Raw genomic sequence first — 56,074 nt, 5'->3', positions numbered from 1 at the left:
GTTAAAATCAGAGTAGAATTTGAGGTAAACAAGAAAAATCAAAAGCTCTACTTGTGCTGTTTGGAGAGGTCACTTTTTGCAGAGAGAAGTGTAATTTAAAAACTTTTCCAAACGAATCAAATGCCAATGACAGGATGCACATGGAACCTCTTGAAAAAGCATAAGTGGCTTTTCTCAGAAGGAGAAGTACATTTTGGGTAACCTTTCCACAAGTTAAGTATCAAGCTCATTGGACAACTTCTCCCATTTGGAAGCAATAACTGATATACAAAACTTCTGCCTTAAAGATGAACTTTGAGATCTGTGGGTATTTGCAGTGATGGTTTCTCTGTGGTGTTCTTTTTGTGCAGACACCCTGCTAACAGATGTCTGCAGTTACTGGGTCCTCAGTGCTGAAGCTTTCAGAAGCTTTAAATTGTTTTCTTGAATAGTAAGTGTAAGTTTTGTGTGAGAGATTTTCTTTGCCATGCATTTTGTGATTCCAAGTTCTACAGCACGTGTGACTCTAAAACCCCAAAGCCAAACAGCCAATACCCAACCAACCAAGAGCAAAGCCCCAAGCACAGAAAGGTCAAGTGTAGTTTTCAACAGCCTTTGTTCCTGGAGTGGTCTGAGCTTTGTTGTGCCCTTCTGAGGTTATTTTCTACAGGAATCTGGTGCTCCTTCTTGGCACATTCCTGCAATAAAAGTGTGTATTTCTGTATTTCCAGGGAATCTGCTGGGCACAGAGTTTGGCTGGCTTTATGAAGTAGTAAATTTTCTGTTGCTTAATCTAATATTCTAGAGAAAAACAGTAGTTCAGGCAAAGGAGTATGTTGTTTCACCCTCCAGAAGTGCCATTAGAGATCTTGATCTTGTTACAGTCTTTGCTATTCCTTGTAAGAACAGTAAGATATTTAAGGTCTGCTGCAGTCAGAAAGCACAAAGAAAAGAGTGAGTGTCTAACAGAGAGCAACCAACTGTGCTGAAGCCAGGGAGGTAATGCTGGGGCCAGCCTGCTGCCTCAAGGATCAAATCAGGGTGAGCTGCACCCCTTTTACTTTCTGGTGGCTTAACTAAGCCCTGTGCTCTGCCTCTGATGTTAAATCCTGCTCACAATGTGTGAGTGACAATATCCAGCTGCACCTTCACTCGTGGTTTTCCCTTGTTTGCACAGCACAGACTCGCTGTCCCCTCTCCGTGGAGGGGCTGGGTTTTGGTGGCACTGGCTGAGTGCTCAATATCCAGAGTTTGGGCTGGAGGATGCTGTGGGTTCGTGCACTTTAGAAACCCGGGCTGCTCCTGGCATCCCTGAGCAGGATGGGCTGCAGGGACAGGGCCACGGAGAGAAGGTGCTGGAGTAGAGCAGATGTTGACAGAGAAGCTCTCAGAGAAGAGCTCCACTCAGGCAAGGACACCAGACCTGGAAATGCCAGTGGGGCTGAAGCCTGGATTCTGTGGGGCTCCTGGGCTGGCTCTGGGAGCGTCACAGAACTGGGACTGGGACCTAGGCTGCTCACTGTCAAAGAAACCAGACTAGAACTGAACAAGCTGGACTTGGGGGTGTCCCCCATCTTCTAAACCTGCACTCAATCATCTCCTGGCTTGGTAAGTATTTGGATATGACAACACTAGGGCTCCTGTGTTTATGACATTCCCATTGATCTGACTGAGTTACTTGTTTTCTTGTCTCTGGTTTCTTCTGCCCGCATTTATGTGCTTGGCTGTAAATGTCTCCTCAGACAGGAGCATGTTGATGAGCCTTAATGAGTTAATATAATCCCTGTGAGCTCTATATTGCTGTGGTTGCTTTAAAATACAACATTTTCTGCAAAGGTGCATCGTGGCACCAGCTGGAGGGGGCTGCAGTGGGGTTGGAACAGCTGAAATCCCAGTGGAGAAGCATCCCTGCACTAGCCAGTCTTTTCCTGCTGCAGGCTCATTTGGAAATGGCCTTTTCACACAAGACCAGTGCTTAATATATCACTCAGACTTTGCTCATTGTCTACAGATAGTAGTCTAACCTAGGCTCAGCAAAGTAATTAGGAGAAATAATTAACAGCTCTCAGTGATGAAGCAACCTCTCTCTCCCTCCCCTCTCCCTCACCATGTGGTGCACCTTGGTAGTGACTCAGAAAACACAAGAGGACATTATGAATCAAAAAATAAGTCTTTACCTGTAATTAACTGTGCACACGAAAAGGAAAACGTGGTGATCAAGCAGCCATTAATAGTTGCTTTACTGGAGGATACACCGGAATCAAATGCTCGAATGGTAAAATGTCCCTTTAGGTCGTGGCTCTGTTATAACATTTACTCCAAAACAAAAATAAGTCTCTACCAAAAGAAGTATTTGACCCGTACACCATACGGACATGTGTGGATAAGACACTGCACTCCTCACGTTCCAAATGCCTCGCGGCCCCTGTGTTCTCTGTAAGTGCAAGAAAACAAAACCCAGCCATGAAAATACAAAAATCAATGCAGCAACTACAGTCGTAGGCAACAGTATGTGCGTGGGCAGGCCAGGCCCGTGGGGGGATGTGGGGCTGGGCAGCAGGGATGGAGCAGAGTCCCCCTCCCCTCCCTCCCGTCCCTGCCCGCCGTGTGCCGGGGCTCCGCAGCTCTCACGACAGCGGAGAGGAGGGAAAATAAAAACACCACCCCAGCCTATACCAAAGTAAATAAAGGAATAATAAAAAAAACCCCATCCCTCGGATCGCGGCACTGTTTGCCCCGAGCGGGGCAGCACGGACGGTGCCGGTGTCACGGCGGGGACACCGGGCAGGAGCCGGCGCCGGGCTCCCTGCGCGCCTCTCTGCTTGGAAAGAGGGACCCGAAGTGGTTGCGTGAAGGAAAGGCGAAGAAGGAGGCGGTGGGGACGGCCACCCATGGCCTCGGTGTCCCTGTGCAGCCTCAGAGGTCCGCCCAGCCTCGCAGCTGCAGGGCGAGCGCGCCCAGGGCCACGGTGGCCAGGCTGGCACGGGCGGCGGGGGCACGGTCGCAGTCCTTTCTGTCCGCTTCGCACCGGGACTGCTGGCACAGGACGCCCTTGAAGCCCGCGGGGCAGATGCAGCGCTGGTTCTGGTAGCAGGTGCCGCCGTTCTGGCACAGCAGGAGCTCGTCGTCGCACACATTGGCTGCGGGGTGACAGCGCTGTTAAACCCCTCGGCCGCCGCAGGAGCTGGATTTTAGCTCCTAAGGGGTTAAATCCTCCCGCCCTCCCAGCGTTAGAGCAGTTGCGAGGCTAGCAGAATGCAGTGGAGGGGTGCAAACTCTGCGGCCAAAGCGATTGGAAAGTATAAAGTAAATTCAGATTTGGGAGGAAAAATTATAAAGTAATATATATAGTATGTATAAAATAATAAAGTAATTTTAAGCAATATGAAGTATAAAGTAATTTCAGATTATATATATAGTATATATAAAGTATATAAAGTAATATAAAGTATATAAAGTAATATAAAGTATAAAGTAAAGTAATAAAGTATATAAAAGTATATAAAGTAATTTGAGATTATATATCACAGAATAATGAGGCTGGAAGAGACCTCTAAGATCAAGTCCAACCCATGCCCTGACACCTCAACTAGGCTATAGCACCAAGTGCTGCGTCCAGTCTTTTTTTAAACATATCCAGAGATGGTGATTCTAGCACCTCCCTGGGAAGACAATTCCAGTATTTTATTATTCTTTCAGAGAAAAATTTTTTCCTAATATCCAACCTAAACCTTCCCTGACATAGCTGAGGCTGTGTCCTCTTGTTCTGTCAGTGCTGCCTAGTGGGAGAGCCCGATCCCACCTGTCTGCAACCTCCCTTCAGGAGCTGTAGAGAGCAATAAGGTCTCCTCTGAGCCTCCTCTTCTCCAGGAGGAGATATATACTACATATAGATAGTAACTATAAAGTATATAAAGTACTATAAAGTATAAAGGAAAGCAATAAAGTATATAAAAAGTGCATAAAGTAATTTCAGATTTGGGAGGAATGGCCGGAACCCGCTCACCCTGCACCCTGAGCACCATGGGGCACCCAAACCCAGAGTGCTGGAGATCCTGCTCCAGTTTGGAGGCATCTCCCATCTCCCTGGCCCTGTCTCCAGCAGTGGCTGGGTACTCACGGAAGCAGCCCTGTCTCCAGTAGTAGTTGGGCAGGCAATCGTCGCACTTGGGCCCCGTGGCCCCCTCCCTGCACTCACAGTAGCCGGTCTCGTTGCAGCGGTCGTGCATGGAGCCGATCTGGTTGCAGTTACATTCTGCCCAAAGACAGGGAGGTCAGAGCCTTTCCTGCCCCAGGGTTCTGTGCAGGCAGGTCCCTGAGGGAGGGGATGGGGCTTTGGAGAGGTCTGGAGATGTGCTGTGCAAGAGAGCTTAGAGACCAAGGGGCTGGGAGGACACGTTGGCCCGAGAGGCCCCAGCGGTGCAAAGAGCCATGGCTGCAAAGGCCACCCCTCTTTGGAGCAAGGCACCTGAATTCAGTCAGAAAGATTTTTTACTGTGAGGGTGGGCAGGCCCTGGCACGGTTTGCCCAGAGCAGCTGTGCCTGCCCCTGGACCCCTGGAAGAGTCCAAGGCCAGGTTAGATGGGCTTGGAGCAACCTGGGACAGTGGAAGCTGTCCCTGCCCATGGCAGGGGGTGGAACTAGACAGTTTTCAACCCTGTGATTCTAACTTTTAGCTTTGTTTACAGGGAAGAGATGCCTTGGCAGGCTGCAAAGATCAGCTGCCATCCTTGCTAAACATGCAGGTGGGCCTCACACCCTCCAGAGAGGGGCTGAATGCAGCCCACTCACAGAGTGAGGACCTGCTGGGGCCGTGCTCACCTGTGCAGACACCCTCCCTGCTCAGCTATACAGACATTTTCCCTGCTCACCTGTGCAGACACCCACACACACTCTCCCTACCCACCTACACAGACATTCTCCCTGCTCACCTATGCAGACACCCACAGACACTCTCCCTGCTCACCTATGCAGACACCCACATTCTCCCTGCTCACCTACACAGACATTCTCTGTTCTCACCTGTGCAGACACCCACAGACACTTTCCCTGCTCACCTACACAGACATTCTCTGTTCTCACCTGTGCAGACACCCACAGACACTTTCCCTGCTCACCTACACAGACATTCTCTGTTCTCACCTGTGCAGACACCCACAGACATTCTCCCTGCTCACCTATGCAGACACTCACAGGCGCTCTCCCTCCTCGTCTATGCAGACATCCAGACACTCTCCCTGCTCACCTGTGCAAACACCCACAGACATTCTCCCTTCTCACCTATGCAGACATTTTCCTTTCTCACCTATGCAGACACTCTCCCTGCTCACCTATGCAGACATTTTCCTTTCTCACCTATGCAGACATTTTCCTTTCTCACCTATGCAGACATTCTCGTCGTCCAGCTCGGCGGAGCTGTTGCGGTAGAAGCCCAGGCGGCAGTGCTGGCAGTGCTGGCCCCGCGTGTTGTGCTTGCAGCTCACGCAGGTCACCACGTTCAGGAAATCGATGTAGCTGCAGCGGTTGGAGTGGCCGTAGCACTCGCAGTCTGTGGGGGAGAGGAGGGGACAGCTGGGGACATGGGGACATGGGGATGGAGAGCCTTCCCTCGTGCTGGGAGAAGAGAGGAGAGGAGCCACCCTGCGGGAGGGTGCTGCCGGAGGGAATGCCATGGCCACTGCCACAGCAGGACTGCAGTGTGCTGAACAGGAGGAGTGTGAACAGTTCTCCACCAGCACGGGGAGATCGGGCTGGAAATCATCACTCGGAGAGCAGAGCAGGGTCAGGGTCCCGTAATCTTGGGGTGTGGACAGGCAGGAGCCAGCCCCTTGCAATCCCAGGATGATTTCTTTCAGAAACTGCGTAATTATGGGGGCAGGCAGCAGTGGGGAGTTAGATGTTAATTACAGAGCTGCCTTGTTAATGAGCAGGGCCTGGGTTTGGCTCTGGAGAGGCTGCAGGACCTGTGAGGAGCCCTGGCAAAGGCTCAGCCTCTCTGGGGAACAGAGGGGACTGGCCTGTGGGATGGGGCTGGCAGAGGGTGCCCTCGTGGAGATGGAGCTGCTGCATGTCCAGGTAAAACCTCACAGCCTCTCCTTCTCCCCTCTGTGTCCCTTCTCAGCCCTTTCCTGTTGTACCTTTCTGTTGTGAAGGGTGCTGGCTCTCAGGTTAATTATTTAAAATAAGCCTGTGCAAGGCAGTGTGGCTTGTGTGAGATCCTTCAACAGCTGGTGGACAGGTTTGAGCCAGGGCTTGCCTGGCACAGCACAGCCTGCAAAGGCTGCAGGTGGGGTGGGAGATGCCACCATCACTTGGCCAAGTGCTCCAGTCCCCAGGGCTGACCTCTCTCAGCTGTGGGCACATGTTAGGAAACAATCTGTGGGCGAATTTGTACTCAGGGTGTTTGGATTTTGTGCTTCTTGTGTTTGCTTTTTGCTACCATGACTTGGGATGGTGAGAGCCTTGCAGTGGCAGATCCAGGTGCTGGATCTTGCTGGGAGTTTATAGATATGTGAGTTTATATAATGAGATGTGCAACTCGGGAGAAAAGCAGGTGACTTGTGGCCCAGCTGGCCTGGTCAGGAGGTTCCCAGCCAGCAAGGGCAGGGGATAACGTGAGCAGAAAGGTCTCAGCCAGGTCTGAGCTTTCAGAGCCTTTGTTCCAAACAGAACATTAAACATTCAAGGATGGCAGGGAAGGCTGTGGGTTGGCATGCACATGCAACTGGAGGAGGAGACGTGATCAATGGCATGATGACCAGGGAAGAAGGAGCAGGGCAGAGGTTTCCCCATGGTTCACAGCTGCCTGAGGAGGAGCTGAGAGTCTCCTGTGATCTCTGTGAAGTTATTTCTGCTTCACTAAATGATATCCAAAGAATTTCAGCTCAAATATTGCCTGCTGCAATTCCCAGGTGTTGTTTCAGACTAGGGAAGCGCTGCTACACCCAGCCAACAGCTAACCACCACTCAGACCCTCCCCACCTCCTCCGTGTCTGAGTCTGCAGGACCACATCACCTGAGCGAGGTCAGGGAGCCCTGGAGCACCTCCCTCCCTCTGCTTACCTTTGTACGTTTCAATGGGAGCCACTGGGCCAGCGTTTGGTTTGAGCCGGATGAGTTTAGAGCCCTTTGAGGATGCTTGAGAAAAATCAGAGAACACCTTTTTCTCACTGCTTAGCACCACCCCGTGTCCTCCCCTGCCACGAGAACTTTTGGAACTCAAAATGTCTCTCAGACATTTTTAGAGGTTCCAGGCCTTGGTCAGAAGCATTTGAGACCCTGGCAGGCAGCTGGAAACAGCTGTGATTTTGAGTTTGAGCCATGGAATGATTTACCAACTTTGAAGGTGGAACAAGAAGTCTCAAAGGATTAGATAGATAGTAAAAATAGTTACAAAACAGAGGGGAAAATTCTTTAGTATTGTACAGGGGGGTTTAGCACCTGTACAGGGGGGGTTTTACTTTGTACATGGGGGTCAGAAGTTCTAAGATGGAGGAAAGTGGGCTGATCCTGTTCTTCCCCCTTCTTCTTCCTTGCCTCCATGTTTTTGGTGATGCTGGCACTTATGGATTGGTTTAGAGTAGAAAAGCACTTGTTAATATAGGCAGTAGGTATTGGGGAAAAACTGTAAACATATTATATGTAATATATCATATAAAAGATAGCAGGAGCCCTGGGTGGGGAGAGAGAAGAAGAGGACAGCAGACAGAGAGGATGTCAGGGTGTGTGTGTGTCTCTGTCTGGGCTGCAGCCCACAAAGACAATCTTTTAGATAACTCACAATAAACTGCCTTAAGACCAAACACCAAGAGGCTGCGGAGTCTTTCTTTGGAAGCACAGGTTGGAGGAGAGACTTTTCCACCACACAAGACCCCAGACCAAGCCTGGGGTTCTCACAGAGAACAACGCCGAGCCAAGAGCACTGTGCTGGCAGCACTGGCCTCTATTTCTGCAGCAGACACCTGGTAGCTGCAACCTTTCTCCTCTTCCCCTCCCCACCTCAAAGCTGGATGCATGAAACACCTCATGCACCAACAACTTGATGCACAATGCTGGGAGCAGCTCCTCACACCTGCCCCCTTCATGGCTGCTCGGTGGGGTGGTCTGGGACAAGGATCTACAACTTACAAACCATTTCCTACTGAACACAGAGCTCAGCTGGCACCCAAAAATCCGCCAGGAGGACGAGCGCTATGGAGGTGGCATCTGGCAGGGGTTGCTACAGGGACCTGCAGGGCAGGTGCTGCTCCAGCCTGGCCCTCCCCCAGCAGCACGTACCTGTCTTTTTCTTGTGCTTCTTGCCTGCAGAGTGTGCTGTGCGCCCTGCTTTGCTCTTCGGAGCTGCTATGCCAGAGGATAGAACAGGTCTGAGAGCTGTGCTGGGGGGGGGGGGGGGGCTCCCAGGACCACTTTCCCCCTGTTTTAAGGTAAAGGGCTGACCCAGCTGGAATGGGGCTCCCAGGACCCACTTTTCCCCTGTTTCGTTAAGGTAAAGGGCTGACCCAGCTGGAATAGGGCTCCAAGGGCCACTTTTCCCCTGTTTCCTCAGGGTAAAGAGCTGTCCCAGCTGGAATGGGGCTCCCAAGGACACTTTCCCTGTTTCCTCAGGGTAAAGAGGTGTCCCAGCTGGAATGGGTCTCCCTGGGGGTTGTGCTGCCAGGCAGACCCACCCAGAATGACCCAGCACTAGGGGTGAAGGCCACCAAGCCTTGGGAGGTTTTGTGCTTTGTCGAGCCCAGCGAAGAGCCACGTTGAGCAGCACTGAGGTCCCACGGGTGTTTGGAAGAGGGTTCTGGATCCATTGGATTTTTTGTGGAGCTTATGCCCTTGTAAGTGCTGTGGTGCTCAGGGAGGCCCTGGGTGGGCACTGCCAGCTCCTGTCTCGGCCACATCCTCACAGTGACAGTGGTGGCAGGAGGTGGCCCTGCTCCCCATGGGCTCAGCCATGGTCAGGGTGCTCCTGCTCCGACATCATCCCTGAAGCTGCTGTGGTACCAGGGTCCTGCTGGTCTCCATGGCTTTCCTTGGCCCCAGACATCCCAAAAAAGGGCTGGAGGAGCAGAGCTGAGCTGAGCTGGACCCTCTGAGCAGGAGATTGTACAATGTGGGGCTGTGCTGAGGACAGCTGGGTGTCCTGGCCTGTGGCACTGAGGGAGAACCCTGCCCTGCCCCAGGCTAGGGGACGGGCCTGGCCTTACCTCTCATGTTCTCAGGAGGCTCTGGTGCCTTCAGCTTCTGTCCAAGAGCTGCTGTGTTTGGTGGGTCATCACAGGTGGCATCAGAGAGAACATCAGATTTAAAACAGAACCCCCTTGGTTTGCTTAACAGGGTGGCACAGGGACACTGGCAGCTCGAGGCAGGGTCACTGGAGCTGTATCTAGCTGAGGATGTGCTGAAGCAGGAAGGAGAGACAAAGTCTCCTCAAAGTTAGCATCTATAAGTGTGAAGAGAGGCAGGAAAAATATTCCTAAGGGGTAGGGCTGGATGGCTGAGTGTTGGCACGTGGTCCTGACACTGCCCAGGCACAGAGAGAAGGCAGAACTGCAGAGCACTGCCAAGGCTGTCAGCACTCCTGGCCCCTTGGTGTAGCTCTAGCCCTTGTTACTGCAGCAAAAGCAGCTTTGCCACTCTGTGGGGCCAGACAGGCCCAGGATGATCTGCACAGGAGGGATGCTAAAGTCTACAGCTGGAGTGAGCTACAGGAAACTCGGGTGGGAAACAGGAGTTGAACACCAAGGGCAGCTGCCAAAGCACGTGTGTGTGTGGTGGGAACCCTGAGGAGGAGAAGCTTCAGCCTCAACAGCCAGAGAGAATCCTCCCAAGGCTCCCACCTGGAGCACCTCAGGCAGTCACGGAGGAGACTGAGCAAGGAAATGCATCAGAAGGATCTAAAAGACACAGGCCTATCCACTCGCAGGGAGATTCTGCTCTACAGACAGGCTCCAGCATCAGGAGATGACAGGATTTCCATGATCCTCTCCGTTCACACCAGCAGCAAGCTGTGAACAATCCCTTCTGCCACTCAGCATCCTCATCTTTGTACCAGGCTAAACCCCGAGGCTCAGCCCCGAGCCCCGAGCACTCTGCTGGGCAGGAGGAGGAGAGGGGCATGGAAAGCACAGACACAGAGCTAGGAACCAAAGCATTCTCTGAGCTGTTCTCGCTGGCAGGAGCCAGCTCAGCCCCGTGGCTCCTACCTTGTGCTCCTGGGCCAGCCTTGGCCGGGGCAGAGCCCACCTGCAGCGGGGCAGCCGCCGACAAGCCGGGGTAGTCTTGCAGTGATCAAAGGGAAAATTGTGTTACTGGGGGAGCTGGCATCCCACAAAAGCCCCGCAGCATTCCCACAGGGAGTCAGAGCCCCAAATCCCACTCCCAGCCCTGTGCCACGGGGGTCTTTAGGCAGCAGAGCTGAGGGGCAGTGTGTGCTGAGCTGGCCTGCCTTCACTGCCCTGCACCCCTCTGCTCTAAGAGAACAGCACACACACCTGGGATGGAGGCACCAAGCCCTGCTTTCCAATCCCAGCCTCCACACCCTCCTTCAGGCTCTGCTGTTCCCTCAGAAATCCAAATCAAAGAATTTCCAACCATCGTGGAGTTGAAGCAGCAAGAAATTTTATAGCTCACTTGTTTGGTTTCGCTGCAAACCCTCATCCCACTGGCTCTGTCCCCCTCCCCTGCTTCTCAATATTGGTAACAATCTTCAGGTTTGCTAGAAAACAAACCAGGGACTAAAAATTTTAAAAGCCATATTATTAATTTCAAGCTCCAGTTGGGTAACATAAGGAGGAGGAGGAAAAAAAAAAATCTCTTGATTCTTGCCAAGTTTCAAAGGACAAACCCAAGTAGGAGAGAAATGTGATTTCCCAGCTTCATCAAGGGGATGATAAACAATACAGAATAAAAAAGAAAAAAAAAGATTATTTTTTTAATGACAAGCTCTAAGAGAAGGTGATAGACATTGTCCTTTTCAGCTGGAAAGTGGAAACCAATTGATATTAATACGGTGTTAAAGAGAATATGAAAAAATCCCTGTGCAAATTGGCAAGGGTTTAATTAGAGTCACAATAAAAAACAGCCCTGGAGGCATTTTGCTTTTTAGTCATTCACATACACCTCCACTCAATCGCATTTACAGAGCCAAGAAAATTATTAATGCTCATTATCCTGAGAACCTTTCCCTTTGTAGCTCTGGGCCATAATGGACAGTTTTACATTTTGGGAGGGGGAGAGAGACACATTTTGCCCCAGACCCACTTCATAAAAATGGGAAACGATGAGCGGCTCTGATGGAAATTGCTGCTCTTGGTGGCCCACTGAGGAATTGGAATAAATTGAACCAAGAAGTCACATTTCATAGCAAAAACGACTGGGGCAAACAGCACTGGAGGAGTGGGGGAGCAGCCTGGAAAAGTCCTTCTCAGGGATCCCTTTCCTGCAGGACCTCCCCAAAGCCAGGCTGTCCATGCCAAATTTCTGCTGGAGTTTGTGACCACCCAGCTGGTCCTGTTTGTTCCCAGAGGTGAACTGGCACTGCTGAGACTGCCATGGACCAGAGGGAGGAAAATTGAAGCAGGGAAAAAAAAATAAAATGGAAAAGTTTGGGGTTTTTGGTTTTTTTTTTTTTTTTTTCTTCTTATTTTGAACATGGGCAAAAAAAAAGTAACAAATGGCAAGGAAGAAGTTGACAGGCTTCAAGGAAGGCTTTGAAATAACACAACTGTAGAAAGCAAAGGAGAATAGCACTTAATTCATCCTCCTAAGGGTAACTCAGTGATTTCTCTTCCTTCTAGCCCCTTTGGCAGCTCCCAGTGCCTGCAGACCCCATGCCTCGCCCGTGAACTCATGGCTCTCTCCCCTCTCACTGCACAGAAAGCATCCACAATTTCACCTTGACCACAAAAACACCACGAGCAGCCAAAGGAAGCAGATGTCTAGCAGCTCCATGCAACCCAGAGACGACCCAAATGGAATCTCCTCCTCTAGCCTACGTGCCACGCTGCTCCCGCCGAGCTGCTGCCCACCGGCGTGCGGAGGCACCGGGGAGAAGAGAACAACACCTCGGGCTGCCTTTAAATACCTGCTTTTTTCTGCGTTTCTGTCACGGGCACAGAGGCAGCAAACTCAGAGGCTGGTCTGGTGGTGCTTGCTTATGGTGGGAAGCAGAAATTCAGAGACAATTAGAGGGTGAAATAGTGTAGGGATGGGGCAGAGCTCTGGCAGGGCTGGTTTAAATGTCTGGCTTTAAGGCAAGGAGGGATTTTAAAGCTTCTAAAATTCAGAAGTGGGGTTACAACAGAATATCTCTGGGATTTTGACCCTGTTTGGGGGCCACCTCCTGCAAATATGTCCTACCAGGAGTTCAAGGGGTCACCCCTCTCACAAAGGGTTTCCCTTGGGGCCCAGGTGATTAGATCTGGAGGCCCTTGGGAATGTCATGGTTTTAAAGAAATAACTTTCTGTTTTGCTTGGTGAAGGAGGAACATCTCTGGCCAAAAGCAGGTCAGATTTAAGGTGTGCCTTGTTTTCCTACTGCTGGTCAAGGGCACACAGTGGAACTTCGGCATCAAACCCCTCGTGCTGCCCGGGTCAGAGCAGGTCCTTGAGCTGCTGGCTGCCCTCTCCTGTGGAGCAGCCCCTCCAGGGACTGTCACCACTCCCAGGCACACTGTCCTGGGGTGGCACCTGGCTCTGCAGAAGCACACGTGGGAATCTGGATGGGGGTGAGGAGCTCACAGCTCAGGCCTGGCTGTATCAAGCCACGACCTGGCAGCTGGGCTGCAATTTATTCATTTTGTCCCTTACCATCAGTTAATGAAAGCATTAAGAAAACATTTTCTCTGCCCAGGAAGCAGGTTTTGGAGAAGGAATAAACCCTGTGATGTCTCTCAGGTCCCTCAGAGAAGCCTGGCAGGAGAGGTTACCCCCAGCACCCCAACTCCCCAGAGACACTGTCCTTGCCTGAGCCAGAGGTGCCACAAAGGCAGAGCACTGCAAACCATACAAGAGACACACCAAGCAGCTACCCACAGAACAGAGCAAAAAAACAGCCCTAAAATGTCACTACAAGTGAGCATGGATAAAAATCACATCAGCCCAAGTGCATTGTGTGGGTGCAGATGAGGTCACCTGGCCCTGCTGGGGCCGTGGGGATGGGGTGAGCTCTGTGCTGGAGCTCCTCCTGTACAGGTGGAGCATGGATCTGGGTAAGGAGCTCTTCCTAACAGAGCTGAGCCTTGCAATCTTTCTCCAGGGTCACTCCAACTCTGTGGAAGCTGGACCTAAACCCTCGGCTCCCTGATTAACTCCTCAAGCAGGGTACTTCCATGAATATATCTATATTTGCATAAACATGCAATCAAGCTTCCTCATCCCTTTGACTGGCTTCTGGCAGCTCCCCCAGACAGACTGTTACTAACATGCTGTGGGTGTAAAACGTCCTCCTGGGAAATATCAGGCCCTGAAAGCATGGCAAAGGGAGGAATGCGTGTCTAATTCCCCCATGAACAGCTTAAAAAAATGTCCTGCTGTTAAGTTTTATCTGCTCATTTCCAAAAGACAGGGAGAAACGCTGTCTCCTTGTTCACAGGGGGAGGGAAGGAGGAACCCCCAGAAAAAGGACAAAAGTTTTCCTCCTCTGGGTGATTTCAGAAATTAGGAATGGATGTTTCTGGCACGTGTGTGAGCTCCAGCCCTGCACACTCCCGTGCTGCTTGGACAGCAGCCACATGGGAAATGCTGAAATTCTGCAACAGGAAAACTGCACCTGCAGTACCTCCATGAGTTTGGCCACAGGGATTTGGTGCAGGACTGGGACAACAGCAAGGACACAGCAAAACCTGTGAGCTGCTCCAAGTCTGGTGGCAAGTGGCAGGAGGTCAGAGATAGAGCAGGATGGGGTAGAATTCCCCTCTCTTTACAGAGAAATATGCGGTTTAAATTTATTATGGATCAAAAAACTCTTCATTGCCTTCCTGCCCTGCTTGTCTCTGGCACAGCTGCAAACCAGGGCTGCCTGGTGAGCTGAAAGTGAGCCAAGTCAGGGTGATTTTTATCCATGTCCTTTTATCATCCTACAGAGCAGAGATCCACGGCTACCGACACAGCAGCTGAAAGAGGAGCCTGGGCATGGAGTCCTGGCTCCTGAGCGTGGCACCCACCTGGCTGGGTGGTGCTGGCTGCTAGGGGCGTGCTGCTGGTGGTTGTGGGGGTTGAGGTGGTGGTTGAGGTGATGGTGGTGGTTTTTGCAGCGGTGGTTTTTGCAGTGGTGGTTTTTGCAGTGGTGGTTTTTGCAGTGGTGGTTTTTGCGGCGTTTACTCGCGGCGGTCGCTCGTAGGCTGACAAGCAAAGAGAAGAGTTGGGAGGCATTTACTGGGGGGATGGGGGGGTTTCCATGCCAGCCTGCACACCCGTGAGGCTGCCTCTGCTGGGCTGAACTGGTGGCTGGTTTCTCAGCACGGTCACAACTGGGGCACTGGCAGGATTAAGGCGACGGCTCCGTGAGCTGCCCGCAGCGAGGGCGTGTGTGTGTGTGAGAGAGCAGGGGCTGCAGCTGGGGCTGCATCAGCTTACTCTGCTGCTGCAGATATTGGCTTAAATACTTACAGCTCGATCATAAACTAATTGCCAATTAGGCTGGAAAGGGGAGATGAAGGCACGTCCGGGCAGGGATGGGGTGAAGAGCAGGCAGGAGGTGCCAAGGAGCGCCCAGGCCAAGCTGTGCTCCCACTGCCCGGTGCCCATGTGCCCAGCTGTGCTCCATTCCCTGCTGCCACCCCTCCCCAAATTACCTGGCACCATCAAAGCCAACCAGAACCATTGGCATCCTTGTTTTCAGTGGCACCCTTCAAATTTTGGGATGGTCAGCAGAGCCCCCGTGGAGCTGGGCAGGAGCGATCCCGCCCCACTGCTCCCCACAAAAACCCCACTAAAATAACACTGGGACACAAATTCCTGCTTAACTCACACCTGCTGCCCTCCTGTCCTTGTTTGTCCCGCTGCTTCACACAGATTATCGTGCTTAATTTCATAATAGCCCTGAGCTAGTTTAAATACTTAATTTAGGTCACTTCTAGTCTCCTATGTGGGTTAAATAATCTCTCCTTAACTGGCCTTGGACATAAATCCCTCCTGTCCTCCTCCTGCACATCACTCCCAGCAACCTCCCAGCTTCCAGGGAAACAAAAGTAGTGCTGAGGATGCCAAGCTTTGTAAATGGGAGGGAAAAAAGTTATCAAAATGGCTTTGAAGACAAAGGTGAAGAACATTTTGAACTGTTGAAACTTTTTTTTTTAATCCTAAATTACTTAAGGGAGACCTTTAATTTTTATTTGAAAATTTAAAGCAATTAACTGCTAAAAATCTAAATATGGTTCATTTACCCAGAAAACCTGTCCTCCACTTTTCTATTAGGTGCATTTTTCTTAATTACATTTGCATTTCCCTGAAATGATTCCTCCTCCAACTCTTCCCACTTGTCTGCAAAGCAAAGAACTCATTATTAATTCAGCTCCCCGATTTGTTTCTTCTGGAGGGGCACTCACAACATTCAAACCCAGGCTTCTGCTTACCCAAAACTCCAGGCTCTTTGATATCAAACTACCTCCAGCTTTGTTAAGTAAGGAGCCCTCTCCTGCCATCAATCTTGCAGCAGAAATCCCTGCTGAGCTCTGCCTTTGCTGCTGACACCTCACAGACATTTGTTCATATGCATACACGTGTACATACAGATGTACACACACTCCATATGCTTTTTTATTGATAGCCCAAGGTGACCCAGGCTGGGTTCTACACCAAATAATTCACACCCAGCTCCTTTTGCAGCACTGGGGGGCTAAGGGGGGAAGTTCACAGCGAGCACTGGTGATTTTGAAGAGTCTTTTTTTATTTCCTTTCCGGCTGCCGTACTAACGAACCTCATGGGGGGAAACCATGCCAGAGGAAGAGGCAAAATGAGGCTGCTGAAGTCAGAGGAAGAAAATATAAGACTCTTTGACAGGACAGAAAATGAGGCACAATTAGGGAAGACTTATTGCTTGGAAAATGATAATGGATAGAAAATAACCATATTTTTTTTTTCCTAGTGACATCCACAAGGATCATGCACCGAGGTGTTAAATGCCAGCATTTCAGTCAGGGTTTTACTTACTGCCAAAGGCTGAGCCTGCAGCTGCACCTGGAAAAAACAAGAGGAAGCCCAGTCACTGGAAGCAGGACACCATCAGAAGATCACACAGACACACAACATGGGACTGAACAGCAGCTAATTAGCAGGGGCTTGCTCACAGGCACATCAGTTTGCTGCTACAGCATAAAAGCTGCTTTTGTCAAAGCACAGAAACAGCCAGACAACCCTGTCTGGGCTCCTGGCATCTCAAGCCTTTCACCTGGGGAAGGAAAACCAGCGTGGTCCTGGCTGCTGGGTTTTTCTGTTAACCACTTCCTTGGGCTGCTGTGATAGCCCAGCAAAGGACAAGCACACAGGAGCACTGGGTTAAGGACGAGCTGTGGGGTCTGAACAATCACAGAATCACAGAATGAGCTAGGCTGCAAAAGACCTTTAAGGTAATCTAGTCCAACCTATGAGCTAACACCTCCTCATCAGCTACACCATGGCACTGAGTGCCACGTCCAGTCTTTTTTTAAACACATCCATGGGCCTCCCTGCTGTGGGGGTGAATCATGGAAAGTCTCAGCTCTGTGTGAATTTAAAGCTCAGTGATGGAAGAGGCAGGACTACCGAGAGCAGAGGGCTTCAGAGAGCTGCCTCTGGGGCAGAGGATGTTGATGTGGGGAGGAGGAAGGAGCAGAGAGAGTTGGGGTGGGGAGGAGGAAGAAGACTGAATGACAGATGGGAAGAGAGATAAATGAGAGAAGGAAGAGCAGAGGAAAAAGAGAAATAGGAAAAGACACAAGGAATGGAGGGGAGGGAAAGAGAGAGAACAGCATGTCTGTGCCTGTCAACACCAGAAACTCTCCCAGGCTCCTTTGAAGCAATGCAGCCGCTTGGTGGGAGCTGACAAGCTCGTTCCCTTTCAAAGAACCTGCTCGTCTACCAGCCCTGGCACACACAAAACATTCCCGTCACGGCCTTCGGAGCCTGAATTTCAGCTTTGATCATCTTAAAGCACATAAATCTTTCAAAAAATTTGGGGGGAGGGAGAGAAAAGATTCTCTTTGGTAATGCTCAAAGCTGCTGCTTGAAAGGCTTGAGTGGCTACCGTGGCTTCGTGACATTTAAACAAGTTTGCTGATGTGGAGTGGACAGGAGCCCAGGAGGAACCTGCCCATCTGTGGTTCTCCTGCCCCAGTTCCCTGCTTGGAGCATGGTGGGAATCCATCCTGCGTCTCGTTTGTGCACTGCTGCCATCAGAGTCGTGTTCCAGCAGCAGGTGGAGGAGGCCAGGGCTGCACACAGGGACATCAGCAAGCACAGACAGGATCCAGAGAGCAGCCAGCACTCCTGCAGCTGAGCAGGGCCAGCCCAGAGCCCGTGGGCTTCTGGGCAGCCAGAGCTCTGCCGTGCTGAATGACACTTTGTCAAAGGACAGTAACTGTCATTGCCACGAAGCCGTGGTTATGTCTTGGCCTAAGTTCATCATCCCTGCTGACCATCATTTAGATGGTCAAGATGTGCTCTGCCAGCAGCCAGCACATCACCTCCGCATCCACCAGATCCTCTTTCATTTCTCTGAGTACCAAGACAGGGTAAGAGCCCATTTCCCTTTGGGAAGCTGAGCATCCTGCACTGATTCAAGGACAGGATGAGCGCTGGCTCCCATCTGTGGGTGTGGTGCAGCCCAGGGCAGGGCTGGCTCCCTGCAGTACTTACAAGCATTGGGGGACCCGTTGGGCAGAGGCAGGTAGGACCCAGCTCGCCAGGACCTGGAGCGAAAGTTCTTCTTGCACTTGCCACAGTCCTGGCCCGTGGTGTTGTGCTCACACTCACACTGGAGGCTGCCCTCTTTGAAGGTGCACAGGTTGGCATGGAGGTTGCATTTACACCTGCAGGAAGAAGACAGGGAAGAGCTGTCAGGTGTTACTGCTGCTCCTCCTTGCCTCCAGTGTAGTGCTGAAAACGTGCTGAGGCCAGGCTGGTCACTCCTTCCCTGCTCCTCCTGCAGGTTTTTCTCACGGGACTCAGCAGTTTTCCCCAGGTATCTGGTGCTGGGGTTCAATGTCCATCTCCTCACCCAGGGCAGATTTGCAGCCTCTCGTCCAAGATGAGACACTTCACTCCCACTGTCTGACTGAGGAGTTTAATGGCAAGTCAACATCTGCAGCTGAGACACCAGGAAGGAATCACTCACACGTCAGGCTGCTCCAGGAATCTGGGTAATCACCTCGGATGGAGGCTTTGACTTGGAGGCAGCCTCTGGCTTTGGATGGAGGAGCTGGGTTAACCCTGGTGGCACTCAGCCCTTGCCCCCTGTGCACTGTGCCAAAGCCAACAGCATTTTCTCCTGGAGAAAGGAGTGAGGCTGCCCAGCACAAACCCTCTTCCCCACATGCAGCAAGCCCCAGGCTGCTGTGACCAAAATAACACAGACAACAAGCCACCACCAGAATCCACCAGCTAGTCCCCGCCTCATCAGAGAAGGCAACAACTAAAAACGCTATTCAGCAATTTGCAAACATTAAGAAACTTTTAATGAGCTGTAGTGCAGTATGCAGGGAATAATTATCTCTGTGCACAATAATTCCTGTGCTCAGACTCCGGAGGTGACTTGTGCAGAACGCAGAGCCTGAGCCCATAACTCACACGTGGCTCTGGTGACTCCTGGGCCCGAGCTGAGGCCATCAGACAGAGACTTTGGGGACCAAAACATCTCATTTCATTCCAGACAGCCGATCCCTAGCAGAGCCTGACGGCTTTCCCTGCTTTGTGCAATAATTTACAGTCTCAGAAGCAGAAGCATTAGAAAACAGTAATGCTGTGCCTTCTGTGCAGGGGTGGGGACTTCTGATGGGGCAGAGCTTCCTTTTACAGGGCTCAGGAGATGCAGAGCCGAGGGAATGAAACAGAGGAAGCATGGCCTGTGTTCCTTGTGCTCTGGGATAAGCAGCCTGGATTAGGCTGGCAGCTGGGAGTGGGGTGCTGGTGCTGCTCCTGCCCCCTGCTCCTGGTGCCTCTCCCCTCTCCCTTGGAGCCCCCAGAGAAGCTCCCCAGGCACCTGCCTGAGCTGAGGCCGCCTTTGCCGTGCTCTCCTCACGCATGGCTGGGTAAGCTGACCTCATGTATGATTTCTTTTTTCCCTCTCCCTCCCCTCCCTGTCCTTAATTCTAGCAAACCCCGCTCAGAGGCTCAGTATAAGCTGGATGAGCAATCTCTCCCCGTCTTACAACCCCGCCCTGTGTCTGACCAAGCAGAGGAGGGAATTTTGCAGTCTCTAAAAGCGAGGAAAGAGGAAAACTCTGCCCAGGGAGCAGAGGCAGAGTCAGCACGCTGCACTTTGTGAGCGAGGGCTGGAGACGACGCGTCACGGCTGAGAGCACTGACAGCCTCCGAGCACTGCTGCCCTGGGAGCCAGCCACCAGCCCCACATCCAGGGGAAAGAGGTGGATTGGGCTGGTGCCTACAGCCAGGGGGATGCTGAATTTCAGCTCTGCAGGTCCCCTTTGCCTCTGGGGAGGAAGGGTTTCTCAGCTGTCCCAGCCCTGTGGCAGAGGCGCTGCCCAGCCTGGCTCTGAATTATTCAGTGTCCACACAGCGTGGCCTCCTTCTCTCGCTTTAAAATGAGCAGACAGAGCAAAGCAGGCAAAGAGAGTGGGTTAAAGCGGGTTAAAGCAGGTCAAAGCCTCAGCACTGCTGCTCTGGGCCCTGCCTGAGCAGAGGAACAGCTCGGGGAGCTGCAGCTCTCCTCTCTCCTGCTCTGATGGGGGCGAGGGGACGGGGCAGCCCCAGGGCACAGCCTCAGCACCCAGCCTAGGGGGTTTAGGAGCCCCAGGGGAGTGGGTGCAAGGATGGAAGGGACTGTCACACCCCTTGTTTTCCCTGAAGTTTGGGGTGAGGTGGAGAGTGGTGCTTGGCTCCAGTGTTCGACCCTGTGAGTCAGGGACCGGTCACAGTGGGGACATCAGCCCTGGGTGGCCACCACCTGGTGACCCCCAAGGTGGCCTGAGGCAGCCTCGACCAACCCCCTCCACGTGTGGCACATCCTTGCTCCTGGCAGGAGCCAAGCAGACATTTTTGGGTGCTTCTGGCTCCCAGTGCAGGAGGGTGAGGCCTGGTCGCCATCTGTGGCTCCAGCTACAAATCCTCCTCCCTGCAGAGGGACCTGGCCTTGCTGAGGCACGGGTGTGTGCAGGAGGCAGATCCTCCTCACACACTGCTCATGGCTGCTGGGAGGACTGGGAGCCCAGCACCAGCTCCTGGGACAGCCCAGCTGCCTCCTGCCCAGCGGGATGGGGACAGGGAGGGATGTCCCCCAGCCAGGTGTGATAGAGCACTGCTGTCCCCAGGAGAGACCCTCACTTCCTAATTGGTGCAAACAAGGAAAATTAAGTCAAGAGGAAGCAGAGGCAGGTGTTCACCTTGCCTGCCTGTGCTTGGGTCACTGATTTTTCTCACTGCTAGGCCCTTTGCCACTGTGCAAAAGTTTTGTTATCCGAAGGATCAATTTTACCAGGGAATTGCTTTCTGAATTTGACCTTTGAGGATCATTAATCTAAGCAGGGAACTGTGACCCCAGCAGGCTGACCCCGCAGCACAGCACTTTTCAGCCCAATCAATCAGGCTGCATTATTTAATGGTGAACAGCCGAGCACCCTCAGCCAGCCCCATTTTGGGCAGAGGTTTCTGCAAACTGGCCTTCCTGCAGCTCAGGCTCAGTGGATCAGCTTCAACCCTTTCCTCAGGCTCCTGTGCCTCCTCCTCTGGGCCCACAGCCCAAGGACATGCTGATGGTCTGTGCCTGCCTTTCCCCAGCCAAGACTCAGCTGGTGCAGACTGGAGTAAATGGCATTAGCCCAGTCCCCTGGGTGGGAGCTGCTCCTCCTGCTCGCTCTGCTCATCCTCCTCGGCGCCCAGCCATGGCAGGAAGGAGAGGATGAAGGGAAAGGTTAGGAGCTACTTAGCAATGAGGCTTAAAAATCAGCAGCGGGGCAGACACCTGCTCTGTGTCCTGCAGAAGGGAGCTGTGGCCCTGCTCCAGCCCCGGGGCTGCTCCAGCAAAGTGCTAGTTGCAATATGGTCTCTCTGGCTCCAGAGGAGATCTGGGAGTGTTTCTCCTCTCTGGCTCGTGGGTCAGGGCTGTGCTGACAGTGCTGCTTCTCACTGAGCCTGTGTAGGGTCAGCAGTGGTGGGGAGCAGCACCAGCAGGACCTGCAGCACCCTTGGGCACCAGGGACACCCACCCTGCACCAGGCTGGCAGGAGGTCACACCGCTGCGCTTGGCAATCACCAAAAAGTGGCTCACACTGTTCCCAGTGGGAGCGGTCAGAGCAATGTGTGCCCCAAGATGTTCCAGCTTGCACAAAGGGGTATTTATGAGTTTATTTTAGTGCAGGTCATCCAGCTTTCCTCAGAGTGGTGCAGTGTGGTTCTGATGCTGCCAATGCCTCCACCAGGGAACATCACGGACCTTGGAGCGCCAAGGAAAGTTTACAGGAAAGTGTCCTTTCTTTTTCCTTTCTTCTTTTTTTTTTTTTTTTTTTTTTTTTTAAGCCATAAAGAACACTTTTCTGCAATTCTCCATGTCAGCATCCTGGAGGTCACAGCAGCGAGCTGCTGGAGAGGTGTCTGGTGCCAAGCCCACATGTGAGTGAAGGAGATGCCCACACACAGGAAGGGGGTGAGTGCAGCAAACCTGCAGCAAACCTCCCTCTGTGCTGGGAGTGGGAAAACAGCCTCTTTCCCTGAGCTTTCATTAATAATGACTTTTGAAGTAATTTTAAAAAGCCATCCCAGCCCTTTGTTTCCCTTCCAGGGATTCTTACCTGTTTTACAGCACTTTTTCTGTCCTCAACCCCACTTGCAGAGCAGGGAATTGAGGCAGAGAAAGGCAAAGAGCATCTCCTCATCCCTCTCCCTTCCTGCAGGGATGGGGCAGCCTTGGGGTGCTGCACCCCCTCGGGCCTGGTGCAGTGACACTGCTGGGTGGGGACTTAAAGAGCTGCTCCATCTCCTTGTGCCTCCTGCCCAGCTCCCATGAGACAACACTGAGTGTCCTGAGCTCCTTAAAAAACCCCAGGCATGGAGCAGCAGAAGGCCACCACGTCCCCTGCATGCCCCTCTCCACAAGGAGAGGCCGCAGGGATGCTCTGGAGGCTGCTGGTCCCATCCTGCTGGGTTCCAGCCATCACTCCTCTGCTTTTCCCACCCTGGGCTGGGCTTTGCCCCCCTGCTCCCTTCTGCTGGTGCTGGAGGCAGCTCGGGACTGCCGGCCGGAGGAAGGCTTCTCCGAGCTTTCCCCTGAATTGTTTGCTCTCTCTGTAATTGATGAGCCTTTAATGAGTCTCACGGGATGATGTATTTGAAGGGAGCTCTTTCCTCGCCGTCCCCAAGGAAAAGGATGTTTCAAGTGATCTGGGCTCTCGGGGAAACATGAATAACTCTTCTCCATCTCTCTATTGTCATCCCCAGCGCTGCTGGCAGCACGCTCCGCTCCGGCAGCCGCCTGGCCGTCGCTTACCCACTTCTACCTGCTCTTTTGCAACTCTTTTGGCAGCTCAGCAAAAGCAGGGAGCAAATCTTTTGGGCAAAGCATAACGGGTGCTGAGCTTGGATTGTTTCTGGCCCATCTGTGCGTGTGGAAGCAGGTAAAAATAGCGGTTAATGGCTGGGCCATGGAAGAAGCACAGTCCCTTTGTGGAGAGCGTTTCTATCAGGGTTTGCCTTGCTGGGACATCGCTCTGGCAGGGGTTGGCTGTTGCCAGTCCTGGAGCAGGGCTCAAGGGATGAAGAAGGCAATGATGGCTCATCCCAGCAGCAGGGCTGGGAGCTTCCCTAAGCCTGTGGTCCAGAGGCTGAAGGAGAGGGAAAACCATTTGAACATGTTGTTTTTTCAGCTTGAACCAGGGTGAGAAGCTTCTGGCTTTCAGTACTTAGTGCAGAGCCAAAGAACTGAAAAAACCCCTGGGTTAGGTCAGAGGGTTGTGAGTGAGTCGTTTTCCTTGTGGGTTTTTACTTTTGGTTGTGTGGTAGGGACGGGTGAGTCCTCCCAGCAGGAAAGAACCCTCCTCTCTGCCCTCCGAAATGATTTGAGGTTTGGGTTACAAATATGAGACAGTTTAAAAGATGCCAAAGTGGAGAGCACACTAGCTGGCTGCTCCCATCCGAGAGGCTATTTATTTTAAATAAGTTGACACTCAGCAGCTGTCAAGATCCTGCTGACTGGTGGAACATTATTTATATTCAAAGCTGTCTTAAAAAGCAAACACAAAACCAAACTTCCCCATTAGGGGGTCGGCCAGCAGAAGGGAGGAAGGGTGAAGAGGACATCACATGGATATGTGAACATAAATATTTGCAGAGTAATGTGTATAAATGCTCTTGGTTTTTCTCCTGGAATGCAATAATGCCTGCAATTGAGTTCATTGGCCAAATTGAATTTGGGCTCCTGTAGAAGTCTCTTTATATTAAGTGCTTTAACATACATCACCTTCCCAGTCTATTGATGAAATTCTATTATCCGCTCAGGGCCGGACGCAGCTCGGCAACAAAATCGGAGGGGGAATAAAACCCTTCACAAAGCAAAGCCAGGAGCAGGTAATAGGACCTTGGGCATCTGTCTCTGGCTATCGACAAAGTGTCAGCAGCGTCTGGGGGAGGGAGGAGCTCTCCGGGATTCTCCCTCCCTCCTACCCAGAGTTTCCTCCCCACCTTGCTGCAGTGGGAGCAGAAACCTTTGCAGGACTCCAGCAAACAGTTGCTGCACATTAACTTAATTTAACTCTATGACCAAGAGCAAGGTTTTGCTCGAGCTCCAGCTAATTCCAGCCTGGAGGAATGCCAGGGGAGCTCAGCCATCCAGCTCTGGGGCTGCCCAGCACGGAGGCGAGGACGGGCCGAGGAACACGGCGCTCTGCTGGCACAGACTTGGCTGTCCTTGATGCTGCTGCCTCCTGGGACCCCAGCTCTGTCTGCCAGGAGCTGCAGGGGAAGGAGCAGGGATGGGCACAGGCGGTGCTTGCCCTGGTTTGTGTGGGCATCCCAAAGCTGCCAGCTGTGGGCAGCAGCTGGCTGAGGGCAGCAGGGGCGTTGGGCTTGTTCTTGGAGATGTTTGGGTGAGCCCGTGGCTATTTTGGGAGTGATGCCCAAAATTTGGGACTGGGCAAGCTCAGCTGGGGGAGCCCCTGCTCTCACAGGTCACCCCAGGTCCTGCCTGTTCCCCTTTGGTGCAGGTTCCACCCTGGTCCTCGGGGAGAGATGTTCACCAGCCACCACACAAAATCTGAGACCCTCAACACGAGACTCTTCCACAGACCAAAGCTTTTCTCCAATTTAAAGTCAGCTTTGGTGGAGAAGTCGAGATCAGCTGGAAGGTCTCCCACAACAAAGCCAGAAGAAGGAATGTGCAACCAGGGCAAAGCAGCTCAGGGGCAGTGGGATGTGCTTTGTGCTGGCACCCCTGGTTCCAGCTGAGCTACAGCCACAGGAGAAGTGCCCTGAGCTGCCTTCATCGAGAGAAGGAGCCAGTGACCAGGAATTCATTCATCTTTAGCAGCAATGCAGCATCAATCATCTCCACATCTCAAAACTCACTACAAATGCAGAAAAATACACCCCCTGCATGTGGGTACCACTGACCATTTCCAGCTCTTTTTGTTGCAGGAGGTGCTTTTGGGGGTGGCCTTGGTCCTCCAGGTCTGAAGTGCCTGATCCTGCTGCTGGCACCAGGGTAACAGGCTGGCCAAAGTGTTCTGCTCCACTAGCACAAACTCTCCAAGTCATGTGGAGAGAAAATCCTCCTGGAGAGCATCCATGCATGAGACTGCACTGAGAATGCACCAGGGAAAGAAGCAGGGGAGTGCAAGGGTTTTTGCCTTCAATTTTTTGGTGTAAGGAAAGCCTGAGGAGAGCAATTGGTGAAGTGAGGAAAGGAAATGCCACTTCAAAACCAGAAACTTCATCTTGTTGGCACCTCTTTGGCCTGAGCACAGCCTGAGGGTGTGGAGCTCTGTTCCATGGAGCTGCTCAGTGATGAGGGATGCTCCCTCCTCCTGCCTTCCTCCAGGGACTGCTCATCACCAGCAGGATGGACAGACAGACAGACAATGCATGCACTGGGACAGGGCAGGACAGAGGGGAAAAATCCTAATAAACAGCCTAAAATTGATTCACTTCTGCTCAATCTGATTTCTCCTAACTGGATCCACATGTCCTGGCCATGGCACATTAACTTCAATTACAGCTTATTAATGTCTCCGTGATGGAGCGTGCCCTGCTGAGCACGGCAGTGACTGACGTTCTGAGGGGGAGGAAATGACTCCAGAGAGACCCAGTGTGCAGTGGGAGCAGAACCAGTGGCTCTCACCACAGCCCTGCCAGCCAGGGAAAGCTCATTCACCCGTGCCCGAGCTCACTGCTGCACCGAGGAGAAAATTAAGCAGTGAATAGAGAGATCTGTGGGGAAAAGTCCTTCCACTTCCCTTCCCCACCCTGCCTGGCACACACACAACACACAGACCAAGGGCTTGCTTGTGTCTATTCCTGTCCTGACCCTTCTGCAGCTCCAGTTACTCTGCAGATCAATAGGGACAGGATGGAAGAAGAAAGGAGGGGGGAAAAAATAAGAAAAAGATACCAAGAAGAAAGAGAGTAAAAATAAACTGTCAGCCATGAACGGAGAGATGGACCTGGCTGAGGCTGTGGGAGGAGGAGATGCAGAGGAGACCCCGAGGGAGCAGCCCACTGTCCCAACTCCCAGGAATGAAGCAGTGACCCCCAGGATTCACCAGATCCTCTGGCCTCCAGGACAAGAGAAGACAGAAAACTCTTTCCCCTTCTCCCCATGTCCTTTATTCTCTTTTTGCTTTTCCCAAAAAGCTCTGGGAGATTGTGGTGAGGGGTTTTCCTTGGTGTGAAGCTGAGGCATGAAGGATGGGGTCCAGGAGTACGTGGACTGAGAGGATCACAGAAAGCTCTCTAAACCCACCAGGTAAGGCTGCAGCACGAGAAACCATCTGGGCTCACGGTCTGCTCTGAGGGCAAAGTGCTTTGCTCTTCCCTTGGCCATGAACTCCAGCTGGAAACGAGCTGCCAAGTGCCTCATCACCCTGAGGGCACCGCCAAAATCCCGCTGTGGTACAGGGACACAGGCAGTGCCACACGCTATGGCCAGGCACAGCTCCTTCAGCCTCGGCACTGCTCACTCTGCTCTCCAGGTGGCATTTTCTGCCTGTTTTGCCCTTGACCCCTCATTTCTTCACAATCACCGCCCCTCTTGTTTCCCTGCCCCCTGTAGTGGATCCCTAACACCACGCCAGTTTTATCTAGGCACTTTCCTGCTGTTCCTCCAACACGTCCTGGAAGAGGCAGTGTGTGTCCATCCCCATCTCTGCCCACCCTTCCTCCCCCCTTCCCTGCACAGTGCTCCTGTCAGGCTCACATTGATTTCTCCTCTCTTCCTCTCAATAACCCATCCCTTGTTGAGCCATACACTAGATTTAATTTGGTTTTAGTTCCTGCACTGTAACTGGCTTTGCTTACAGCTGGAATTAGATTGCTTTTCAGTGCAAAAACCTGCTTGCTGGGACTGGAATAATCGCAGGAGCAGAGTTAATTCACAGGGAGCTTCTCCATCTTATACACCACTTATCCACAGCTCCTCAGCTGCTCACCTTCCCTGCCCTGTACCCATGGGGGCTGAAAAAATCAGCACAGGACAGGCACTGACCGGGATGAGTGTCCCTCTCTCCTTGAATCAGCCCAGCAAGCTGGAGCAGCGCAGAGCTGCATCTTCTGCAGCTCAGAACTCGGGCTGATAAAAGCAGATTTCGGAGTTTTCCCCGTTCCCAGCCAAGGAAAAGCCCTCTCCTGCAGGACCGGCAGCGAGCCCCAGCCTGGCTCCTCTCGGCCCCGGCTAAAAAGCAGCATTGCAGCTTCCACGGGGCGCTCGCAGCCCGGCCATCCCCGCCTCCGGTGGAATTTTGGATGTCTCGCAGAGGTTGCGACTCCTCCAGCCCTGGGTGTGTTTGAAAGGGGTTTTCTTCCCCTTCCCTAGCTGACTCTTTTCACTGAATTTTTAGGGATTTTCTGTATTGAACCAACCTCTGTTAGTATTAAATGGTAGTAAATTTGGCCAGTGAATTCAAAAGATGATGGGAGGCTGGGGAGGGGGGCAGAGGACAGCTGAGAGCAAAGTGCTGGTTTGGGGAGAATCCCACCAGCAGGACCTCAGGTCCAAAGTACTGAAGCAACAAATCCTGCCCAAGGCAGGCAGGAACGGTAAAAGGCTCAGAGGAGGAAGGTGTTCACGGGACACCAAGAGTATTTTAACTCTTTGAAGCATCAAGCATCCCCAGGCTGCTGTGGGAGCAGTAACAAGTCCTTGGTATCTGTGCTGATCCTAGAAGCCAAAGCTCATTGCACAAGCACTGACATCAAACATTTAGTCCTAATTTACCAGACACACGTGGAGGTGCTCTCCTACTTCTCTGCCCACATGCCTGAGCCCCCAGGACTCCTTCCTGAGCAATCCCCATGGTGGGCACCCCAAAATGCCCCCAAACCATTTGAGTGCTACAGCTGCTCATCCCAGACAGGCACCACACCATGAGAAAGACCCTCCCTGCTGTCTCCTGCCTGCCCTGGCGGGTGGGAAGGGCTCTCCCATCCCTCCCTGCAGCTTCCTTCCCCTTGGAGCCTGTTCAAAGCCAGCCTCGGTGGCACCTGCAAACATTTCTACTTGCAAGTCTCAGAAGCAAACTGTTTGGAACCGATACAAACGGCTCCTCTGTCGCTGTGGTGATGCTTGTTAGCATGGGGTGGGTGATGGGGAGATTTTTTCCCTCTCGCCTGTAAGTCTCGCACAAGCTGGATGGGAAATCAGCCATCTCGGCACTTTTCCACCTTACTTTGCTTTTTCAGTTGATGTCATAATGTAACATATGGCATTGTATAGAGAGCTGAAAAACAAAACCCAGGAGAAACAACCCCCCTCCTGCTTCCTCTGCCCCAGATGTGTCAGGGGGTTTTACCTTTACCCCAAGATTAATCTGCCAGGGCTGGGGCTGCTCAGGGTGTGCAGGACTGACTGGGGATGACCTACCCTGCTTGTGCTGGCAGGGAGCTGGAGTTTAGTGGGGCGAGCCTCATTCCACGCCCCATATCCACCAGCATCACCCCTGAGACATCTGGGCAAAGGCTGGCTGTGTTTGCACAGCTGGGACAGGGGATTGGAGGGAATTCAGACCCTGAGTGCCCATCCAAGCCATGTCCCAGCTCCCCCAGCACCAGCTGCGGGAGGACACAGCCTTGGAGGTGCCCCAGCCGTTCCCTGCAAGGTCACAGCTGCTGCCCTGCCTGGGGAGAAGGGGTGTTAGAGGGAGAAATGGTTATCTCTCGGTCGGCAGAAACGCTGATGGCTCAGTTTTCCAGCAGGAAAAGAGAAGAGACGCCCCAAGAAACCCAGCAGCCGTTACCTGCCGGTGACTTCGATGTTGGAGACGGCGTAGAAGTACTTGTACAAGTTCTCCCTCTGCACGTAGGTGCCCCCCAGGGCGGGTCTCAGCAGCCTCATGCGCAGGTCGGTGACGGTGAAGAAGTCCTTGAGCCCTTTGGCGCTCTCCAGGCGGGTGTACAAGTTGTCCATGTTCTTGAGGTCGGGGCCGGCGAAGATGGCGAAGCGGTCCCGCACCTCAAACCGCACGGTCTTCTCCTTTTTGGAGCCCGCCCAGCGGGAATACTCCTCGGTGCAGAGGACCCTGTTGGCACTGGTGGTGGAGAGGTCCCGGACCCTCCGTGCTGGCATGCTGAAGGCCTCCATGCAGTCGTCTGCGTAATACTGGTACGGGTGCCAAGTCCTGCCGTTGTCCAGAGACTTCTCCAGCATCATGATGGTGGGGCGCCCGTACTCGAAGGTGATGACGATGTCATCGGTCAGCTCGATGCTCTTGTTCCAGGACAGGGTGATGTTGGCCAGCAGCGGCTCGGGGTAGCGGCGCCACGTCACGCTCTGCCAGTACGTGGCCAGCCCCTCGTCCTCGCTGTCGAACATCAGCTTGGGCGGGTGCGCCAGGTCGGGGTTGGAGGCGTCGCACTCGTCGCTGCACAGGTACGGGTTCTCCTGGAACAACAACAGCGGTCACCAGAGGGGAAACAAAGCCTGGGCACGGCGTGGGTTTGGCTGCTTGGGTCAAGCCTTAAGTGCTGGGCTCAGCTGGGGGGTGCCTGGCTCTGGAGGATGCTGTTTCTGAGAGGATTTAAGGCAGAAAGATGCGGCTTTGCCTCAGCTGTAAGAACGGCTGAGCTCTTTCCTTTGAAAGGCCCTTTGGGAAAGGGCTTTTCAATTTGGCACGGGGTGATTTTCATAGAAAGCTCCTTCCCTGAGATGGTCTCTGAGAAACTTGGGTTAAGCTTGGCTGATTTGCAAGCCTACAGTAGAAAGCTGTGCTCATCCCTGCTGCCTTGGAGGAACTGAATGGCTGAATCCCTCCAAGCACACCCCTGCCTCCTGATTCAGAAAAGGCTGGGACCATCCCCCCAGTGCCTCTGAGCACAGCTAGAGGAGGGAAACCAAATTTCTTCAGCTCCAAGCTGGGACAGAACTGAGCAGTAGCAGAGAGAGCAGAGATCTGTGCTCCTGCCCAGAGGGAATGGGGTGGGAAGGGGGGTTCATCCCATCCAGGTGACAAAGTCCACTGCCTCCAGGCCTGAGCAGTGGGAGAGAACATCCAGCCATCCCATTCTGCCCACAAGTGCCAGTGCACAGCCAGGCTGGTGTGTTTTGCAGGGACAGAAGATCTCTTTTACCTCCACACCCACAGGTTCTGAGCTGCTCTAGGACAGTGTCAAGGTGACACACCACATGTTGAAGTTTTGGGAGTGGGCAGCTGTGCCAATGCATTTATTGCTCACCCATGTGTTTGTTGAAGCCCAGCATCACTGCCCTGCAGGAGTGAGCATGTGGGTCACCCCTGCCTTGGAGATTGTGTAGGGCTGTGTTCTGCTGGGTACAGACCACAAAAAACTCTGCAACACACTGCACATCCCTTTTTTTTTTTTTTTTTTTTTTTTTTGCACATGAAGCATCTCTTTGCTGTCACTTTGCCTCCCTCTCAGATTCAAAATCCAAAGGACTGGGGAGGGAGAGGGACTGGTATGACAGCGGGCTCTGCTGCTGTGGGACCCTACTCAGGAAGGCAGAGGCACCTGGCAGAGGAGGAGGAGGTGATAAAGCATCTGGAGCTGCTCAGAGCTGCTGGCTGGAGGTGAGGAACCTGCTGGGGTGTGAGGTCTGGCCCTCCTGAGCACAGCAGCTTTCAAGGTAAGGCTGAGCTGGGTGCTGTGCTTTGGTTTGTGGGTGCTCTGTGCGTGGCTGGGAGCCATAGGGAGGTGCTCTGTGTGGGGTCAGTGTTCCTGCCTGGCCCTGGGGATTTCCTGCAGCACAGGGGCTGTGCCAGGGTGTGGGGAGCTGATACTGGTACCTGGAGGCTCCAAAAATTGAGCTGCAGGGCTGGGTCTCAGCAGGTTGGGTGTGTCTGTGGCTGCTGCAGGTGTGGGAAGAGAATTCTCCTGTGTCCATGGCTGGCTTTGACCTGGGGAACTGTTGGAGTCTGAGTGGCTGTGAGCTGCTTTTAGGGTGTCCTGGGCACACCCAAGCACAGCAGAGAGGGGATCTGGCTGGTGTAGGACGGTGCTCTCAGCTGAATAATGGGGCTGTGCTTTGAGCATGGAAACCTCTGAGCAACACAACGTGCTTTGGAAAATCTGGGCTTTGCCACCTCCAGCCAGGCAACCTAAAATCTTGGAACGTACTTAGAGCTTCTCTACTCCATGTCTGTAAAATGGGCCTTGGGTGCCTCCTCAGAGCTCAGAGATGTGCACTGAAGGCAAGCAACTGTTTGCAAAGTCAGTGGAGGCCACAGCACCCAGGAGCCCTGAAAAACTCCTGAGGACACAAATAATTCCGTGTCTGGAGCAGCGTGTGAGCAGCACAGTGCCAATAAAGCAGGAGGCTGCTCTGTCAGCACGGGGAAAACAAAGCAGTGCGTGGCTGATCTGCAGGTGAGAGCAGGCTCCTGTGCAGGGGAGGCAGCCCTGGGGACACGAGGGGACTCCTGGAAATACAGCACACGTTGTGTTTGTGTTGGTGTGCACCAGGCTGCCAGGGAAAGCAGCACGGCATAAAACAGGTCAAAACTCAAACTGTTTTCAACCCAGTCTTGCTCTGACACACCCCTGCAAATGCCATGCTGGTTTTTATTCCTCTGTCACAGCCTCAGCCTGGGCCATGTGTGGCTTTTGTCACCTCTGTGTGTGCTGGGGCTGGAGCTGCTGAGCCCACCCTGCAGCAGGGAGGTTAGTCACAAAAGGATGCTCGAGTTGGTGTTCTAAAATCAAATAGCTGGATTATTTCTTTGTTTTTGTTTGTTTGTAGCTGTGATAACTGAAGAAGGGAAATCAGTGGAGAGCTCAGGCTTGCTTGGTGGGTGAGGTTGAGGGGTGAGGGCACCCCACAACCCCCTCAAAGAGGGGGAGATGCCAGCTGGGCTGTGCTGGGGCTCTGAGCCACGCTGGGGGGCCCTCTCCTGCCACAACAAGCTGTTCTGGAGTAGGGATTAAAAAACCCTGAGATATTGACATATTTAATATGCTCTCCTGACTCGTCACGTTCAGAGGAATTGTTTACCTCTGCTAATGAGACACAGCTTCCTGCTGGGGGATGGAGCTGCCTCTCAGCACAGCTTTGCAGTGGTGGCTGAGGGAAAAGGCAGAGAAATCCCCCTCAGCTGAAGTGCTGGGGGCTCTGAGTGTGCTTCCTGTGCTGAGGCAACATATTGTGTTGCAGTATGGTCCTCCTGTCAATGTGGCCATACAGATGGCTTAATATGACAGTCCTGAAAAGACCATCCCAGAGGTCCATTCTTGCCACTTGTCTGAAGGAGGGTGCAGCAGGTGGAGAATTGGCTTGGGATGGCAGCAGGAAAGTCTCTGACAAGCCTGCCCTGCTGCTCAGTGGCTCTGTCTGAGCAGAGCCTGTGTCTCAGAGCTCTTGCCATGAGCTTTCCTTCCCCTGTGTGCAGCAGGCACAGCCCTTGAGCTGGTGTGAGATCAGTCTCACTGAGTATTTGCCACTTGAGCTGTCCCCAGCATGGCCACAGTGGCCACCTCCAGGGCTGTGGATGATGCTCCTATCAATGCTGATTAAACAAACAAAGGGCTCTGTGATGAAACCACACGAAGGAAACATTACCCAGACAAAAGGCTGGGCAGGATGGGAGGCGGGACAGATTTCCCTGGAGCAGTGAGGGAAGTCTGATCAAGCATGATCCCCCTCCCCATGTCCCGTCTGGAGGAGCAGGGCTGGCCAGGCACGTCCCTGGCAGGGTCAGGAGGGGGGAGAAAAGGAGTGAAAACCCTTCCTGTCTGCCACATGCTCATCCCAGGGCATGGAGGTGCACAATCCTGCTGGCTCCTGTGTATCCCAACCAGCTCAGCAGGCAGCACCCCCAAAGATCTCTTTAACCACCCTGATGCTCTGGGAGGGAGGTAAAGGGCTCAAGAGGTGCATGGTTGTAACAGGGCAAGCACAAAAATAACCTCCAAGTGGCAAGGTGGGGGAGAGCCTCAAAAGCCACCGGGTGAGTCACATCACTACAGCTTCCTCTGCTAAAATGAAGTGTTCCTTTTTGGGGTTAGGTTTATTGAATTGTCCTTCCTCTGTGGGATGCTGGATGCCTTTTCTGCTGGGGGGGGGGTGGTTTGGAGTCAGCCAGGAGGGCAGGGGGGAGCGGAAACAGATGGCCACATTTTGGCTGCTCCCTTGGTCCTGGTAAGATCAGATATAGCACTGTTGAAACAATTCCAGGTATTATTTTTGAATCTGGTTTCCTCCTCCAAGCAGTGTGTCCTCCAAAGAATCTGTCCAAAGTCTCGAGATATTTAAGTCTTCAATCTAAAAGTCAGGATGCATTAGCCAGGCAAACTTGGTCTCAGTGAGCTTAAAATAAACCAGTTCACTTTGAGTCTCACGCTATTAAATCAGTCATGAGTGTCCTCACAGCAACTAGACATTGCAGATTTCAGGCTCTCCAGCTCTTCTGGTTGTTCACTTTTTGGGGTTTTTGCAGCCTTTCTTAGCCCCAGCTCAGTCCAAAAGGGCAAATCTCCAGGGCACAAACTGTGAGAGCCTCGTTGAGGACACGGTGTCTTAAAAAATGGCATCGTGGTAAGGTTGTGCCTCTGCGAGCCAAATCATGGAATGGTTTGGGTGGGAAGGGACCTTTAAAAGTCATCTAGTCCAACCCCCTGCCATGGACAAGGACACCTTGAGCTCGGTCAGGCTTCTCAAAGCCCCATCCAACCTGACCTTGAATGTTCCCACAGATGAGGCATCCATCACCTTTGAGGCTTTACCATGCTGGTATTTTATCACACTCTTTATAAAAGTTTTCTTCCCTACAGCTAATCTGAATCTGCTCCCTTTTAGTTTAAAGCCATCATCCCTTGTCCAAACAGTACAATTCATAATAAAGAGCCCTCCTCATCTTTCCTGTAGACCCTCTTCAGATCTTGGGGCTCTGAATCCTCCTTGGTGGGGCTGCTCCCTGTGCTTCATCCCCAGCCTGGAGTGATGCTGGGGTTGCCCTGAGCCAGGTGGCCTCGGGAGGTTCCCATCAGCCCAGTCCTTGAGCTGCAAATGTGCCCCAGCCCTTGGGCTCTGCCTCCTCTTGGTGCCTGGAGTCACTTCTGGGCAGAAATGCTGCAAAAGGGACTTTTTGAAGGTGACAGCAGACACTTGCTCCTTGAGAAGGAGGATTTCTTAAGAAACAAGATATTGGCCTGACAAAGCAGGATGACAGGAATCCAGGATGCTGCAGGGAAGCTGCTCCCCACCTTGCTGGGAAGGGGGGGAATGGGGGAAACCACACACAACAAAAGCCTGTTTTACAAAGCCCAGATGTTTTTTAGGGCTCTTAATGAGCCCAAAAGTTGCCTTTTTTTTTTTTTTTTTTCCTAGCAGATAATACCAGTTTTAATACTCATAGCATAAAATGATATATTTTTGTAGGTGCAATTGCTCGATTAATCATTAGGCTGTTGAATATTTTAAACAAACTAGACATCTGTTGTGAATGGTGAAAGCTGCACAGAAATAAGATTGCAGCTTTTAGATCTCTATGCCAAAGGGAAGCTGGAAAGCAATTGCAACCACTAGCTGCACAGTGAAGAAAAAAAAAACCTTAATAATAATAATAATATTAAAGGGGAAAAAAACAACAAGATTTGAGAAGAAAAAATGAGTAGATGATGTGAGGGTTTGTACTGCTCAGCCAAGGACGCTCGATCACAGCTCACACCTGGTATGATTTGTTTAATGGTGTCTTGAGAAATGTCCTGAGCTTCCTTTGCTTTTGGGGATCTTTTCTTCTTCATGGAATTGTGTTTAAGCCAAGGCCTCTGCCAAAACCTAGAGCAGCCCGGGACCACTTGTTTTTAATTACAGTCTCCTAATAAGAGTAATGACAAGGTCTCATCAACTTGGATGAGTTTTGGAAAACAAAACTTTGTGTTTTTTCAGTGGGGGGTGGAAATCCTTGGTGCATTATAGGAATATTTAATTTAAGTGGAAAAAGTTAAAAGCGTTTCTTCAGCACAAAGATCAGTGCTGCTGTGTGGGTTTCTCCTGGGTACTTTCCTCTGGAATGTTGTGGGTTGTTTTTTTTTTTTTTGAGCTGCCTCTCAAACCCACCCAGAGACCTCTCCAGGCTCTCCTGCAAGATCTGGCACTGGCTGGGACTGGGGGCTGTTTTGTAGACCTCTAAAGAGTCTGCAGAGCCAGGAAAAGCAGGTGACAGCACAGAAACTTCCTTCCCTCCTTTTTGGGACTGCTTGTGACCAAGGAAACCTTGGTCTGAACCTCCACCTCCACTCAGAAGGGGACAATTCCCTCTGTAGCCCCCACCCCATTCAGCTGTGATGCTTAAGGAGCTTCTAAGAGCATCCCAAGGTCCTTCTGTTTCTCCTGGGACATCCAAGGTCCTTCTGCTTCTCTTGGGACACCCAAGGTCCATCTGCTTCCCTCAGGACACCTCCAATGCTGCCTTTGAATTTCTGCTCAAAGGGCAGCAGATGAGGTTCACAAAGTCCCTGCGTTTCCTCCTGCTGCAACTGAGTCCTGAAATTGGTGTCAAATTTCCTCCAAATCCTGCAAGAAACAAAGGGATCAGCAGAATCTCCACGTGCACCTGATCCCTCCTGCCCTGCTCCTGTCCCTGCTGTGGAGCGGTGCCACCGCAGGTGTCCTGCAGCCTCCCCTCTCTGTGTGTCACGGGGTGCCCACGGCACATGGGGGTCCCCAAGCTGCAGAGGGGACCACAGGCAGCTCACCCCATCCCTGCCTGTCCTGTGGATGTTCTGGAACACATCCCTGCCAAAGTTTTCTTTTCCCCACTCCCCTCCCCTGTCCAGCTGGATCCATTGAGCTGTGGGGCTTCACTTCCCTTCCATGCCCTGGCCTGGCTTTCCTCACAGCCAGGGCTCTGCAGGATCTCTGTTTCCCTGCTGGGTTGGTTCTAGCTTTGCTCCAGTGTCACAGCACAGGGAGATCACTCGCTGAGCATGGAAGGTGCCTGACCCAGCTCCAGTGCCACCCACCCTGAACCTCCCCAGTGACACAGGGTTCAGCCTATTTTCTGCAACACACATTTCTGACAAGGGCCACCCTGAGTGATGTGTGTTTTGGGAGACTTCCTTGGCTTTTCTTCCAAAAATCACTCCAGGACGTGATGCTGCTTCCCAAACAGAATTGCATTTACCCAGGAGAAAACACAGGCTTGTCCTAATGACATTTCAGGGTGTTTTCACTTGCTACTCCTGATCTGAGGGTTCAACTGCTCGATCTGGATTTATGACAAGGCAAGGTGATTTTATGATCAAAAATAACATTTGTGAGTAATTAAGTTTCATGCTTTAGGGCATAAACTGTAACCTGCCAGTGGCCAGGGTGGGACTCTAAGAGAGCTGGAAGTACTCTCTGACAATTAATTTTCACTCTATTCATGGGCTGGGAGGGATCAGAGGGGTGAAACAACCGTAATTAATTTACAGCGATTATTTCCAACAGCTGGCAAGTGGCATAACTCACTGCAGAGAGGGCTGGGAGCACGGAGAGGGATCAGGAGAAATATGAGGCCCCTCTTATGCCAAAGAGCCCCACAAATCCCCTTCCCTGTGAGCCCAGGTGAAGGTCTGTGCCCTCCTCTGAGGAACATGGGAGGACACTGGGATCTGCCTGGCCAGGTCCACTCTTTTTGCACTGATTTCCCTGTCCCCCAAGTGGGCCATGGGCTTCCCCCAGTGCTCAGGTGTGACTTGAATCTGGAGAACATCTCAGGAATAGCTTTGGGATGCCTGTCAGCGTGCAGGGAGAGGTTCCAGATGGGGCCAGCACCACAGCATTGGACTGTGGAGACTCTGGGGAGTCTTTCTCCAAGATGCTGTGTTTTCTGCTTTTTTTGTTGTTGTTTTAAAAATACCTCTTTGGTCAAGCTTTATATTTTAGATAAGACAGGAGCTGTCTCATAAGGTAGAAAATGCAATTTTCCCATGGGCTGCCTGAGCGACCGCCTGGGAATGCTCCAGCAAAGCCTTCATCTGCACATCCTCCAGGCATCACTCTCCTCTTCCCAGTGCCCCTCCAAAGGGGCATTTTGAGGTGGCCCACATGGGTTGGAAGGTTCTGGCAAGGCACCTGGGTGTTGGTGAGGGGTTATATTGCAGCTTCACCTCTGCAGGGAAAGGGCAGCTGGGATGGGATGGGATGGGATGGGATGGGATGGGATGGGATGGGATGGGATGGGATGGGATGGGATGGGATGGGGTAGGATTCGAAGCTCAGAGAGGGCTGGTGGGGTGTTTTGCTCACTCATGTGTCCTTCCCCTGCCCCCTCCCTCCCCCAGCCATCTGCAAGGGGCTCTTATTAGGGCAGAGACAGCAAAAGGGGAGAAAACCGTCCTCGCTAACAAGCTGTTTGCTGTTTATGAGCAGGTAAAGGCAGAGCTGGGATGAATTATTAATAGGGTGGAAATGGGGTCCCTCCACAGATCTGCTGCTAATTCTGGCTCAGCCGAATGTCACACCCTCCATCTCCTCCCCGAGCGTGGTTTGGGGGATTGATTGCTCCTCCGCTTCCTTCCCCTTCCTGCCGGATCCGAGCCTGTCCGAGCCCAAGGTGACCCCTGGCCGGGGCGCTGGGACGGGCCTTGCCTGGGTGCGGGTTTGGGAGAGCGTGAGTCAGCAGAGCCAGCCCCGCTGGCTCCGGCTGAGACACCGGGACGCACTCAGCGAGACATTCTGCTGCTCTGCCTCTTCCCTTTGGCCCGAAGCAGATACTCATTCACCGACCAGCGCCGCTCGTTCGAGGCTCCCGGGCTCCCTTGGGCCCGTCTCTCCGCCAGAGAAGAGATTCAAGCCCTGCTCGTGGCTGCTCTTCCCCTTCCCCCTCCAGCCTGCTCTGAATTCGAGAAGCATCTCGTTCGTATTTCATCCAGGCTCAGCACTGTGCCCTTCTCTCCGCCAGCCCTGGGGAGGCATCACCGTGCCAGACAGGGTGGCAGGGCAATGTCCCGTCTCCAGATGGGAAAACTGAGGGAGGGAATTCAGGAGCAAGTCTGGGCTTCACAAGGCATTGAGGGCTTCACCTTTCTGAGGACTGAACTCCCTTAGGCACCTGCAGCAGGGCAAAGAAGTGGCTCCCTAACCCAACCTTGACGTGAGGCTCAAGGAAATCTCTGCTCTCATCCCACGCTGTCTCTGAAACTCTCCCTGTGCTCTGGCAGCGCCTCACAAAAAGGGTCTGAACTGGTCTTTGCACTGGAAACGGCACAACCTCAGCAAAAGGGTGACATCCAGGCAGGAAGCATCCTTTCCACAAAGGGAGGATCCAGAGGGAGATGCAGCTTGTCGTGCACGGGGGCTGACCAAGTCACCTGCCCACCCTGCCCACACAACCGGCTCCGCTCCTGCGCTGACACAAATCCCCTCACGCCCACTCTGTCTGAGCCACGAACAGAAAATCTGGTTACACGAGGAATTTCAGCCTCCAGGCTGTAACCAGCCCAGCCCGTGGGTGACCTGTCCAAGAAGGGTCCCAAGCGTGCTGTTTGCAGAGTGCCTGGAAGCAGCACTTCCATTTCCAAGGCCCAGGGAGGGCCTGGCAACAGCTCTGGATCCCCTGCCCAGCACCCTGTCGATTTGGGGGCGGCACAAGGGTTAACGCCGCCCGGAAAATTCCACTCCTAAGCAGATAATCTCATCTGTGCTGGGTATACACACACATCACCCGCAGCAGCCTCCCGTGGAATCATTTTTGAGCAGCTCTTTCTTTGTGGACTGCTAATCCCCCGGTGAGCCGCTCTAACCCCATCCCTCCTGCCGCCCTGGGCTCACCTCCACCCCCACCTCCCTGCCGGGGCTGCACCCCTCAACCTCCCCCTTTGGCTGTGGGGTGACCTAAAGCCTGGGATCAGAGGCCAGGGATCAGATAAACCAGACATCCCTCAGCTGGCAGCCGTGGGCACGCGTTCAAAAAGCGGCAGATTAATCCCATTGACTGCTTTTTAGCTTGTCTCCAAACTCAGACTTTCTGTACCATGGACTTGCAAGCTTTGCTCTTCCCAGGGCACTTCCCTGAAGCTTGTTTACAAATTAAGCTGCTTGGATTCCGCCCCATCCCTTCCCTGCCAGATTATTAAGCCCTTGCATCTTGCTACAGAGATGTGTTTGTGTCCGCAGCCCCAAGCAGCAGGAGCACAGCAGCAGCGACCTGTGTGCAGGGCTGCAAGTGCATTATTGATTCAGGACTAAGAAATTGCTTAGGAAGTAGGAAAAGTGTCCTGCTCTCTAAAAGCTTGTGCGCCTTGTAAGCTCAATACAAGCAGCCTTTGCAGAGAGGCTCGCTACGCCACTATTAATAATTTATTCTGTGAGAGAGGCCCTGATAGTTTGAATGGGGGAGGGCAGGATGCAGAGCCCGGGGGTGGGAAAGGGGAGGGAGTGGAGGCTCTGCTGTGCTTCTCAAATGGAGGTGCAGATGTTGCCCAGAGCCTCTGTGGAGGGGGCACAGCTGGGTGATGGGTAGCCCTGCACCCACGCCAGCCTCTGATCAGAGCTCCTGTGTCTGTCTGCTGCATCAAAGGCTCTGCCTTTGCTGCTGTGGGAAAAGTATTTGGCTGCTTTATGCTCTGTGTCAGGGGAACAATTCAGCAGGTGCCTGTCGGGGGTTTGGATTGAGTTGTGTCAGCCCAAAACATGTCCTGGCTGTCCCTCAGACCCCAACAGTGATCCTCTCCTTAGACAGGGCTCCCCAAACCTCCTGACTGGCAGCACTACAGAGCTGAAGCAGCTGACTCAGCCAGCAGATGGGGAGTTACAAACCCTTTGGCTGGAGTAGAAACCAGTTGAATCTGTGCTAATTCTCCCTTTGGGACATGGAGGTGTCGAGGCAGGACTGGACACGGTGGTGGCAGTGTCCCCATGGAGCTCAGCACCAGGGCCCCACTGCTCTGGGGGCGTGCAGCATCTTGGCAGAGGCTGCAGTGGTGGCTCCTGCATGGGTGGGAGCCAGCCCTGTGACTCTGCAGCACTGAGCTCCTGGGCCCCTGTGGCTGGAGCCTGCTGGGGACAGCTGACCCAAGCAGAAATCCACCCTGAACCAAAAGGCAGAGGTTCCCCTAAGCCTGGCTGCAGGTGGCACTGGTGCCAAACGGGGCAGGGCAGTGGAGCAGGGCAGGAGAGGGGTCAGTGCTGCAATTGTCCCCTCTGGGTTTGCTGGTGGCCCTGCCTGGAAGAGGGAGGGCAAGAGGGAACCTCATGGGACATCTCTGAGGCTGCAGGGAATGGCTCATCTACCTGGGGTGAAAGCTGGAATTCCAAATTGCTTTTTGCCAGGGCTTTGCAGGCAGTAGCTTTTCCCCAAAGGCATCTCCAGAATGGTCACCCAGCAGTGCTCTGCGGTTTGGGGAGGAAAAAGCCCCTTTGGGGTTTTCCAACACAGAAACCTGCACTCTGTGTTGAGCTGCCTAAGTAACTGGGTCAGCCAGAGCTCCACGTCTCAAAAGGCTGATGGTAAAAGGGTGGTTTGGGATCTGAAACTAAGATCTGAAACTTAGAACTGGACTTTCCCTCAGGGAAAACACAGCATGGTAGGATAGCACCTCTTCCTACTCAGGCAGGATTTTCTGTAGGGAGAAATCCTTTTAAAGTTTACTGGAAAATCGAATCTAAATCTATGCTATAGAATACAATGCAGATTTTAAAATAAATAAATAGGAAGGATTTCCCTGAATACCTTTGGCTTCAAAATTTGCCTGTGGAAAGCTGTGGTACCTGGAGCTGCTGTATAAGGGCTGCTGTAAGAACTACTCTCCCAGCTCTGGCCACACTTCCCAGCAAGTCTTCAGTCCTTTCTCTTCTGTTTTTCCCATCTGGACACTGTTCCCTTTAAAGAGCAAAGCTTTTCTTAAAAGTAGTTTACTCTTCCTGAATACGTCAAGGTGTAGGGAAAAATTTTCTGCTCGCTGTACCAATTAAATCTACTTGACGGCTTCGTTTTTATCACTGTGTCTTTTCCATCAGCAGCTGGAAATGATCCTTGTTAGGGGAGTAGCATCCCCACTTTACAACAAGATGAATCCCGACCTGGGCACTTAAGGAAATTGTTACAGGCTGTTGAGGGAAAATCCCGTTTGCTCAGCACTCTCTAATTTGAAGCTGAATTGTATTCTCTCGTTTTTCTGTGAAGCCTTTCCTTTTAAAACACCAGGATCCTGCTGCACTCTGAAGTAGCCTCAGTGGCAGGAGAAGAGCAGTGTGTAATTTGCTGAGCAGCTAATAATGTATAACCCAAGGGTCTGGCCCCAAGGGCAAGGAGCCACTGATCCTGACTTCAAACATTGTCCTCTGCAGCAGCCCTGATGCTGGGGAGTCATTAAGGGTGGGAACAGAACCAAAAGGCTCCAGCTCTTTCTCCCACACTCAAAAGCAGTGCAAGGGGTGGCTTGGGAGATCTTCCTCTGGGTGGAAATAGCAGCAAGTTGTCTTTTCCAGGCTTTCCTCAAAGGAGAGGGGAGCATTTTCCAGGTGTTAATTTAAGGGACTGCAGGCTTCGAGGGGGAAGAGGGGCTGTTAGCACTTTGCAGCTGTGAAAAGAAAGTCACATCTTTCCATCCCTACAACCCTGCCAGGGGTGTACAGGTGATCTGACAGCACAGAGTGAATTTCTTGTGCTGCTGAATGCTGGCATGAAGGCAAAGTGATCATCCCCAGGGCCATACAGGCTCCACAATGAAGAGAAAAGGGGAGTTCCAGCTCCCTCTGCTACAACCAAGGATGGTTTGCCACCAGCAGTGGGTAGTGCTGATTTATTCAAGGAGGAGGGAGAATATCTGCTTTTCTTGGAAAGGATTTTCCATTGGACTTGTATACAGGCTCTGCTTAGCCCAAAGGATGTTCTTGAACTCTAGGGCAGTCAAAAGGCTGAGAATACCTTGTGCTTTGCCCCCTGGCTCTACTCAAGGTAGAACTCTGGTGGGCTGGGAAAGGGCTGTGGGTCTCTGCTCAGGGTACCAGAAGGGATGAATCCACCCTTTAACCACCAAAACATGCTGCACCCTTAAAAATGCTTTTGGAAGAGCATTGCTGAAGCAATTCTTTTTTCCTTCTTACTGTAAAAACTTTGGCTTTACCCTTCTTATTTAAAAAAAACTTTTGGCTTTTAATCATCCCTAAATCCACAATCCCTTGTTTGCACCTAAACAGGTGTACAAAGATACAGATGAGAAGAGTTGTATGAGATGGGCTAAAAATGCAAGGGAAAGGGTTTCTTAGCCCAAAGGTTTGTCTGCTTTTTCCAGTGTTAGCACCCAATCCACAGGAGAAACAGTCCTTTAGTACAAGCCTTATAACCACATGTCATTCAGAAAAGTTTAGCTAAGAATTAAACTAAACATCCAATTTGGCTGCATGTGTAATGAATAAATAAAGCCTTTTCCTTTCATGTACCCGTGCCAAAGTCAACAAGCTCTATTAGCTGATGAAACAATGCTGACGCCAAATAAAAATACCCCTGACCCATCAATATGGGCTGAGAGCTCGGCCCTGCATCAAAGAGTGTTGTCAGAACAAGAAATACTGTCTTGACACCTTTGGGGGAGAAAAAACTCCCATTCCTGCAGCAAGGTGGGTTCCCCGTGCTCTCACTGGGATGTCAAGGAGCAGCAAAACCATCCCATAATGACTGTCTGTTATGGACACCTCTCTTTGTTTCTGCTGGAATGATTTGGAAACCCCTTGAGCTGCAAGGAGCTGGGGCTTTGGTGTTTGTTTGCTCCCCACTGCATGCCCCGTGCGTGAATTCCCCACAAAACCTGAGGCATTTTCATCCTGTGTGCAAAATGCTGATGCTGGGAAGTGAAACTCCCAAAGGTCCCTGCTCGGTATCAAAGAAATGCTTCAGCATCTCAGAGCATCTCAACACCTGGGAGCAGCCTGCCAGCTGTGCCACCCTCCTCCTCCTCCTGCCCACGAGGGTGGGGAGGTGAAGGAACGCCACGTCTCCCCTCTGTCCCAGGGGATGGGCAGCTTGGCCATTTCCCAGCTGGGCCTGCCCTGCAAACCCCTCTCCTTTGAAATCCACATTCAGCTGCTCCGAGCCATGCCCTGCCTCTGATCTTTGAGGTCTCACCCCTCCCTCGACATCCTTGCTTTAAAAGATCTGTTCCCTATTAGTTTTCAGTCGCACTTTCAGTTTCATTCAGGCTTTTATTTACTTATCCATCTGTCTTCCTGCTCCCACCTTTCCCCCTGCCCTCCCAGGAGGCAAAGTACAATTCATTTTTCAGGTGACCCAGCCAGGAAGGCATTGGTATGAATAGGAACAGGTTCAGAAACTGTGGAAAAAGCAAAACCCTTGACTTTAATAAGCAGCAAAACGCTTCCCAATCAGAAGGAAGCAGCCAAATGTGATCAGAATTGCTATAAAACACAAAGGACGTTCCTCCAAATAATTCCTGCCATCTCTTGAAGCCTCCTGGTGCAGAAGTCTTGTGAGCACTGCTGGAGCTGTGGCAGGGCAGGGTGTGATGCCGCGGGCTGTGCAGCCTCGCAGGACACACTCGCTGTCTGACAAGGTCCTGAGTGCCACCAGGACTCTGCTCCTGGCCTGCCCTGCCCGGGGACACGGTGCAGCTCATCCCTGTCTGCCTGCCTGGAGCACGGAGGGGTTGTTTGTGTGTCTTTAGTTTTGACTGCAGCTGTCTGAGCAGGGCAGGAGCCCCGCTGGGCTGCGCTTAATTCTGTGTAACTCGAGTTTAACTGCACGGACAGTCCCCTGCTGTTTTGAAAGACACCTAAGAAAGCAATACAGTCACCGTAAGAACTTCTCTGCTGGAAAGCCAGGCTCCTGTGAGAACCCACCTGTTACAAGGAAATAATTAAAAACCTGAAGAGAAAGGATAACAGGACACCAAAAGGCACCTGAGCACTGGCAGCGAGGAGCTGCGCTGGGTTTGTGCGAGCTGCTGGCCCTCCCCTCCCAGGGCTCGGAGGCTGTAACGATCCGTGGGCAGAAACATCGATTTTTGTCCAGCACTTCCTTAGTGCAGGGGGAGCAGAGCTGGGCTCACATCCTCTGCGGGCTCTGCTCCCTCTCCCTGCACATCGATAGGTGTCAAGCCACCCCCCAGCCCCGGCCATGGAAGGGACATTTCTTGCTGAGTCCACTTTCCACGGACCATACGGGGATGCTCAGCAGTAAGTGGCCACGTGGCATTCTCGGTGACAGAGGCAGTGAAAAAGTACCTTGGTGGCCTCCCAGCCCACACCACTCCAGTCCTAAGGCTGGACTGGAGCCTGGATCTCTCCTGCAGCCACCCCCTACTCTGTGCACTGGGTGCTGGCTGGGCTCCTTGCTCACCTCAGCCTGGCTGCTCCCCCTCTGCTTCATTTTTATAACTCTTTAGTCCTCTGGAGAGAACAGCACTGGTGAAAGATGAGGGGAAAAGGACCACGCAGACAGCGGTATTTCACAAATCCATCCTAAAAAAATCCTAAAAATAACTTGCGGTTTATTATTCCTGTTCTTAGCTCGATTCTTCACCAGGGAATTGCTCAGGGAATTGCCATGAGTGCTGCATTCTGTTTTGGGAGGCGAGAGCCGGGCCAGGCTGGGGTGAGGCAGGGACAGGAAGGCAAATCCATGTTTTGCATTTGTGTAGCTCTCATTCACGGCTGTACACGGTGTTTGCAAGTGTTACAGCACATGGCAGGCGTACGCTACAAGGAAATACTGCTGGTGCCCAGAATAGAAAGATTTCAGCTCAGTATTGACTGAATCAAGAGATGCAGAGAGCTGATTGCAGTTTGTGTCTTTTGCTTCTTTGGAGGTCAGTGGAGCTGAAGTCTGGAGCATCCTTAACCAGAGAGGGTTTGCAAAGAGCTGCAGTGAGTGTAGTGGGAAGCAATCTGGTGTTCTCCTTTTAATCCTCCTGCAGTCAGTCAGATAAACGGAAATACAGACTGACCCATCAATAGCTAACGGTTTTATTTGCAACTTTGGACTTAATCTTTCTTTTCAAATGATCTTTTAAAAGGAAAAGCTGCTACTTATCTGGAATTAGTGGAAATGCCTTCCCTGGTACTAATGAGAACCCTCAGGCTGGAGGGAACTGGGTAACTACTGGCAGCATGTTCTGATGATCATAAATGTTTGGCACCTCTTGGTGTCACAGGAGCATTTTTCTCTTGGATTTTCAAGAGATGCCCTGACTGGCTGGGCCCAGAGTGGCAAACTGAGGCACGGGGTAGCACTGGCAATAGAAAATGGGACTCCCTGCACTGATTTAGAGAGGGAACTCGCTTTCTCATTATAATGAAAGAATAACATACTCCTAGAAGACACTCCTTGTGTCAGTGGAAACTCAGCCCAGTGGAAACCCTGCCAGCATGGGCTGGCTTGGTGTCTGTCCCTTAAATATGTGCCTGGACCACTCCTGGGGGACCTTTGGGAGGGGGCATTAATGTTTTGCTCTTTGCTTTGACCCCTGAACTCTTTAACAATGTAAAGCCTTGTGAATTATAAATCAAATGTTCCTGCTGAGCTTTGTGGTGCACGGAATGAAATGCAATGATTAATATTTAAGAGAAAATAAGTTAAAGATTTTAACTACAAGGGCAAATGTCTATCCACAGAACCCTTTCATGTGGAGGCTTGAAGAGAGGAAGAACCACATTTTCAGGGGCTTTGGTGAAGTTTGTGGCTGTCAGACCAACCACCAGAGCTGTGGGTGTGCAGGGGACAAACTCCCCTGCCCTTCATGCTGACTCGAACTGAGACCATCTGCCCACATCCTATAAAATCCCAGCAGTGCTGCAGCAGCCCTTTGGGATGGGACTGGCGAGCACACCCCACACACTAGCAAGTAGAGGAGCAGCTCAGCAGGGGCAGAGCTTTCCCAAATTCCAGGACTTGCTCAGCCCTCCCTGGCTCCTCCTGGCCCTCCCCTCAGCATGCCAGCCCCATCTCTGCTGCAGTTCTGGCACAGCCCTGGGATGGGCAGGGTGCCCTCTCCCTGCCCTGCACACTGACAGCCCCAGGCCACCGTGGCCACCCTGACCCAGAACATCCTTCCAGTGGCACCTGGGCTGGACACTGCCTCCAGCCACCAGCAGAGCCTGTCCTAAACCAGCAAACAAGGGGGGAAACACTTACATGGGTGCAGAACCTCTCCGGAGGGTCCCCACAAGTGATTCCTGCCGGGTCCACCCGCACGGTCACGTAATCCTTCATCCGCATGGCCTTGGGCTGACAAGCGTAAAACTCCCATGAGGGGCCATCGTCTGTGGTCACCCAGGACTTGCAAATGTCATACTGTCCCATGGCCAGGGGGACGCAGTGCACGAGGAGGGCAGCCAGGTAGAGCATGGCAGCTGCGGCCAAGCGCGGGGTCCCTGGGCGAGGGCAGTGCCGAGAGTCCCGAGGAAGGCAGCTACGGGGCTAGGGGTGGCTCTCGGGATCAGCATGGAAACTCCTCATCTAAAAATGCTCCAGTCGAAGGAGAGCCACACAGGAACAGGGATGATCCCGCTCCGCACGCTCTACCTGGACGTGGAAAGTTCCTCTTGGCACAGAAGCCAACTTTGCAATTCACTCGATTGGGAAAGTTTTGGCCAGAGTTGCTGATCAGTGGTCAAAAGTCTTCCTTAACCTCATTTTTCCCCCTTTTTATTGTACGAAAGGTCTTCCAAATCAGCATGAAAATATCTAGAGGTGACTCCAGTCAATCAATACGAAGATCAAGTTCTGAGTTGCTGATGAAATTTGATAGGAGTAAATTGGAGAGGCCGTGAGATGGTGCTGGATCAGGTTTTCCTCAACCTTCTGGTCTGCTCCAAATGCGTGGCTGTGGAAAGTGCCTTAAGCTGTGTCTGTCTTAATTATTAGGGTGTTAGAACATTAGCACATAAAATAAATAGAGCATCTGGTCATCAGTACAACTCTGACAAGAGAGACTTCTTGGAGCTAAAATTCCTTTTTCCCAAAGGACAGTTGTGCCAGCGAGAGCAGGAAGGGTGCCCAGATCCGTGGTGGTCCCAGCAGGTGCTGGGTGGTCACTGGGGTGACTGGGGCAGGGCTGGCCTTGGCTTCTCCTGCTGTGTCCTGTGGTGGTGGCGAGGATTCCCGTCCAATTCTGTCTTTTGGCAGCGGAGCACCAAGTTCCCAAAGGCTTCAGCTGCAATCCATGGGGCTACCTGAGATCTCCTCTCTCTTTCATGGTCAGGGCAAAGGCAGAGCTCATCAGCAGGAGGGACCTGCAAGAAATTGGAAGACAGATTAGGTGGGAGCAAGGGGGGACAGTTGGAGCAAGAAAAACAGGGGTTCCTCAAGAGGCAGAGCCCTCAGCTGGGCTTGCCAAGCCACCAGACAGGTTTTTGTAACAGGGAGATATACAACTTTAATAAAAAGCAATCCATAGTAAGATGCTTATGGCTTTGCTGCTGTCTGGGAGAAGGGAAGGAGCGCTGCCCAATTTAAGGTATCTGCTTTGCAACAGCAGCTGGACAACAGGAGCTCTAATGGCTCTTCAAATAATATCAAGAAGCAGCTATGGGTCATTAGAAGATGGGGAATATGCAGACAGAGAAGGGACAGACAGACAAATTGATAGTTCTAAAAAGATAAGCAAATAAATAAGACAGCTGGGGAGACAGATACATTGTCCAGCATCCCCACATATGATTTATCTGAACAATAACATTTAATAAAAAACAATTTAAAGTCCTAATAACATTTAGGTTCACCTAATACAAAGAGCAATGACCTTCCCAGTATTCATTTCAGGTTAGAACAACATTTCTGCAATTTTGTTGTCTTTCCAGTAGAGCTATAAAAATTGTAAGTAATTACAAAACAAAATGACAAAGAACCGAAGCAGGGAGGGGGAAAAAGTCAAACCCTCTCTCAGGATTAGATTCAGGAGGGAGATCTCATCTGAGAAGGTGGGAGGCACATATCCAGAACAAAAATTTACCTTTGGATAATTCCCTTTCTATTTCTTTCCCCAACTTTTCTTTCACAATTGAGGCATATCTGCTTCAACAGCATGCTTAGCATTTCCTTTCTCATGAAGCTCAGTTACTAAGGCTCAGAAACTCCAGGTTAACAGATGCACTGATCCGTGTTCGGGGGCTCTGCTACCATCTCCCTTTCCCCCCTTTTTGCTTGAAAGATTGCTGATTGAGATGAATGAGTTCAGAAAAGAGAAGCTGTGTCTCATGCTCCATTGCCAGCTCGCAGCCTGCTATAGCTGCGTTGGACCTGAATAAACTCCCAGAAAAAGAATAGACTGGCTGCTATTTTTATATTATGAGTAAATGTAGTAAAAATAATAAGCCAGTGTGACACAGTGTTTATAAGTCCTACTTACATCAGAGCTGTCTTTTCAGTTATAACAAGTCAGTTCCTAATTATTACATCAAACTGGTCATTGCCAAGTGCCTGATAACAGCAGAGAGTGAGAGACTCTGGTATTGTGTAGAAAACAAGCAGGGTAGTTTTAATGAGGACTCCAGTGCTGTTAAGTTTATGGATCTATTTTCACAGCCTCAACAATTATATCTTGCACTTGAATGGCTGTCAGGGAAAAACCCAGGTAGAAAGGATCTATAATATCTATTAGTGTCTTGTTATGCCGGCTAAATGTCACAGACTCCCAGGGAAGTGAAAATTTGCTGGAAAAAATGTATTTTCTGTCGGTCCATTAGCCAGGCAAGAGGGTTTGGGGTGAACTCTGTGGCTCAACACCCACTTAGCCAGTTCAGTCTCTTTGCAGAAAGAGTTGGAGTGTTTCTCGGGAATGAGCCAACATACTGCAAACGGGGCAGAGAGGCTCCCCAAATTAAAGGTTTCACCCTGCTTGATTAAGTTTAGTTCTTAGAAGATAAATCTTCACCTGATATTATTAAGAAACTGCAGTTCATGGGAACAAATAGAATCAATGCTCTTTGTTCTCTTTGAAGAGTACTCAGCACTCACTGGGGACTGATAGCCGGAGTATTAAAAACACAAAATTAGATTGTGTCTTGACTTAGCTGGCTCCGGGTTTTTTTTCTTATTATTGGATTAACACCCTATTGAAATAAAGGGACAACGCTGAGCAACAACTGAGCTCCTCTCGGATTAAGAGCAGAAAGTAAACTCAATGAAGGAGTTTTTAATTTTCTCTCAGAAGTGTTGCTCTCCCCATGAACTCCCGGCTCTCCCCCCGCGCTCACGGAGCGGGAGTTGCTCTCCTCTTTCCCACGCTGAGCATCCCTTCCCCGCGCCCTGGGCAGGGATGCCGGGGACAGCGGTGCCGGGGACAGCGGTGCCGGGGACAGCGATGCCGGGGACAGCGCGGGGGGCCGGGAGCCCGAACCCCGCGGCAGCGCTGCGCGGCTCCCAGCTGCGAACCTGGAAATCCCACTCGCATCCCGCCGCTCTCCCTGATGGATTCGCGGTTCCCGGCAAAACCCGATGCCGCTCCCGCTCCGCCCCGTCCTCCCCTCGCTTTCTTTTACACTAAAGGACTTTGGGGGGGCTGCACGGGCTGCGGAGGGAATCGGCGGAGCGGGGGGAGCCGGCGCCCTGCGCTGGGGGCTTCCCAAACTCCGAAGTGCGAAAATAAACCCGACATCCCGCGGCGGGGAGACGGGGATGTTCCGAGGAGGGGGACAGCGAGCGGGACACCCCAGGAAAGCGTGGGAAGAGCTCGGGAGGCTCGGGGGACACGCAGCGTGCGGGGCTGGGGCAGATGCCGGCGCCGCCCGCCCCCGCTCCGGCCCCGCTTTCCCCCCATCCCCGGCGCCGCGCATCCTTACCGGGAGGGAGCTCTGCGGCGCGGGGCTCCCGGCGGAGCAGCCAACTTCGGGGCCGGGGGAACCCCCAAAACACACCCCCCAGCCCTGCCCTGCCCTGCCCTGCCCTGCCCAGCCCTGCCCTGCCCAGCGCGGCGGGCAGGCGCTGCGCCGCCGGCCCCCAAGGGCAGATGGCCGGGGGAGCTTTGTGCAATCCCGGCTCCCCTCGCAAGTTAATGCCGAGGCTGAAATCCCTTTTGCTCTCACTTTCAATCACAATCGGAGCTTTTATCTCCGTGCCTGATCCCGGCTGCGTAACTTCCTCTGTGCAGCTTTAGCACACACCATCCCACCGGCGGCAATGGGCTTCTTAAAGGTGCAGGAGGAAATGCAGGGGGGGAGGAGGAGGAGGGAGGGAAAACCACCCGAGGAAGAGGAGGCTGCGAGCGGGAGCCTTCAGCCCCGGCGGCCCCGCGGCTCCCGGTGCAGCATCCGCGCCGTCCCGCTGCCCCCGGCTGGATAACGGCAGCCGGGAATGCCGCTCCTCGGGGCTTCTCTGTTATTTTTTTTTCCTTTAAGAGCTTAAAAAAAAAAAAAAATTAAAATCATGAGCTCATGTTTGCTCGAGAGAGAGAAAAAAAAAAAATCTCCAGTCACGAGGGCTTCCCCACACGTGTAAGTCCTCGCTTGGTGTGCCCTGAATATTTTGGGGAGGCTTCTGCTGGTGAAGATGCTGTAAATGAGGCTGCGTGCGTGTGTGTTGGGGGAAGAGGGGGTGGTTGGAATTAATAGGATAAACAAAGCAGGAACTCGGAGATGGGGAAATCAGATGGCTGGGAAATGCTTGGTACTGGTTAGGAATGTGCTGTGAGGTTTAACCAAAGCAGGTTTTGCTGTGGAGAGGTGGGGGATGGACATGCTGGACTCTGAGGTGTGACAGCACCTTCCAGCACGGGGCTGGAGAAGCAGCTGGGGTTGCTTAGGTCAAGTCTGTTGTGTCCATGCTGAGGGGCAGAGGAGACTCCAGCTGTGGAAAAGGTGGATAAAACTATGGCAGGTAAAGGTCCAAGTTTTTCCTGCACCAGGCAGCTGCTGAAGACAGAACTCCTGAGCAGCGACAGGTTTTTGACACATGGATAAATGACAGTTCACGGATAAATGACAGTTCATTTGTGGGGAGGAAATCCAGAGAATCACCACTGCCTCCTATGTATACAACCACCAAAAAACGACTGCTCCTTCCTAACAAAGAATTCAATAATTTCTAAGTCAGAAAATACATTGTCCGTCTTGCACGTGGTTTGAACCTCGTGCACTCAGTATTTTGTTATATGGTTTCCTTTGACCCACTGCCCTGAGGTCTCTGGGTGGCCTCTCCCATACAAGAGTCCCTGGAAAACCCACAACTCATCCTACAACCAGACAGAGGTGATTTAGAGCTCTTCTGGGAAACGTTTCCCATATTCTGGAGCATAAGTGAGATTTATGAAATGCTGGCATTGTGTCTTGACTGTGGCCCAGCCAAAACGCGATGCTGATGCACAGGGTGGTCTTTACCTGCAAGGATATCTTTGATTCTGGCTCAGTTTCCACTCCAGGACACGGTCTGGTACTTTCCACATGGTAACTTCTTCTGTAAACACTTATTTTACAGCAGCAGGATAGCTTAAGTGAGAAGCACTGGCTGGGAATCCAGGGCTGGCTAATATTCCTGGATTTCACTTTGTGCCTTTAGGTCTGCTCTGTAGTAATGACTCCCCTGGAAATTCCCCACGTCTCACTTATTACTTCTTTATTAGTTATTATGGTACAGTAACAGGATAAAACGGAGTTGGTATTTCATTTTCATTCTCCCTAATAGCCACGGCAAAGACCAAGTGGCGTGCTGATTATTGACATCAGAGTTAAGTGATATGCACGCATCATTAGGTTTCAATTGGAAAGAATAACAGCACAGTGTGAGCCGTCACACTTCTAAACTCCGTGGCATTTAAGGAAAAACCAAAGTCGTTTTTCACAGCCCTGCTAGCTCAAAAGATCACAAGCTGGCAATAATGCTTGTACACACACAGGTAAAAGGCGCTAGCTCCAGGCTAAGCACGGGAATTTACCAATGAGAGCAACCCCCCAGAGAGGCTGGCAACAGCTGTGGGGCTTGTCCAAAGTTACACCGCGATTCTGGAGATCCTTGGAGGATGGGAAATCACCCAGCTCCTCGCAGGTCTGGCTCTGAAGGTCCTGATGTGGGAAGGAGAGGGATTGTGTGTGGCACTCACAGACCCGGGAGCCCGAAAGAACCAGCAAAGCAGCAGCAGTGATGCTGTCACAGGCTGGAGGCAATGGGGAAGAGTTGGAGCCATTGTTTCATTTTAGACCATTTGCATTCTTTCACCCAAGCACGTTTTGCAAACACTTAATGTTGGGAATAGTTTTCTTCTGTGGGGAGGAAAAATGGATTCCTTGAGGGGACATCTCTGCTCCCTCCCTCGTGCTGAGCGCTGCCTCCTCACACGAGAGAGCATGGTTGAAAATCAATGGGTCTGCATGGAGACTTAATTACTCCAGCATAGGCAGGGGTGGAGAATAAGGCCCTTAATATTTAATACAGCCTCTGCTCCCTGAGGGATCCCCAGGGCTCAAGGGCCAAATGTAAGCCCATTAAAATCAGGTGTAATTCTATTGACATATGTGGGCTCGCACCTGTTTATACCAGGGCTATATCTGGCTCCCTAAATGGCAAATGGTGCTTTTGATATGCTTGGGAGAAGAGGGAAGTGTTTTCCCAGCTTGGGATGATAGTGGATGCCCTGGAACAACAGAAGGTAAATGTGACACCTGGCAGTCCCCGCTCACTAACACCTCAGCTGAGCTGAGCCCGCTGAGAGTGACCCGAGATCACTGCCAGAATAATAACCAGGCTTATAAAGGATATTTCATCTGAGGATACCTATTTGCTGTATCCCCTATAACAGCAATGCATTCTTTTTATGCTCCTTATCTAGCAGTGTGCGGCCAAGGATATCAAAGTGCCTCCTGCAAGTGAGTAAGCATTTTATTAGGTGGGAACACACGGCTTGGAAATGTGCCTCCAAGCCCTGGAGCAGGCAAGAAACCCCTTTGTGAGGGGTGATACCTGCCAAGCACAGCTCTACCCAAACCTTGCTCCAGTGGTAGCTTTCTCCAGCCCACCAGCACCTCTGGGGAAAAGTTTGCCAGGAAAAGAGAGGAAGTGACTTAAAGTTGCTTTTGTTTGGGGTGTTACAGATGATGGAGGCAAAGGCTGCTTGAACCTCGCACTTCCAGGGGGGATTTGTCTCATCTCACCACCCTTGTACTGCCCTTTTGTTCTCAGCAAGCTGAATGTGAAGAAAGCTCCCAGCTTGATCAGGATGGGAAGGTTTGTGCTTCCCAGCTCCTCGTGCTTGGTGCAAAGACAGAATCACGGAGTTTTAGAAAGCGGAGAGGCATAATATTTTGTAGTTAGGAGAAATGATGGAAAACCCACACAAAGCCTGAGAAACTGAGCTCTGGCACACGCAGGCCGGGAGGGTGGGTGGGGGACATTTATTTCCTGGTGGGTGGGGGACATTTATTTCTTCATCCTCCTGCCCAGGCTGCCCTGGCCTCGGGGCAGACCCTGCCCTGCTGGGAGGCACGCACAGACCCGGGGAGGAGGAGGAGGAAGAGCAGAATGCTTCAGTCCCTGGAGTACTCCACATTTTTCTTCCTTTGTGAAAGCTACTGGGGAAATGGCAGAGAGCATCTGCTCTGGGAGGGGAGGCTTCCCCGGCTGCCTCCTCCCACCCTCCCGCACAAGACCTCGGGATGCATTTTCTGCAGCTCAGCCGCTTTCGCAGGGCCCTGAGTGAATTTTGCCCTCCCTGATTAGATAACCAAAGGAGCAGTGACTGTACTCTCCAGAGAGAAGATGCTGTCTCTTCCCTGCCAGAAGGACAGCTGGAGGGAGGGTGGGATTTTCAGCATGCAAGCACTTAGCCAGATCAAGGAAATGGGATGCAAAGCATTTTAGGCTAAGAAAGGTTGTTGTGCAGGGAAACATGAGGCTGCTGTTCTGTTCGGGAGATAACGCTTCTCAAAACGCTCCTGCGTGCCAAACTGCAAGCTTCGACTACAGCAGGTCATTGCCTCTTTAAGGAAAACAAGCATGACAAGTCAGAAAAAAAACCCCATCACTGTCTGAGCTGAAAAACTTTGATCATTTAAATATTATTGATGCGCATTAACCCCAGCAGAGATGGGCTGGGTGATGGGAAGTGCTTCACCTTGACACAGGGAAAATATGTTGCTTTCTGCTGCCTTGTCTTTTGTTTCATATATCAAACAGGATCCCAGCCAAGTGAATCAGCTCAGGAAGCATTTTGGATGTATTTGATTTTTTGGGGAAGGTAGAGCTTTCCTCCTCTTTACCAGCTGTGGGGGTGTAAGCATGGATAAAAACAGGAGGACTGTTTAAAGGAGGGATCTATAATTAACAACCCCTCAGAAGGGGAACTTTCCTTTTAACTTACTATTAAAGTGGAAGTGTTTGGAGAATATACAGTTTTGGCTCAGGGGATCTCCTCTGTATCCTTGGCTGAGCCCTGTGAATTCCTCTAATTCCTGCCTCAGAGAGTGTCTGGCTTTAAAAACAACTCCTGCTACCCCTTGGAGGACTCACCTCAATCCCTGGGTGGATTCCCGTGCTCAAGGAGGGCAGCAGAGGGAGAGGAGCTCCCTTCCCAGGGCAGGGCTGTGCTCCCCCAGCAGCCCTGAGCCCTGGCCTGGCAGGAGATGCCTTCCACAAAAGCTTTTTCACCTGAGGAAGGAACGTGTCACTTCTAATGGAGCTGACAGCAGCAGGTAGGGGCTTCAGATTAGTGGCTAAGAACACACTTGTAATGAGTGAAGTAATTGAATAAATGCTGACAATTTGATGTGGAAAACGCATAATCAGCTGGCTGCGAAAGGTTGACTTGTTCTTTTTTCCTTCTTTCCTTAGCACTGGGATAAACATATTCATCCTCTCCCAAGCAGGTGATGTGTTCAGCAGCACAGAACCAGCAGACCCATGCACATGTCCCCCTCCCAGGCACACATGTGCTGATTCCCAGATAGCTGACCCAGTTCTGCTAAGATGCTATTAAGAAATACATGTGTAATAAATCTCAACACTGTAATATTTTCTTGGGTCATGTGCTGGTTGAACACTCCCTTCAGTCGTTTGCTGGCTCCCAAATCACAATCCCTGTGCCCCTGCTAGAGAAAAAGGTGCCAGTCGTGGGTAGTGACAAATGAGGCCCAGCCCAGGTGGCACCAAGAGCTGATCCTGCACCAATAACTGTGATTTCAACTGGCTTTTCAGATCCCAGCACAGCTAATAAACTGTGGAAGCAAACAGCAGAGCTGACATAATCCAAAGCAGTGACTTTCCCTACCCAACCACCATCTCAGCTCTGTGCAGATGGAAGCTCAGTGAATTTCTTGTCATCAAGCCCCCAGTTTTAGCGTGACAATGGGAACAGCATCATCTGTGTCATGTATGTTGGAAGCAATGAATAGAGAGCTGAGCTCACTCATCTATTTGCATATTGAAGATATGGAAAAAACTCCTCTTGCTTACTCTGCTGCCTACTCAAATATCTGTGAATCAAGGAGGAGAATGGGCCCTTTTGTACATCAGATCCCAGTGTCCTTGAATAAGATGATTGCTCAATCCAGCCTTCTGGGATGAGTGTGAGGCTCAGAACCGACTGTGGTGCCAGGACCTCTCCATTCCTGCGGGGTGCTGGATGAAGGGCTGTTCCTGGGTTAGGAATGCTCAGCAAGGTGCAAAGTATCATACCACATGCTTTGGCTCTGTGTCACCTTCTCCTCTCCGCACGTGAATCAGCACTTGCTGATGGGGCAGAGAGGTTTGACCTGCCAGCTGGTGAATAAATCCCAGCACACTCCCCCCAGACCATTAGCATGGATGAGCACACACCCAAGGGAGACAAGCTAAGGCCATGGCAGTGCACAGGAACAAGGATCCATAGGAGCTTCTTCCTTTTGGATGGAGTTGAGAGAGCTGTTTATTACAGAGAAAGTGGGACAGCAGAACACAGCAGCTCATCCACATCCTGTGGAGGCATTGGGCTGTGACTCCAAGGCTGAGCTCATGCTTGGGCTTGGCTCTCCCAAACCAGCTCTGCATTAACTTCTTTTTCACTCCAACAACTAGTTTTCCTCGATGTTATATATGTCTTAAGCATAGAAGTGACATCCAGATCAGGCTTTAAGAGATGGCATTTACATGTTTTTTCTTGTGCTTCTGGTATTAATTTCATATGCAGTGGAAAAGTAATATCCTGTCTGTCACTAGAGAGGAAGAGATGTGCGTGCGTGTATACGCACAGTCATTTCTAACTGTTGAGCTTTTTCACTCAAATTTCGTTTTGGGGAAAATTCCTAAATTAAAATGAAAACCAGACGCAGAAATGACAAATGTGAAATACCAATAAGGCCAAAGCACGAGATGTTTTCTCTTGTTTTCGTAACTCGTGCTCTTTGTGTGTAAGAGTGTATTGCATGGCAACTGCATTCACACTTCCCTTTAATAAAAG

General features: G+C 51.8%; 1 protein-coding gene across 1 annotated transcript; it reads right to left on the bottom strand.

Annotated features, from left to right (window-relative positions):
• Positions 1 to 2,895: 2,895 nt before the first annotated feature.
• NTNG2 (netrin G2) lies at positions 2,896 to 49,681 on the bottom strand. Its single transcript, XM_077787895.1, is given in 13 exon segments — positions 2,896 to 3,119; positions 4,100 to 4,234; positions 5,360 to 5,527; positions 7,042 to 7,116; positions 8,257 to 8,322; positions 9,177 to 9,240; positions 12,045 to 12,124; positions 14,136 to 14,312; positions 16,124 to 16,150; positions 17,807 to 17,979; positions 28,561 to 29,204; positions 45,850 to 46,949; positions 49,497 to 49,681. Coding segments are annotated over 12 exon segments (2,046 nt in total). The 5' UTR covers positions 46,063 to 46,949; positions 49,497 to 49,681.
• Between the last annotated feature and the right edge of the window lie 6,393 nt (positions 49,682 to 56,074).

This window comes from Lonchura striata, chromosome 22 (assembly GCF_046129695.1).
Source record: "Lonchura striata isolate bLonStr1 chromosome 22, bLonStr1.mat, whole genome shotgun sequence".
NCBI lineage: Eukaryota > Metazoa > Chordata > Aves > Passeriformes > Estrildidae > Lonchura > Lonchura striata.
This window is presented reverse-complemented; position numbering and strand designations above follow the sequence as displayed.